The following is a 72,089-nucleotide window of genomic DNA, read 5'->3' as shown; positions in this document are numbered from 1 at the left end:
TTTTAAATTACATCTATCATACTCTGTGATCATAGACCCATAGAATGATCTCAGCATAAAACGTTCACCTGTTCGATACAGAACTGAAAAGGGGTCAGGCCCTTCTTCCTGGGTCAATATGAGCCATGGTTCTTTCTCCAAACTGAGTAAAAGAAGGTATATTCTTGAGAGGAATGTCAGTGGCCATAACCTAAGATACCCCAAATGAAATAGTCTATCATGGAAGTAGTTACATGTGATTTTTATACTCCCAGAACAAAAGAAAGTCATAAATCATGGTGCTTACCAAATACATTGGTGTAAAATGGCAGGCAGGTACATTGCATCAAAGCAGGGAAGTCTCTAGTATAGATCTCAGATGTTTCCTGATGACCTTCTTAGCTGTGGGCTCGGTAGAGGCTGATAGTCTGCTAAGGTAATATATCTCAAAGGTGTACTTGATGGTCAAAAGGAAGTTAGGTCAGGGTCAAAGGCTGCCCAGAAACTGCTGTAAAGGGAGCTAAAGATAACTCAAGACGGACTCTTGATCTTCAGCACCCCATTGTTCTACAGAGAGGAAGTCCTGATAATCACTGTGGGATCTTCCACATGGGTGTGGCTGAATCAGGGAACTTCACTGGACACTCCAAAGTACCAAGTGATGGCAGCACTGACGGTGAACTATCAATACCACTTTGTCACCTCATCAACATGACAGCCATGGGAAGCTGTTCTTCCTATGGTTTATTAATACTCTGAACTGGAATAGTGCTGTCTCAGTTACTTCTCTGTTGCTGTGATAAAATGTCATGACCAAGGTGACTTATTTCCATAAGTGCCTTCTTCAGTTTGGAGTTCCAGAAGGAAGATTCCATCATGGTGAGCAGGAGCCAGAAGCTGAGAGCTCACATCATTGGACGCAAGCAATGTGAGTGTAAACTGGAAGGACGGTCAGGATTTAAACTCTCAAAGCCTTTTCAGGGGACATACTTTCTTCTACAAGGCCGTATCTCCTAACCCTCCCCTAACAGCTCAATCCAACAGGGCCAAGGGTTCACATGCCTGAGACTATGAGGATAGGTCTTTGGTATTTGTGCAGTTGAAGCTGGTGGGGTTGGGAAAAACCAGGGGAATGAGAATGATTGATTTCACTGGTTTCAAATGTACCTCTACATTTATTTCTCACCAGCACTATGGTCTCGGGCAAGGCCAGCCCTTTCTCTTCTATAAAATGAAAACCCAAATGTCTCCTTATATTTGTATTACTCCCAAATGAGAAGACAAACACTAATTCCCCCCGTCTCTCCACACACACACACACTCACACACACACACACACACACACACACACACACACACACACACAGAGCCATAGTAAACTAAGTTTTCTTTCTGGAAAGGACTGTCACCTCTCTTCTATCTTGCTTCAATCAAGACTGAGACACGCCCTCCCATGGGCAGACAGGAGAGCCACACAGAGCTGCTGGGCTGAGAGTTCAACCACGGCCTCACCTGTTCCATGCTGAGCTGACTAACAACCAAACTGAGAAGAATGTGTCAGGGATGGGACAAATTCACTTCCCCAGGGTCCCTCCCTGCTTTCACTGTTGACAGTGAACCAAGGGCATTTCCACATATGTCCTTAGTGAACAAGTAAAGAGGAAGGCTGTGTCTGGTGGCATGGGCTTATGATGTCAGCTCCTGGAAAGACTGAGGGCACAAGTTTGAAACTGCATGAAGCGCAGAGTTCAAGGTCAGCTGGGAGAACTTAGAGATGTCTCAGAATAAAAGGAGGCGAGCATAGCTCTGGGTACAGTATTTGCCTTGCATGCGAAGGACCCTGGCTTCAATCATTTGCAAGGAGGAGGAGGAGAAGGAGGGAAGAAGAATGATGATGATGATGATGGCCAAAAGGAGGAAGAGGAGCAGGTGGACAAAGAAGAGGAGGAAAGAAAAAAAGAAAGGGGGAAGGAAGGAGTGATGGAAAAATGGAGGGAGGGAGGGAGGGAGGGAGGGAGGGAGGGAGGGAGGGAGGGAGGGAAGATTCCAGGGCTGGCTTTGAATGCTAAGGTAGTGAAGAAGCATGAATCCAGTGGTTGTGTGTAAAGCACACGTCTTGTCTAGCTACAAAGCTCTGCTGTTCTCTTGCATGATGAACAATATAATTGATGGTAGATAAGAATTTTAAATAATTAATTGCTCTTTGCTGAACTCTTGGCTACTGACTGGCTACTGACTGGCTTCCGTTGTATGTCCACTGGTGAGTGCACCAGGCTCCAATGAATCATTCCAAACCCATGGATCGTAAAACAAAACAAAAAACATGAATGGGAGAAAGGAATTTGTAGGCAAGGGAAGAAGCTGATGGGAGGTGGAAGAAACTGGTGGGAGTGGGGTTTGATGGAGTTGGGAAAAACAGAGGTAAGAGCTGGGGATAGGCTAATCAGAATGCATTATATACCTGCATAATAAAAAAGAATTTTAAATATTTCAAATGTTTGATCTTGAACGACATGAAAAGGAATTTGGTAATTTGTCGTGATTCTTAGGAACATATGCTGAGCTGATCCGACTTGATAGCTGCATGGTCCCTTTAATTTCTGACCAAGGAAGCAGGCATATTTGGACCATGTCCCTGTGCTCCTGCTTACAAAGGTGACCTGGAAACCTTATTCTTCTGCAGCTCCACACTGGCAATCCCACAGCACTGTTGAGAAACCATGTCTGACACCCAAGTCTTACATTCAGCCAGGATTTCAACTCCCCCAACCAAGACAGAAAAAGAATCATGCGTTTTCCTTTTTAACTTCTCCAGTGCAGAATCTACACAGACTTTTCCACACAGCAGAGCCAGGAACGTCCCCCTCCTCCACCATATGAAATGGACACTCAGTGGTGACCCTTTGTGAGCACGGAGTCAAAATTGTCTTTGAAAATAAGTAAACCAGTCATCAAATCAGCCATTAAGCTGAGAGCTAAAATTCTGGGCAGCTCATCTTATGGCAAGTGCTCTCCCGTTACAGTGCCAACCCAGAGAATCTGAGCTCTGCCTGACTGACCAAACAGCTCATCGACTTCCCCGACACACCCCTAATATCATCAGAGTGCCACTATCGTGTGAATGATGGCTGGTAAAAACCATGTTCATGACGGCTGTGCTTCCGTATAAGGTGGAGATTTAAAAAAAGAGAGAAAGAAAATTCATCTTGGACTCCCTGACACTCCAGTCAAAGCCAGACGAGCCCCCACTGGTAGGTAATACATTATGTATTGTGGAAACGCGGCTGTAGCTTCAGCAGTATGCTGGCCACAGCACACCCTCTCGTGGAAGCCAGTTCCAGCATGGGGCTCGATTATGGCTGCTCAGGAAGAGAGAGAGCACAAGGAGGGAAGTGGACACGGTAGCATCGCTGTGAGGGCCATTTTTCCTCCCTGGTTAGATGAGAGTACACTTTATACCCAGTTTCTGTGGGTCATGCAAGCCTGGGGCAGTGGAGTCTCTACAGAGCACAAGACACGAGATGAGAAGACAGACTAAGCTCTGTAAAAGTCAACAGACTCACGGAGTTCATTGCCTCTCCATTGGGACGCATTTATAGGGGTTGGGAACAGCATCTGGGCTCTTTGTCCCTTAGAGGCAAGATACAGAGCTGACATCTAGATCTGCCCACTGGATAACCTCAGATACTTCTCGGACCTCTAGTGACATTTGCCAGAAAGGGATTAAATGGAAAACATGTTCACACACAAAGGAAAGAAGAATAGAGAAAGCAGGTTTGACTTTAGAAGAGTAGAGCACTTTGGGGTGGGTGGGCCCTGCCCGGTGTCGCTAGCTCCAAATAACTCAACAAGAGCCCTGCCCGGTGTCGCTAGCTCCAAATAACTCAACAAGAGCCCTGCCCGGTGTCGCTAGCTCCAAATAACTCAACAAGAGTGATGTCCAACTGCTATCGACTCCAGTTGACCACTCCTAGAGGAATCTATATTGTGACCTCTATGTCTTTGACAGGGGAACATGGCCTAATTCTTAAAGTCATGAGCTAAGATGCCAGTCACTTCTACACAGAGTTTCATAATCAGTTATGGGAAAAAATATTGATAATGTTCCACAAACTGCAAAGCCAGAGGCATGTAGATTTAAGACTGAGCTACTCTTAATGTGTTCGGAGCAGATTTCTTGGGACACTTTGTAACCATCTGTAGCCTGTTTTCAAATGTTAACATTACTGGGAGCATTTTGCCAAACACAGAAGAAGAACTGTGATCCCTACCTCATGGGTCTGTAATTAATGAAGAAAATGAAAACCTGAAGCAAATTCAGTGGCAGTGAACCTGTAAGTAGCTTTGAAGGTAACCAGTTCCTACCACACTGTCTGTGGTGGCCTGAATGAAATTACCCTTGTGTCTATGAGCATTTGGTCCCCAGCTTGTGGCTTTGTGTGGGACAGTCATGGAACCTTCAGGAGGTAAAACCTTGTTGGAGAAAGATCATCACTTGGGACAGACCTTGAGGGTTGAGAGTACTGCCCTACTTCCTGTTTTCTTGCTCTGCTTCCTGTGTACAGATGAAATGTGACCACCCAGCTTCCTGTTCCTGTTGCCATATCTTCTCCACCATGATGCATGAGCAATTCCATCCCTCTGGAACATAACCCAAAATAAACCCCTTCTTCCTTGTTTTTGTTGTGGTATTTCATCACTGCAACAGAAATGTAACCAATGCTTTATTAATTTTCATGCCCCCCACACCCCATTAATGAGTAATTGAAAATCTTAGAGAGGCAAAGGAAACTCTCATTGCTCAAAATGGACTATAGGAGCATTTCTGGCAGTTAGACAAAAGCCAGCATTCCTTGGGAGCTTGTGAAACTGGTTCCCATCTACCGAGAAGGGGTCATTTCCCTTACCTCTGGCAGAAGGGACATATAGCTACCTGTGCTGTCTATTAGCATATCAAAGCCCATGCTGGCCTCCAGCGTCCCTCAGCATCATAGGTATCTATTACACATGTCATACTCACACCCTAGCTCTTCTTTCCTCCTCCCCTCCCCTAAACTCCCTCCGGATCATAGGTCATGGGCTTCCCTCCCCACCCCAGCTACTCATTCTCCTCACAGTCCTGCTATTCTTGCTATGTCCTCTCTCTACTCTCCTGATTTTCTCTGTCCCTTACTACCATCCCCCCTTTCACAGCTAGCCCTGGCCATGTCACTTTGCTGGCCATGTTCAGTCTATGTCTTTCTGCTTTGGACATTTACCGATTGCCTGCCCCCTCCCATATCTATAATAAAAACCTTATCCTCAACCTTGCCATGCTGAAGTCATGTCATCAGTTTGTAGAAAAGGAGAAGTCTTAGTTGTTCTTGTTGCTGTGAGTGATACCTGACCAACCACTTTGAGGGAGGAAGGGTTTAAGTTTGCAGGGGCAGGCCAATGTGGAAGAAAAGACACTGCAGCAGAAAAATGAGCGGCTGTCACATTGTACCACCACCAGGAAGTGGAGAGAGATGGATGCTGGTGCCCAATTCCCTTTTCTCCTTGTTCAGTACAGAACCCAAGCCCATGGGGGAATGTTGCCCATCCTCAGGGTAGGTCTTTCTCTCTCAATTGAACCCTCCTGAAGACACTCTCATTAGACACACTATGAGGTGTGTTTTCATGTTTAGTCTAAGTCCTATCAAGCTGACCCTCACAGGACATCTTAAAGGAACAAAGGAAGAAACGGAAACAAATTCTTATTACTTAGCTCTACAGACCATAAATACCCCATTGAATGTATGGATATGTGTGTGTGTAAAATTAAAATTATTAAAATGTGATATCAATTTGTTAACTGTCTCACACATTAGAAAATGAGGACACTCAGCATGGATGATGTCCACCCTTCTCACTTTGACACATGCTCATTTTGGACATTTTGGACTCGTATAGTGATATTATTTCCTTATTGCTCACATCCTGGGATGTGGTACCTAGTCTATCTAGTGCTATAGTGGGTTTAATTCTTTCTAGGCAGACACCAGGATCTCCGGAGAGTCCACTTCTATAGAGGATGTAGTTGTATACGAGCAGAGAAGTTCAGAGAGGTCTGTGACTCCTTACATCTTTTTCCAAACTCAATTTCATGGTTTCAAGATGAAATCTGAAAGTGTATAAGTAAGTAAATAAATACCCTTTCTACTCTTAACTCCTTCAGTTTAGTACATCAATGTGACCAGTGGGTGACATTTCATAGAAATAGAACAAAAAAATGGAACATGAACCTGTACCAGCCAGCTTGTCTTCCTCTGCCCTTACCAGGGGGCAGTCCCATGTTCCAGATGGTATGGCCACTAGACAGGAATCTCTAGATCCCTGGGTTCCTGACTGACGACATGGAGCAGAGTCACAGTGTACATGCAATGTGGGCCAAAAGTCAAACTTGGTCTCACTGTGGGTGGTGGTATCTGAAGTCAATGAGATCCTTAGGTTGTTTGTCCTCCTGGCTTACATGGGCAGCCTGAAGATCTTTCCTCCAGCTCTCCTGACCTGATCATCTCATTCCTGCTATTGGGAAAATCATGCTAAGGTGGAAATTTAGTTCCACCATTCTGCATCAGATATCCATGTGGCCTGCCATGACTAGTATCATATCACTTGTTATGGACTTCAATTCTTTCAGTATTTTGCTCCAATATTGGATTCAACCTCATTATTTCTCCTACTATATATAATCCATCTGCTTCATGAAGCTATCCCATTCACAGAGTAAATATTAATTTTCCAGTATTCCTCTTGAGCCCTAGAGATGCAGACTAGCTAGACTAAATCAAAACAAACAAACAAAACAAGTCTTTGATGAGAGATAGTAGATAATGGAACTTTCTAGAAAGGCGAGAATACTTTGTCTCCAATGTCAAATATAATCACTAAGTGCAGAATTCTTGAGTAAATGAATTTAGATAGAATTTTTTTTGTTTTATTTAAGTCTAGCTATTGTAAATCTAAGTATAAATGATTGGATTTTTTAAAAATATTATTTATCTGAGTGTATGGGTGCTTTGCCTGCATGTATGTCTGTGCACCACCTGTGTATGCAATGCCCAAGGAAACCAAAAAAGGATGATAGGTCTCTTGGGACTAGAATCACAGATGTTTGCGAGTCATCATGTGGATGCTGGAAACTGAACCTGGTTCCCTGGAAGAGCAGCCAGCACTCTGAACTGCTGAGCCATCTCTCTAGCCACAGCTGCTTTTTTATTCTATTGTCAGTAGTAGTTCTGTAGGCAGAAAGCAGATGTTCACAACGAAAAGTAAACATGGTAGAAACATGAGAGTGTGAGAAGGGCCCCTGGTAGAGTTAATTCAGAATGGAGGATAATAGAACAGAGGTTGAAATGCAAAAGCCATGGACGGGATGGCTGGTTTGATGTATTGGGTAGTGAAGGATCTTCTGATGAGCTAGATATGAATGACAATAAAAGCTGCCATGAAGCCGGGTGGTGGTGGCGCATGCCTTTAATCCCAGGAGGCAGAGGCAGGTGGATCTCTGGGAGTTCGAAGCCAGCCTTGTCTACAAGAGCTAGTTCCAGGACAGGCACCAAAGCTACAGAGAAACCCTGTCTCGAAAAACTAAAAAAAAAAAAAAAAAGCTGCCATGAAGATAGCAGAGAGGAGTGTGGGGAGTGGAAAGAAAGAAAGAAGTTTGGTGAACCAGGAAGGGCCGGGTTGCTGAGCAAAGAATGCAGGTGGAAAAGGATCTATGCAGTGTTGTGGGGCATTGAAAGTGTGGTGATGTGGTAAGCCCATCTCAGCCATCTACTTGACAATGGTTGACACTAGTGCTTGGAAATCGATGCCACCTCTTCCCAGCCTTTTCACTCTTCCTTTTCACACTAATTTTTCTTCTCAGCCCTCTTCCCCTTCTTGTGTGAAAACCCCTCATCTAAAATATGGGGGGAGGCTTTTTCTCAAGTGCATAAGCCTTCTTTTCATGAGATACTTTAGAGCAAAGGTAAATCTGCTTATTCGTTTCATATCTGCCATCCTTATATTTAATTTAGGCTATTTTGATTCTTCTCTACTAGGGTTTTGCCAACAAAATATCAGCATCTTGGGACTAAAGCGTATTCTCGGGTTCTCCAATGTGGTCATGCTCCATACCAGATAGTTTATTGATTAGCTGTTATCTATTAAATTAGAATGCATTTGATATCATCCATCATTTAGTTTTAAGTGTGACTGCCCACATTTATCAGAAGTTTGGAAACCCCAAATTTTTGAGCTCTTCTTTTAAACTGTGAAGAAGTTAGTAATTACAACTCATGGCTGAATCTTCAGTCCTTGACACAAAATATTTGATACAGAGTGATGCAATTATGTCTTTAAAATATACTCTAGGAACAGAGGAAATGGCTCAGTGGTTAACAGCACTCCCGGCTCTTCCAGAATATCTGAGTTTAGATCCCTGCACCCACATCAGGTAGCTCATAATTACAGCCATCTGATATTTGACAAAGAGGAAAAAAACATACCCTGGAGAAAAGACAGCATCTTCAACAAATGTGCTGGGAAAGCTGTATGTCCACATGCAGGAATGAAATTAGACTCACATCTATCACCTTGAATAAAAATTAGATCCAAGTGAATTAAAGACCTCTCTTTGAAACTTCCAGAAGAAAATATGGGCGTTACTCTATTGGGCAGGGACGGACTTTCTGAACAGAACTCCATTGGTCAAGGAATTACGGTCAACAGTTGATAACTGGATTCTCATAAGACCAAAACACTTCTGAACAGGCAAGGAAACAATGAAGCTGGTGAAGAAGAAACTCAGAGTAAGGGAGAATCTTTGCAAGTTCTCTATCTGGCAAAGGATTAATGTTCAGAATATACAAGGAACTAAGAAAACCAAGGATAAAGGAAACTAATGTGATTAGAAGATGGGATAAGGATCTAAATAGCAAGTTCTCAACAGAAGGAATAAAAACTGGGTAATAAATTGCTAAAAAGTGTTCATCATCCTCAGCCATTGGGGAAATGCAAATTAAAACAACACTGAGACTTCATCTCATTCCTGTAAGAGTGGCTAAGGTTAACCAGACAACTGAAAGCAAATGATGGCAAGGTTATAGAGGCACAGGGACCCTCGCTTGCTGCTGATGGGAATGCAGACTTGTACAGCTGTTCTGGAGACTAAGATGGAGAATTAAACTAGCTAAGTAAAATAAAATAAACCTATTGCATGATCCAGCTATACTTAATGACTTGTCATCATACACCACGGATACTTGCCTAGCAATAGTCATAGCTTCCCTAGTTACGATAGCCAGGAAATGGGAACTGCCTAAATATGCTTTTACTGATGAATGGGTAAGGAAAATGTGGTCCATATACACCATGGAATACTATCCAGCTGAAAAGAAAAATGAAAGCATGCATTTGCAGATAAACGGATGGAACTAGAAAATGTTAAGAAAGGTAACCTAGCCCCAGAAAGATAAATGTTACATGTTCTCTCTCATTTCCAGTTCCTAGCTCCAAATCTTCAGATGCAACTGCAGAAACCAGCAAAGTATAAAGGGATCTATAGGTGCCACTGTTGGTGGGTATACGAAGGAGACTAGCAGGATCCAGGAGGTATGAATAGGAAGGAAGTAACAAGAGGGGTGTAGGTAGAGACTACTCATTCATTTCCTGATCACTCAGACCTGAATAACACAGAAACTATTAATTACAACACTGTTTGGCCAATGACTCTAGCATATTCTTAGCTAGATCTTATATCTTAAATTAACCCATTTCTATCAATCTGTGTATCGCCACAAGGCCATGGCCTACAGGTAAGGTTCTTAAGGTTCTGGCATGTCCTTCTCCTTTGGAAGCTACACAGCATTTCCTTGACTCTGCCTACTTTCTCTCTATATCTCTGTTCAGATTCCCCACCTGATTTATTCTGCCCTGTCATAGACCCAAAACAGATTCTTTATTAACCAGTGGTGATAAAACATATTCATAGCATACAGAGGGGAATCCCACATCAGAAGGGCTCCTACTGGAGAGGAAGGATGAGGGGTCAATACAAAAGGAGAAGTAGGGATGAGGGACAAATAGCACCAAGGTTGTTTGATAAAGCTTCAAGGGCCATATTATTCTATATTTACTTTAAATTATATATAATATATATTTGTAAATACACAAATATATGTATATATAATATATTTTAAATATTAAAGGAAATTAAGCTACTTTGACTGACAATGCTGTCAGCAAGAACCTAAGAAAGGTAAAATCCCCAGCACCAGGCATGAGAAACCTTCTCCCAAAAGGTAGGTCAGGGTAATCTAGTGATTCCTCAAACAATATTACATGTACCAAGTGGTCACTTCCTGGGAGCTGAGGGTGGGTCTCTATTGTTGAAGACACTGTACACAAGACTTGGGTGACTATAGCTAGATCTGACCTGAGAGATTCTTTGCTGAAGCCCAGCTCCTATGGTTCTAGAAAAAAAGACATGCAATTGACAAAAGAAGGGATTGAATAGCCCTAGCTATTGAGCTACAACAGGCAGGAACCGTGACAATTACCAACATGGCAAGATAGGCATAAAGATGCAAGGAGGGGCACTCACATGCCAATGGCAGCCACAGCTAGTTGTCTACTGTGACTTATGGTCCACTCAGCAGAAGGGAAATTATGCTTGAAACTGAAAACCTAGCCAGCCTCATGGGACCAGTGGGGTCATGGACCTTATAAAAGAATCTACTATGACCAACATAATTCTTTACTACATTGTAAATCTTACTCTTGTACCTGCAGACACTTATAGCTCCTCTCTTTACAGAAAATGAAGACATTCACAGAAAATCCCAACTGGACACAATGCAGAGATCCACAGACCAAGGGGAGCCTAACCCCAAGGAATACATCTACATAACAGCTCCTCCATCCATGGCTCAGAGGACACTGTAGAAAAGGAGGTATAAAGATTATAAGAGCCAGAATACCAGAAAGTCTGCAGTGAAGTCTCTTCTGGAAACAGGAACAATGTCAACATCTATGGTCATATTCATGTGGAAGGGGAAAACTGTGAGGTCCCACCCCTAGACCATGATCGCTGGGAGGAAGAGACAACCTCGCCCAGTGAGGAGCCCCCTTACTGGTTGTCCATTGCAGAGGGGTCAGCCTTGACACCACATGCACATCAACAACCAACTGGGCTCAGCAGGTTGTATTTATGTAGTGAGGAGGTGAGCAGGCCTGCTTTTTGTCCCGCTCGGCTCCCACATGGCTAGCTTAACACCCAAAATAACAACAAACTAATTGTATTCATTTAAACACTGCCTGGCCCATTAGTTCCAGCTTCTTATTGGCTAATTCTTACATCTTGATGAACCCATTTCTAATAATCTGTGTAGCACCATGAGGTGGTGGCTTACCAGGAAAGATTCAGCATGTCGGACCTGGTGGCTGGTTCCATGGTATCTGACCCAGAGAGGAGAGGCATGGTGATTGCCTCACTTCCCTCTTCCTCCCAGCATTCTGTTCTGTCTACTCCACCCACCTAAGGGCTGGCCTATCAAATGGCCAAGGCAGTTTCTTTATTAACCAATGAAATCAACACAAAACCAAAGACCCTCCCACAGATTTATATATATTTGCACATTCACACACATATGTAAATACATGTATATATGTCACAATAACAGAAAAAGAGGCTATCAACTTAAAAGGACATGGGAGGAGACCAAAGGAGGGTAGCTTGGGGAGACTGGATGGAGGAAAGGGGGAAATGAGGTAACTATTTCAATTAACACATTAAAAATAAAATTTATAGATCACTGTATGGCCACACCTCCCCAGAATTACCAAAAAGTATAAAAACACTTCAAGCAACTTAAAATGATTGTAAAAAAATGCTCTCTGAAGGAAGGATGCAAGTTTTAGCCCTCAGCCCATCAAGTTAAAATAGATGTGCTTACTACCACATGGAACGAAGTTCTAACCCTCCCTGCGGTGCCTCTCTTCTCATCCAGACGCTATGCTTTTTCCAGTAAGAAAGCTCTGAAGATTTGGAGTTCTAGGGCTATTTTACCAGCTTGACAGGATTCCATTCTAGACCAGAACATTTCATAAAAAGTCTAGTGTGTAAACTTAAACATATCTTTCTAAATAAGAGTGTTGCTCAGCTCTGCGTCTTTTTTAGGTCTTTGCCACTACTTGAAGTTTCTAACGTGTCATTTTGGGGCTAGGAAAAGGAAATATACAGCGGAATGAGATGGCAAAAAGAATATTAAATTTCAAATAAGACAAAATAAACAGCCCTCAAGAAGCTGAGATAGGATTGTGGTTCTGAGGTCAGTCTGGGTTACACAGAGAGATGGTGTAAGGGAGGAGAGGTGGGAGGGAGTGAGGGAGGGAGAGAGAAAGGAACAGAGGAGGGAGGAACTAAGAAGGGAAGGAAAGAGAGAAATTAATTAAGAAAGGGAGGAATTCGGTAAATAACCATGTCCCCATGGCATTGCTTATGAGAGTTTACTGTGGCCCCACAGCCATAGTTCCACGAATCCCTTTCTATTTAAATTTCATCAAAAGGGATAATGAAGAATTTGAAGAACATGGTGTAGCAACTTGGTGATGTAACTCCTGAACCCTCACAGGTCCCAACTGCCTCCAAATTATTCTATATCTGCCTAAAGCCCCTCATCAGCCATATCTGATTCCAATTCTCGATCTTTATCTTGGGTTTCTCTGGTCTGTGGCACTGACCCACCCAAGTTGATTCATTGGCCAAGCGCTCCATCTCTTTTATCTCTTCAACACTGAAGCTGTTCCCTCTCCCCAGTTCTCAGTTTCTCCCATCAGGAGATGGAAGAAAATATCCTGCCGAGTCTCAAACAGTTTCCTACTGCTGCGAATGATCACAATCGCGACCGTGTGGAGCACTGGACTGAGCTTCCGAGGTCCAGCTGAAGAGTGGAAGGAATGAGAATATGAGCAAAGAGGTCAAGACCATGATGGGTTCTTTCACTGAAACAGTTTACCTGAGCTAATGGGAGCTGACCAACTACAACGGGAATGGGAAGGAACAAGCATAGGACCAAACTAGTCCCTCTGATTATGGTTGACAGTTGCATGGCTGGGGCAGACTGAAGGGCCACTGGCAGGGTCACCAGGATTTATCCCTACTGCATGTACTGGCTGTTGGGGATCCTAGTCTCTTTGGATGGATACCTTGCTCAGCCTAGATATAGTAGGGAGGGCCTTGGACCTTGCACAAAGCAGTGTGCCTTGCCCTCTCTTAGGATTAGATGAGGGTGAGGTGGGAGGGTGTATGGAGGGGATGGAAGGAGGGAAGGGAATGGAAATTTGGATTGGCATTTTTTTAAAAAAGAAATCTAGTAAAGTATAAAAAAGAATTAGCGAAGTATCTAGAGATAATTCTAGGTAGGAAGCCAGAAATAAGTCTCTAGGTAGAAAATTAAAAGAATATGAGGTCAGATAATAAGGTTTAGATGGTGACAGGAGATGACAGTCATCGAAGAGACAGAATCACCATCCAGGGGAGAATTTTAAATTCTTAGCTGTCTCTACAAAAACTGATAGGTTCTATTGAAGGGAAAACTGTGTCTATCCATGGTGTTCTAAGTGCAACATGTTTTAAATCTCTGGCCTCGTGAACCAAAAAAAGATAGGCCCCATCTTCCAACCACAGTCCTCTCCAACAGAAACATTCTGAGCAAAATGTTCTGGAACGGAAGGTTTCAGAAGCATCTTGGACTCTCAGCGTGCCAACTCCAGGAATCTTATGGCATCTGCTTCTTAAAGGATCTGTGCTCAGCAGCAAATAACCAACTACCAAGGGGCTGTGCCTGGGCCTTCATTTGCTGAAACTTGAGTTTCGGCAAGCCTCCCGGCATCACCGTATTTGAATGGCGCTTCTCATGGTGTCTAGGATGGGGTCCTGTGCAGAGGCAAGGCCACTCCGGGGGATGGCCACTTTCCTTTTCTATCGAGGAACATCAGTAGCTGAGTTCCTGAGCTGGAGAACTGAACAGCTGAGGGTTGGAGAAACAAATCCTTTGCAAAGGACCAGCTATTTAATTTTATTCATCCTGTATCAAGTTTCTGCATCTCACAGTTTGGGCACAACAGGAGGTGACACTGTTAACTGTTGCTCTTTTCACTTCCTTTTTTTCCCCCTCACTGAACATAAACATATCATTACACAGTTACACTCCACTATATTTAGAGTTGATTTTTAACTATCTATTAAACCAAACGGGGACGCCTGCCTGCTCTACCTGGAGCCAGCGGAACTGCCGGGAGATGGACTCTCTAGTGCGAGAGGAGGAAGAGACTGAGCCATGTTTTGCCAACCACTGCAGGCTATCTGGCGCTCCTAGGCAGATCACTTCATCTGGGGAGGGCCAGTATCCCTAAATAAGAACCATCCCAATCAGCTCTCAGTGACCTGTAAAATGAGTCTCACCTTCAGTCCGCTGTATAGACAGGAAGGACTTAAGAGGTGTCTACCTACAGGGTCTATCATAAGCACTCCCTTCATTAAAACCATGACTGGGAGTTAGGTCAGATGCCAGAGGCCTGAGTGTTCGGCAAAATCACAAGTTTGTTTATTAAGTAACATTGGTCAGGGCTACCTGCCAGGTCATCGGGTGTCAGCACCAAAGGGAATGAGATGTGTGATGTAGGAACTCGCCCGGCATGGATCATCCCCACAGTCTTGTCCCATTTCAACCACAGGATCTTTTATTGTTGATAAGACTGTCATCTCCTGTCACCATCTAAACCTTATTATCTGACCTCATATTCTTTTAATTTTCTACCTAGAGACTTATTTCTGGCTTCCTACCTAGAATTATCTCTAGATACTTCGCTAATTCTTTTTTCTACTTTACTAGATTTCTTTTTTAAAAAATGCCAATCCAAATTTCCATTCCCTTCCCTCCTCCCATCCCCTCCATACACCCTCCCACCTCACCCTCATCTAATCCTAAGAGAGGGCAAGGCACACTGCTTTGTGCAAGGTCCAAGGCCCTCCCTACTATATCTAGGCTGAGCAAGGTATCCATCCAAAGAGACTAGGATCCCCAACAGCCAGTACATGCAGTAGGGATAAATCCTGGTGCCCACTGCCAGTGGCCCCTCAGTCTGCCCCAGCCATGCAACTGTCAACCATAATCAGAGGGACTAGTTTGGTCCTATGCTTGTTCCTTCCCATTCCCGTTGTAGTTGGTCAGCTCCCATAAGCTCAGGTAAACTGTTTCAGTGAACGAACCCATCATGGTCTTGACCTCTTTGCTCATATTCTCATTCCCCCCACTCTTCAGCTGGACCTCGGGAGCTTAGTCCAGTGCTCCATGAACCCATAGAAAAACATATATAGACCCACTTTGCTAAGTCTTAATAAAACATATATAGACCCACTTTGCTAAGTCTTAATATGCTGTCTTCCTTCTCACTGCCTGTTGGAGAGTTCAGGACCCCACGCCTGGATCTAGTCCTAGTTTTATCATTTTTTCTTGTTTGTGGATCTCCAGAACTACCACAGCCTTCACCATCCTTTATATGTCATATCTACAAATTCAGTCAACAGAGCATAGGTCTTCCCATGTGCTCTACATCCTACAAAACAAAACCCTGGCATATTTAAACAGCCTCCCATCTCCATAAGTACCGATCTAAGTTTTGACTATCTTTTTATAAACGGGTCTTCTTTTCTTCATTCTCTAACTTTGTAGATAGCAGCTCATCTTTCTAGTCTTCCGGACAACACTTTGCATAAAATCAACCTTAAGACCTCCCTTGAACACATTCATTCCCTTCAGACAATGTCCAGAGCTCTGTGACCTTAATTAATTCTCTTTTCTGACACTGTTCTTGTCAAAGCCTCTCTCAACATCCTGGGCTAGCAATGAAGCCTATAACCTCTGTTTGAAAACAGTCAGCACCTCCAGATGAATCTATGGATTTCAGTGTCTTTGTGTGTGCTTCAGAGAGATGCCCTGTTCTGTTTGACATCTACAATGAGATTTATTAAGCTTTGCAAATTACAAATAATAGAAATGTATCTCTTAAGGTTCTGGAGACAGGAATATACAGGATGAAGAACAGACAGAGCTAATGCTAAGATAGTTCTGTTCCTTCTAAATGGTACCTTTGAGCTGTGTCCCTGCCTGGCACGGAAGCAGAAGGAACCAGGTCACCTGAAGTCCATTTATGAGAACATGAATTTCTCTTGGCTTCCCAAAGACTTCACCTCTTTCATTACATTGCACTGGGAGACATGTCTGAACAAATGAATTGGGAAATGACAGAACCATTCAGACCTCACAAGGACATACAATTTGTCATCCCTTGCAACAAAACTGGACCAGGTGTGCAATGCTCTTAGAATGACTTCGACATAAACTCTGAATCTATAATTAATCACTCGCTTTGGTGAAAATCCCATCATTGCATTCAGTTAGACAAGGCTGGACTTTTAGAGCAAAACCCTGTGGTTCTAAACAAGGCCATTCTAAACCAATTCACTGTTATCTAATCAGAAAACATAGGAGAAAACCTGCTAAAGACATCAGAAGTGCCCACTTTACCTATACAACTAATAGGGTGGGCCCTGACAAGCTAGAAATGTATAGCTGACTTGAAAAGCAGTGACCAGTATCTGATGTTATATGCCATTGAGTTTCAGGGTAGTTATGTATCAATACACACACACACACACACACACACACACACACACACACACACACACACACACACTAGCTGCTCTTCCTACCTCTGCCCTTGCTTCCCCAACTTCCCCAATAACTAGGAGAACTTTACTAAAAACACAAATCACATGATCCCTCTTCTCTTGAGATGCTTACTGTGCAATCCCGTTTCTTTGTAGGAAAAGCCAAACTTCTAAGAATGGCTCATATAAGACTAGTCCCAAACACACCCTGCCACAGGTACCACTTCTCTGCCTATTATCTGTGCACTGGTCTTCACACCTTCCTCAGATACCTCAAGCACCCTTTCCTCATGCTGGGTTGACACCCATTCCCCACTCTCAGTACCTTTCTGTAAATTCTGAGGAGGGAGGAACTTTTGTCTGTTGCTCTCACACAATCATCTGGCCCAGAGCAGAGGGGCCACAAGCGTTTGTGGAATGAATGCATGAACTACGCATGAGTCCAGAGCTGTCTCATTCATACTCAGTAGCATCCTCCTCCTCCCCATCTTCCTTCTCCATCTCTCAGAGGCCACTTATTGGGCGCCTTCTCTCTTTAACTGTCATTTTCTTAATTGCAGTGACACTCTTGGTTCTTCAGTAATTGAAGTTCTATCCATAAGTGTGTTCTGATACCTAATGCATTGCATTGTAATTATATACAACTTCAGGCTCAACTTCTATCTACTTCTCAAAAAGGAAAAGAAAGGCCCTCATTTCTCTAAATCTTGAACATCTCTAAAGCAAGATCTTATCCAGTTTTCTTCTACTGGTTCCTTCTGTTGTGCTAGACGTGTTTCATTCATTAGAAATAAAGGATTTATTGTGTTTCTTTTATGTCTCAGGGGCCCAGACAAGCAGAATGGTCTAATCTCACTAGGTCCTACTACAAAGAGTAGAAAGGCTGGTAGGAGTAGTCAGTGGTAACCAGGACGTCACAAAGAATCGTCCTTCTGATTGCAACAAGAACCTGGGGAAAGTTGGCCTTGGTGACACACGCCTTAAATCCCAGAGGCAATAAGATGGAAGTTGGTCAAAGCTTGCCTGTGCAATTTAGTAATACCCAGCCACATAAGAAATGGCAAAGATAGGGTATAGGGATAGGAACAGATTTTAGTGGTACAGAAAAATTGCCTAGATTGTATGAGGGTCTGGGTTCATTCCTTATCCACCAAGAGACAGACAGATGGAATATTGTTGACATAAAGTCACTGCATGTGATAAATAAAGTTGAAAGAACAAATATATCGAAGAGGGCCCAATAGACTGAATTACTAGGCAAACTGCATATGAAATATAAGTAGGATAAATATGAAATCCCACTCAGTGCAATCAGTAGCACGGAGATAAGATCAAGGGAAAATAAGCTACTAACTCCATGTAGGAAAAGAAAAGGTCTCTGGTTTGGGGCTTTGGGGATCAGAAGTATCTCCAGAAGGAAATAAGTCATACAGAAAAGGCAGTGCACAAGCTTAGAAACAAGGTCCAGAACAAAAGACGAAAGCATTCTGTGCCAGTGAAGCCACATCTGGAGCATTTTGTGTAATTATGGGTGTCACATGGTAAGTTGTTGACAATTGGAGCACAGGAGGGAGGGACAGAGAGCTGTGTTGTAACATGCAGATGTGTCTGCTAGTATACTGGTAAGATGTGCTACAGGGGTTTGGAAGAGAAAGGAAGATAAAAGCAACTGTTCACACCCCCTGAAAAATGAGAAGATAGAGTCTGCATCTCTATCAGAGAACTACTGATGTGGGATTCCCCTTTCTATGCTGTGAATACCATTGGTTAATAAAGGAACTGCTTTGGGCCTACAGCAGATCTATAGGGGAACAGAATGCTGAGAGAAAGAAGGGTGGAGTCAGGGAGAAGCCATGGAGCCCACCAGAGCCAGACGCTGGGAAATTTAGCCGGTAAGCCAAAGCCACGTGGTGATACACAGATTAATAGAAATGGGTTAAGTTAATACGTAAGAGTTAGCCAATAAGAAGCTAGAGCTAATGGGCCAAGCAGTGATTTAATTAATACAGTTTCTGTGTGATTATTTTGGGTCTAAACAGCCAGGAACTAACTAGCAGCCTCCTTACAACAAACTACCTAGAACCCTACAGAAGTGGAAGTAGCTGTGACGCCATCTTTTCTTACCCAGAGATACCACCAACATGCTTCCCTTGTGGCCTGCTCATCTCTGTAGACATGAGCCCTTCCACAGTCCAGGTGGATTGAGAGAACAGAGCGACTGGCACCTTTGTGTTGATCTGCAGTGGGGATTTCTGGAAAGTGGTAGGTACTGAGGGAGGTGGAATTTTGGGTCCTTTTCAACACTGAGATCCCAAGATGGGACAATTTAGTATAAGCCAAGTTGCGGGCTGATTTTGGGTCAGAGTTATAGGCAGAGGGTAGAACTAGGAACATTCAAATTGCTGATGGCATGGGTTGTGTATGAGTCCCAACATTGTGATGCTCATCAAAACTGATCGAGGTGAAAGTCAAGATTCTCACATGTAAAACAGGAGAGAATATCTTTGTAGTGCTCTGAATGGGAATGCCCCCCATAGGCTCCTATATTTTAATGCTTGAAGGATTAGGAGGTGTGGCTTTGTTGGGAGAAGTGTGCCTTTGAGCTTTCAAAAGGCCACACCAGGCCCAAACTTGTCCCCTCTCTGCCTTCCACTGATGGATCAGATGTGAGCTCTCAACTACTACTCTAGTGCCATGCTTGCCTTCCTGCCACCATAGTCCCTGCCATGATGTCCATGGGCTAACTTTCTGAAACTATAAGCAAGCCTCCAGTGAAATATTCCCTTTTGTAAGTTGTCTTGGCCATGGTGTTTCATCACAGCATTAGAACAGTAGGAACAAAGACAATCTTCCTGACATTTTTGGGGTTACTCTATGTTCTGGATAAGAATGTGTGTACAAGGGCCTTAAGAGAGTAGACAGAATACAGAGATTATGTCATTCATTTGTCTGTCTGTCTGTCTGTCTGTCTGTCTATCTATCTATCTATCTCTCTATCTTTCTATCATCAATTTATATCATCTTTCTATATATCGTCTGTCAATCTACCATCTATCATTTATCAATCATCTTTCTATCACATATCTATCCTCTCTCTCTCTCTCNCTCTCTCTCTCTCTCTCTCTCTCTCTCTCTCTCTCTCTCTCTCTCTCTCGGTAAAGTCACTGTACTCCTAATTTTGTTAAGAGTTTTAGACAGGTCTTCTGAGGACAAAGATGGATATGATTTTTCACAATGGAGTTTGAATGTCTCCAAAGCTTTTTAATATCTACACCATCTTCTGGGTGATAGAAGACTTAAAAGAATTTATCACTGGATGAAGGATTCTGCCCCCAAAGATGCAGATCAATAGATCAGTGTCAACCCTGGTAAGGCTTTTAATGACAGAGATTTGTCCTCTATCCCAGCTCTGGGTCATGAAAAGATCAGAACAGATGGTAAATTGACAATAGAAAGAAATACAGTCCTATACTTGACTCTAAGAAATTATTAAAAAACTCAAGAGTCTATCCTGAGTTCAGTCAATATCAAAATGCAGTACCCAGGAAATATGATATCTTTATCAGCCATACTAAAGCACCCAAGGTCCCTTGGGCCCTAAGTAGAGATAGCTGTAACTAGGGAAGAAACCATCGCTCTACCTCTCTACCCCAAGTTGTATAGCAATTTCCTCAAAACTGAGGCCTTCCATCCTGGTGGGAAGAGAGAAGCTTAGGAGATTTGTGGAGTAAAGAACTCCAAGTCTCAGAAGGTTTGTGAAACTGGAGATCCAAGAGGTACCTTCAAAGTTACTAAAGCAGTAAACTGCCTGGGGAAGAGACCCTGACCTATGGAGCTGCCCACAAGTCATGTAGAGAGCTACAGGGTTACAGCTTACCCAGTGGTCCCCTTGTGGGTTGAGCTTCTCAGTGGTACATATGCCTTTGAGCCATCCCTGTTATCCTAACCTCTTACCCACTTCTGTAAGTGATCCCAGAAAACTCACTGGTTTGCCAAGTTGGACTCTGGTGAAATTGGAACTTTGGTTTGTCGCTGGGTGAGCAGATGTTTGCTCACATTTCCCCAGGAAGATCTCACATGCAGCTCTCTAACCCACAGTCCTCACCCTCCCATTCCTCCACTGCCAGTGCCTGGAAGGGGTTTGGGGGTCATATGTAGTCATATGACTAACTTCACACTTTAAGGTTCCCATGTTAAACAGGTCCCAATTCCCTATCCAAAGAAAGAACAAGCCATGTCACATACATCTACCTTGGTCACATGAATGAAATTTATGCCCTGGCAATACTGAAGCATGCGTGGGCAGCCTGTTTATGGTGGTCCTGTTGAATTTGTCTATATGTGTTTCATGGTCTAAGTTGATGAGAATGACTGACCAGGTCTCTTCCTCAAGAGGGCACCAGATCTCATTACTGATGGTTGTGAGCCACCATGGGGACGCTGGGAATTAAACTCAGGACCTTTGGAAGAGCAGGCAGTGCTCTTAACTGCTGAGCCATAAATTGACTGAGTCTACATCCTTTAAATCTAATACCGCCTCCTTCTTCCAAGAAACCTTAAAAATACACCGCTGCCTTCTCACTTCTGGCCCCAAATTGTCGACTTCAAAGCCTGCTGTAAGGCCTGTGTTGTCAAAGACCTTTCACCTAAGAGTCTCCACCCTCTCTCCAAGCCTCTGACATTTTCTCCTTCAGACTTAACAGAATAAAAATAGTATCTCGACAGTAGTCCAGAGGTCACAGGGCTAGAGCTTGGGCTGGGTATGCAGTTCCTGCACTTTCCTTTACAGGGCTTTGAAATTGAGCAGTAGGAAGAGACACTGAGCACAGCACAGTGCAATCTACAAACACTCGCTGACACATAGGGCTAGGGAAGCCAGTTATGCCAAAGCACACCCTAGGGTTGTAAATGTTGCAAGAGCACTTTAGCTCCACATCCATGTTAGCATTCATCCCTGCCCAGCCCCAGAATGTTCTCTGCATTGTTCGTGTCTTTTAGGAGAGCTTTAGGGGTCTTGGTTTCCTATAAGCCAGGCACACAGATATACATGCACAGGCACATACAAACACACACATTCACATACACAGTTTACAAATACCCATGCACACATACACTTGCACACATATACACACATATTACAAATATACATTCATATACATATATATACATGCACACAGGCACACACTAATACATACAAACACACATAGATACCTGTATACACATATATATTTACATACTTACATGAACACACACACATATATATATGTAAACTTAAGCACAGACAAGTGTACACACTAGCACACATGCACACACACATGCTCTCTCTCTCCCTCTCTCTCTCTCTCTCTCTCTCACACACACACACACACACACACACACACACACACACTCTCACCAATATACCATTCTTTAAACTCTACAGTAGTTTTTTACTCAAAGCTCCACCTTACTCTGAACTCAGAAACAAGTGTTTCTTTAAGTAGAAAATGATCCTCAGAAATGGAGCCCTACCCCTTGAAGGGGCCATCCAAAGTGTTTTCCACAGCAGTTTAAACCCATTCTGGAAGAGCCTTTGGTCTGCATTTGCATAACTAAAGGTCCTTTGGGTGGTTTTCCGAGAGCAGAGAAAATCTGCATTCAAGACAAATGGAGGCCCTTCATCTGCTTGGACGCTTAAAATGGTTTGTAAAATTTAAAGCCAGTTTCTATGGGTCACTTCATCTAGGGTTTGTGGAATGGTGAAACCGCCTGTCCACAGTGTGGAGGGGCAGTGGGTCCCCACAGACATGTCTCTCAGTGGTTCAGCACTACATCAGTATGCCCCCTGCATGCTCTTAGACGGACAGCTTGCTCTGAAGAGAAAGAGTGGACAGATGGGATGAGAGGTGGACAGACTTGAAGATCATCCCCCTCCAAAGTGTGCCAGAGGCCAGTAAGGAGAAGAAGATGCAAGCAGTGAGAACTGTCAGCTGCTAGGGGAGTGGGTGCAGAGACTTTCCTCTGTCATTGTTGGAGCCTGTGTCCACGACCGACTGTGGGCACAGTACGTTCAAATGTTTGTTCTCATCCTACCCTCCACGAGCTGTGATCTTTCACCGAGCATGCTCGGACCTGCACACACCCTCATGTGTGTGTTAGAGTCCAAGAATCGAGTCCTCATACTTTATTGTTCCAGAAAAGACCTGCTCTGCAAAAAGCTACCTTAGTTACTTGCCACCTGTCTCCACTTTTCCTTCTTAGCCGTCCTTGTGTTTGGCTGTTTACAGAAATGCAAACGATGCCACAGATCTAGTGGTGATGGAAAGAGGAGGTAGAAGGTGGGAAGAAAGGGAAGAGTACCTTTTCAATGCCTGCTTCCCAGGTATGATTCTAGATACATGAGTTTTTGCTAAGGTGGCATCCTTTAGCACAAGTAACAAGATTGCCATCCAGTCATATCCTTTCTGATAGAGATAGTGGGTGCCAAAGCCAAGTCCATCAGAGGTTAAGATGCTAACAGAAAGATAGCTGTCTAGAAAATGCCAGACCTGGGGATTAACCACTGTTGCTTGAGCCTAACTCCCTGAAATTTCTTCATTCTGCAGCCTGGAGCATTGAGGATGGCAGCAGGCACCCCAAAGGAGATGTCTCTCAGCAACAACAGATCTATGCAAAACCCTGTCCTAGGGCTCTCCCTTGATACATTATCATCTGGGTTTTTTCTTTTTTTTCATGAAGCACTAGACTAATTTGCCCCCATTGTGCTTATTTAGTGTGTATGCCTGCATGCATGCACAATGCAATGGGAGTCCATTCTATAGCACCATGTGGATTCTGGGACTTAAGTTGGAGCTGTCCAGCTTGGTGGCAAACACCTTTATCTGTTGATCTATCTTCCAGCCCTTGTCCCCATTTTTGGAGGCAAAGGGAACCAGCATTCAAAAAGGCTTAAAATATACAGTTCTCCAGGGTAGCTTCTAGGGGCAGAGATTTCCCATCAGCCTTGCCTCCTGATTTGCACCACATGGCAGAGTTCAAAGTCCTAAAAAGTGGTGCTCTGGAGGAAAGCTATGAGAATTGGAGGAGTCACTGTTCCTCCTGAGGTAGCAATGAGCCCGAGGAGCATCCAGCTGTGTAGTGTGTATGGGGGGAGGGGCTGCACACACAGAGAGTAAGCAAGATTCTCCCCATTTCTTCTGTTGAGTGACTGTAAGAACCAGGCTCATACAGAGATTTCACCCAGGACCTCAGCTATCCCTAAAGAATGTATACCTAGTGCTGAGTCACAGTCCTCACTGCCCTTGGGCCACGGTGGACAGCGGTGTCTCCTCTTTGCTGACTGTTCAAGGTATACTCGAGTCCCATGTTTGGCCCCAGACATCCCAGAGCAAGTAGTATTGGAGCTGAAAAGGAGTCTTGAGCTGGCACCCCCGACCCGACACTCCCTTCCATACATCCATCACGATCATATGTGATTTGTTCCCCAGTGGCTTCTGGGTTGCCACCACGCCATCCCTAGGATTGACCAAATCGTGACTTTACAGTAGTAATGATGGGTACCTATGATGCTGCGGGCTGGGGTGGAGAAAGGCACATTTCACTACCCCCATCTAGAGATGGAGCAAACAAAGAGATAATTAGAAACGGTTTCTCTTATTGTCACGCTCTCGCCCGACATGTGCATCCAGCTCCCGCTCCCGAGCTTGCTCTCTCTCTCTCCCCTCTCTCTCACCCCTCCCTCTTTCCCTCTTTTCTTTTTCTTTCTTTTTTTTCCTCCACAGAAAAGTAATTCTGTTGTGGAGAAGGGACCAGGTGCACGGGGTGACCTCACACACACCAAATCGGGAGCTGACATCCATCACACTTGGAAATTTTGGATTTCATCATTTCCTGATCTTTCTAAAGGGATCACAGCACCTGGCCCTCACAGCTGTAGTTCATTTAGAAAGCAATTTAAAAACCGAGAAAAAAGCAAATGACATCTTGCTGCCTCAGCCTTGTCATTAAGTATAGCAGAATGGCCTTCATTTATGAAGCACATGGCTAAGAATTAATATCTTTCAGGGCTTTCTCCAGTAGGGATTACAAAAGGTTTAAAAGACCACTAAATAATTAGTGGTATGACTGAGGATATATATATATATATATATATATATATATATATACACATATATACATACACACACACACACACACACACACACAAAGCTTTAGGGTTCAAAATTAGAAAGCATCCCAAGTTTAGTGTGCCCTAGAGCTGGGGCTCAGTGCTGCCCCCTAAGGACCCACACACTATCTTCTTCTCTTGTTTTGTCTACAGAAGTGTTTTCAACCCCCCTCATGCATATACTTTTGTTATCCCAAGTACTATCCATGAGTCAGAAATAGAGAACCATGTGTGCCACCCCAACATGTTTTATTGTGATGGCTGTGTGCACCCCGAATGGAGGCTGCCTTAGACATCTTAAAATGACCCTGGGGATTTTCAAACTCCTTTATAAGCTGCTACCTTAGTAAGGCCAGGGCCGTGGGGGAATAAACTACCCTGGAGGAACCACTTTGGTAGGGTTATCGGGCAGGATGAATTGTTCTAGAGTTTTCCTAGAAGTTTCTTCCCTCATTAGCCATGTGAAAATTCAGAAAGAAGAAGGAAAAAAAGACTTCCCCTGTTTGTACCTCAATCATTCTGTAATAGGAGTGAACTTAAGGATAGGCCTTCTAGCTTCTTCTGTAGCAGGGTTTCTGAGAACCTTTTGGGAAGCAACTCAAAAGGTCTCTGCAGGCAAAGGCTTTCAGTCCCAGGGTTCATAGAAAGAGGGAGGACCCAGCTGCTTTCTTAGTGCCCTCCACATAATTATTCCCTCTTTACAGTTGGAGGCTGTGAGGCTCAGCAGATGGCAGCAGCGTGCCCAACCAGGGGGAACCCAGTGCCCACCCAGGCAACTCAGATGCCACTGAGCAACTGATGCCCTAGAAGCCCTGGGAAGCCCTTTTGACTTAAGTTAATCAGAAATGCTCCATTTGTTTAACCCACCCACCTCAATCTGCAGGTCCTAATGGAGCTCTTACTCTTACTCAAACTGCACCTCCTACTCATTCATCCCTTTTAGGTACTTCGCAGATCCAGGTCAAATTGTCCTGTCAATGGGGTATTTCTTAAAATTCACAACTTACAGGTGCCTAATTGCTTTGTTCAAAAAACCTGCTGGGAGACATGGGGAATACATATTCGAGCACCATTCCTAAAGCCAATCTCATACATGTCCTTTAGTTCTCCCAACAGACATACAAACTAGTTTTAAAAATTATTTTATCATGCATGCACATGTGTGTTTTCTATAATGGAACCAACCCTGGATTCTATAATAAAGCCGGCTAAGCAAGCCAAGATGAGCAGGCCAATAAGCAGCACCTCTGCATAGCTTCTGCATCAGCTCCTGCCTCTAGGTCCCTATCCTACTTGACTTTCTGTCTTGACTTCCTTCAATGATGAACAGTGATGTGGAAATACACACCAAGTAAATCCTTTCTTCCTTAACTTGCTTTCTTGTCGTCATGTTTCATTGCAGTAATAGAAGCCCTAAGTAAGAGTTTATCCTGTGTAATGCTGTCCACCTGTTCTATTGTCTGTCACATGCTCTTGCTCCTGTCACATGCTCTTTGGGCCTGAGTACCCTAGTGAGAAGATGCAAGGATCTGAGCCACTGATAATTCACTGGCACCTATAGGCCATAAAGTATGGCTTGGTTTCTGTCGTTGGTTCAATAAAACCCAGAGAGAGCTGTCCAACAAGGTAGAGCCATTTTGGGGTCACAAATCCTTATTCCACACAGAAGTCATCAGGAGGCCATTTACTGCCGAGGCAGGCTTCCCTTAACTGCAGTGACATGAGAAGTAACCTTAAACTCGTGAGGGACAGGGACATGTGATGACTCCCTGGTCAATGACCTGGGCGGTGAGATTGCTCTAATTCACTTCACTCAGAGACAGTATCAGTCTGGACTCAAAGGGCTAAACACCCAGAGTGCTCTTGTGGTTTCTATCGATTCCTTTATGTCTTTATTATGCTCAATATTTCAGCTGAGAGGCCGGAGCAACAGTTCATGGTTAAGAGTATATATTGTTCTCTCAGAGGACTTGAGTTCAGTTCCAAGCACTCCTATTGGGTGGCTGACAAAGGCCTGTAACTTCAGCTCATAGGATCTGACTCCCTCTTCTGGCCTCCAAGGAAACTGCAATCATTTGCACATACCCCAGACAAACAACACGTATGTTTTAACAACTAAAAATAAATGTAAAAGAAATAAACTGTAGGGTGATGTGGGAGGGTCTTCTGTTTTGTGTTGATTTCATTGGTTAATAAAGAAACTGCCTTGGCCCTTTGATAGGACAGAAAATTAGGTAGACAGAGTAAATAGAACAGAATGCTGGGAGGAAGTGAAACAATCGCCATGCCTCTCCTCTCTGGTCAGACGCAATGGAGCCAGCCGCCAGGTCAGACATGCTGAATCTTTCCCGGTAAGACACCACCTCGTGGTGCTACACAGATTATTAGAAAAGGGTTAAGCAAGATATGAGAGTTAGCCAAGAAGAGGCTAGATATAATGGGCCAGGCAGTGTTTATATGAATACAGTTTGTGTGTTGCTATTTCAGGTGTAAAGCTAGTTGTGCAGGAGCCTGGTGGGACGAAAAGCAGGCCTGCTCACCCCTCACTACAGTAGGGAGACACCAGCTATGCGTTTCTGCTACCGTATACACATCAACTCAGTCAAAAATCTCCCAGTAATATGAAGTATAGTCTTAATTTCTACAGATTCCATGTTAGCTCACCTGGAGGGATGAGTGCCCTGGAATTTGAAGCATTTAGAGCATGATTAACATGTACAGTCTCAGGTAAGGTATGCTAGCTGCTCCATTTTCTCATTTGTGGGTTTAATTCTCCTTATCTATGTTTTAGAGTCTTTGGCTGGGACTAGGGACTGGAAACACCTTTCCCACAAAGGATTTTCTCTCACTATGTTCCAAAGTTTCAATGATTCTGGATCCAGAACTCAAAGTTCAGCATATGCAGCCTAAATCACTCGTGTTGCCATCTTGGTATCTTTTCCCTTCCACTCGTGATATCCCTGTAATATAGACACTCTGGATAATCCACACCTGGTGATGTCCTGTAATATACACACTCTGGATAATCCACACTTGGTGATGTCCTGTAATATACACACTCTGGATAATCCACACCTACAAAGCTTTAGAAAGCAGTGCACTTACTCACATCCCCACCTTCACCATCACAAAAGCTTTGCTGGATCTTCCAGCAGGTCAGGATGGGACCGTCCTGAGAAGGGCTCCCGAACCACACAACCAATAGGGCAGAGGCTGGATCTAAGGCAGTTTAGCTTCACTCTTACTTTATGTGTTTCTAAAGCTTGAAATTTGATGTTACTCTTTTTGATTTTTTGAGACAAGGTCATGCTGTATAGACCTGAAGGCCTGTAAATCATTACATAGCTTAGACTAGCTCCAAACTCACAGTGATGCTCCTGCCTCAGTCTCCCCAGTTCTGGAATTACATGCTTGGTTGACACAGCTTTCAAATTTTCCTTGACACCATTTCATGGTCAAAACAAATAATAGCACAATACCTTTGACTTGGCAAAGGGAAGGTGTCTATGGAATCCTGGGTGATTTTTTATGGTGACATAATTTCCTTAAAAGTCAGGGGTAATATCTACAGAACTTTGGATATTCAATTGTCTAGAGCTAAGTGGATCGATCAGCAATTTAGCACTTGCAGTTTAGTGAGAGGTTGGGAGTTAAGGTTTTCAGAGCCTACACAAATTTGGGAAAGACAAGGGGTCCAGCTCTAACTCCAAACTCACAAGGTAGCTGATCTAGGGCATCTCCAGAGCAAGCTGTCTAGGTAGACCAGCTATATGGGTGAATGCTGGGTCTGACTGAGAGATTCTTGGAACGAGGTGGAAGAGTGATGGAGGACGTGCTGGAGGATGATTCAGGATATCCACCTTAGGTCTGCACATGCATGGGAACCCATGTGTATGCACACTTACAGACTTATGTGAGCCTAAACACTCTGAAATCTACATGTATACACATGCACACTATGCACATACATACACGTGAAAATAGTGGTTAAAAAAAGAGATGTTTGAAATCTTATGTCCAAAGACACCGGATTTGGACTCTCTGCTGGATTCCACCCTTTGTACCTTCCCCTTTGTTGAATTCAGTATACACCCTTGACTGTTGTTACAAGAGTAGCAGACTTCTGAGTTCTGTGGGGTTTTTTTTTTTTTCTCTAGCAAATCCTTGCACCCGAGAGTGAACTTGGGGCCCTCTAGCAGAGTATCTGTCTGTGTACCCTCAGGATGCACACATATTGAGGAACAGGATTTACATATGGTATGAACAACTCCACATCTAGCCACAGTACCCAGTAAGGGTTTATGATTATAATGTATGGGGGAGGGTATAAATGTAAAAGAAGAGCTAAGAGAAAATACAAACTAAGCCAGGATGGTTAAGTGGCAAGAGGGGCTGCCTCTGCTGCAGAGCTATAAGGAAATTAAGGGAAAGAAATGTAGGAGCCAATTCATTTTCACCATTACTGAATTTGAAATAATACAATCTTGCCAAGGGCATGGCCTCAAAAGTAGATTAATGCTTCCATGCTTGGAAAATAAATTGGGCTACTGACATATTCTTGATACACACACACACATACATATACATCCTTAATAACCATGAAAAGTTGCCAACACCATAGAACTAAGGACATGCCGCCTAGGAACAATCCTAACACCATCGCACCATTAAGCCTCCGCAGTCGGGCAGCGACATTCTGCTATTCTGCACTTGGCTTTGAGAAGGAAACCATGCCAGGAAAGCACACATTTCATCACAAAGCAATGCGCTTGGTAGGACAGTGATGCCCCGATTTGAGTTGTCAAAGTTTGCTTTTCAGAATCTGGTATTTCTGAGTGAGTTTCTATAATCTGTGCTGAACACATGTGCTCATGTGTGTGCCACTGACTGTAGAGGTCAGGGGACAGCTTCAGTTGCCATTACCCATGTGACATCTACCTGTATTTGAGGCAGGATCTCGCACTGGCCTGGAGCTCATCAGGTAGGCTGGGTTGACTAAAAAAATGTCCCAGGGATCATCTTGTCAAGCTACTATGCCCATTGGTTTAAAATCTGCATCTTGAGTTAGATTCCAAACCCTTTGTGATGTATTTTACTCTAATCTCCCAAATTAACGTGGAGCATCATATGAGAAATGGAGCTGCAGTCGGCCACACTAGCCATCTTTAAGATGCCGTTTGAAATTATTCTCCATTATATTTTCTTCCCAGAAGTACATAAGTTTGCTCATCTAAGAAGTAGTATAGAATGCCAATATTGACCTTTTACCATTACCCCAAAGCTGTGTTTGTCCAGCAGTCAACACTGTCCATGTTGACAAACATTTTGGGTGGGAAAAAAAAGCACAAAGAAATGAGAGTCTGCAAAAAAAAAAAAAAGGGGGGGGGGAAGAATTTAAGCTTTTCATTATTTGTGGGCCTGTATGGTTTTTTTTGGGGAGCTCTTTCCTGAAAGAGGAAAGATACTTTAGAAATTCAATAGCATGAAATTTCCAGTAATGCACAGATCCTGAGCCAAGGGTCATGCTGGGAAGGAAGAGCCTTATGAGTAGATTTGGGAGCATGGAAAGGGATGACTCCATCGTGAATGCGGTGGGAGCTGTAGCTGCATCTCCACCTTGGAGGCACCTGCCCAAGGCAGGGGAGGGCTAGTCTAGACACACAGGTGAGAGGTGCAGGGGGCCATGGTAGGTGCCATGCTATGGCCACTGAAGGCAGCCTCGTCAAGCTCCAGAAAGAAGATGGCAAACTGTCACGTGCATCAAAACAACTCAGTGAAAACAGCCCAATTAAGTTACTTCATAGCATTTGAAAAGTAGAAGGGAAAAAAAAGGATGGACTTGCATTTGCTTTGTTTTACATGGGGCAAGTGCTGTTTCCCCTTACTCTTCGAGGTGTTCTATTTCCATGATGTACGTGTACCCTAAGCGTATTGGGAAGAGACCCACATCACCATGGCAATCTCTAGAGTCCCTTTCTCCTCTTGGAGAAAGGAAATCACAAACTTCTAAACCTTTAGAGCAATCTTGATACAAAGGTGTCCCCGGTTGAAACTGGGTGTTCATCATCTGAGAATGATGTCGAATTTGCCCTGGCATGGGTTGAACTATAGCATGGGGGCAGAGAGACAATGTCAGGTGTGTGAGTGGCTGTTTGTCATCGTCTATGCATCCTTGCTTACAGTTCTGTGTGAACATTAGCCACTGATGATGTAGTCAAAGGGGAGAACGGAAGTCTCTTCAGATACTGGTGGGGACTAAGAACGCTCACAATTCGCCACAGAATTCTGTCAGTCTGGCAAATTTTTGCCTCCCTTTGCCCCTTCTCTTAGCCCCTATAATGGCCTTCATGCCTTTCTGTTTGGCATCAAAACCATAAATGAGCTCATCTTCTCCTTCCTATGCCCTCTGATAGTTTCTGGTGGAAGGAACTGTTATGAAAACTGCATTCCTGTCTGCAATATTCATTTGCAGACTAAAAATAGGGAGTGGCATCCAGTGATGCTACCAGTCCATGGAAAGGTTCATCCATTCTCTTGAATACCTTAGCAAGTTATTGATTTTTATATTTGCCAGGGCACGTTAAAAAGAAGTCGATATTCATATTAAAATGATGAATAATTCCGGTTACATTTTTTTTAAAAAATGGAAATTTTCTAAGTGCCAAAAAATAGCATTTACATTATTTGTTGTGTTCCACAATTTCATCATGATAATAAAATATTGTTTGGATATAAAAAAGATCTGACTAAACTAGCCTGGGTGGTGTCCAAACCATCTGTTTAGGTCCAAAAAACACTCGTAGGGAATAAATATGTCTATAATGAGCTTGTGACTTTTAGATTTGAAACCTGAAGTGCAGAACGCAATAACAGTCCTCAGATGACAGCTTTCAGAGATCTCTACCAGGGAAGAAAACAAGCCGCGACCACAGCTAGGCGCATGCACTTGCCAAGGCAACTACAACATCGAATGTGGGTCACAGATGGAATCCCATCATTTCAAGGCTCCAATGCCCCACGCGAGAACTGCCAGCCATACCTGATTGTGGTCCCGAAGAACTGAGCCATCAGGTGCCTCTTTCTGGGAGGCAGCCAGTCCCTGAGCAGGGCCCCTTTCCTTTCATAGATGGGCAGGAAAGACTTTCTTGGTACTAATTTTTCCTGCCAGAAGCCAGCCACTGGGCAAGTCAAGGTTGCCATAGGCAGCCATACCAGATTTCTGCTTCCATGGATGGATTTTGGTTGAAGATGGGCACCGTCTTTGTAATCAAACACTGATGTCAGCTACCGTTATATGGACGGTGAAAGGGATCCTTATAAAATGTAAGGAAGGTTGGGTAGATGCTCAGAGAATTCCCACACCGGCATCTGTTCAAAGGCAAGGGCAGATGTGATCTCTGTGCTGTTAAAATGTGCAGAAGCGAGCTGGTGAGATGGACCAATGGATAAGGCGTTTGCTGAGTAAATTTGAGGACTGGAGTTCAGATGTCTAGAGTGCACACAAAAGTCACGTGGGCATGGTAGCCAACCTGTAACCTCCGAGCTCAAGAGGTAGAGAGAGGGGACCCCAGAGCAAGCTGTCTTTTTTCTGCTAGACAAATCTGCAAGCTCGGGGTCCAGGGAGAGACCCAGCCTAGGTAAGCAACCTGGAGAGTGTTGGAGTAAGATATTGGATACCAACCTCTGGCATTCAGAAGAACACATGCAAACATACACCTATACACATGTGAACACATATACCACACACTATACCACATACATGCACATGCACAATAAATTAATTAACCAATGTAGGAAAACCTTTGAATGTTTCCAGCGGCTTTTTTTGGTGCCTGTGTATGTATAAAAATTCCAATTTCAGAACTTGCTAGCTCTATCCAGATGAACTGTGTTCTAAATATTTCCAAGGATCAATGCTCAGAAAAAAAAAGAAAGGGAAAAAGAAAGCAAGTTACAGGATCCAAATTAAACTTTTTCTTTGCTTACAGATTTCATTGATCTTATTGTGGTGAGCCACAGAGGGCCATCTTCATCGTTCTGACCAGTAAGATGTAGGGCCGCTCCTGATAGTGTTCTGTCAGTGGTGCTCTTTGGGGAAGTTAAGGAGGTGTGGCCTTGCTGGAGAAAGCAATTCAGTCCCTGGGGGCTGGCTTTAAGATATCACAGCTTCCTGCCATTCCCAGTATGCAGTCTTTGCTTTGTGACTGGGGTTCAAGTTAATAGCTCTCAGTTTTCAGCTTCCAGTTTCAGTGGCCGCGCCTGTCACCATGCTCTCCCTCCCTGCCGTACGGATGCTAGCTAGCCCTCTGGACTCATAAGCCACAAGAGTCTTTCGTTCCTAAGTTGCCTTGTTCATGGTCTTTTACCGCAGCAGCCGCCAAGTGAGAAACTTATTCAGTGTTGATGTTTGCACGCAGATGGTCACAGATGGTCAGAGATGTCACATTGGTAGCAGACAAGTTTGTGAGCCAATTGACATGCACTTGGAAGTACAGCTTGGGCAGTGATTTAATACTCATTTACCCATAGCCACCACAGGACAGTGGTTAGCCTGAGAACACTGGAGCACACGAGTCACCTATGGATCCTACCTTCTGGGAGCATGAAGTTAAGAGGCAGAAGATAGGCAACCACTTGTCTCTCTTCCAGAGGGATGAGAGGTGACAGAGGAGCTAGGAATGGAGAATGGAGCAAATTAAAATGAACCCACAAGGGAGCCACGCCCCTGTGACAATGTTATGTTATCTTGTCAGGTCTTAAATTGTTGGAGATGAGGGAACCACATGGCTGTTCTGGCAGTAATGGCTGGCAACTTCTATAGCAAAAAAAGGAAAAGGAAGATGCACATCTCAAGTCAGGCATGTGTGCAGATGGAAAACACAATGACATTAAGAACAGAAAAACCAAAATATTTTCTATGTATATTCAGACAGGTATCCGTGGCTCAAGGGAATGCTTTCCAGGAAGAATCTTGTGGTTGGGTCTCGTTTGAGTCCTTCTAGTCCACTATCTACCATAGAAACAGCAAAATAGCAAAATAAACTTGAAATAAGGAAGACAAGCTTAGAGTTCTCATACAAATTCAGATGGAAAAGCACAGCGTGGCAGTGGTAAATGGTGTGTAGTTGATATGTTGCAAACAAAAGCCCCCCAGGCAGGAGAAATTTTGCTAGAAAACCAACACCTAGAGGTATCGTTAGAGAATCAAGTGATTTTTCTTAAATGGCTTGTTACTTGACTTGCTTTTTACTTAAAGGATTTTGCAGCTGGGCTCACCTCTATGTGTTTGCTCCACCTGTCTGCATAGTTTATGATATGCCAAATACTACGCTGACCAAAGCCACCAGAATACCAATCTCTGCCTTTAAATCCAGCCACTACCATTATTTGTTTCTATCCTTTGCGTATCATTTAAAAATACCTCCAATCCCATGCAGCTAACTGTTGCTGAAAACGTCGGGCCCTGAGTATACCCAGAGTTACTAGTTCCATGGCTGGGATGGGAAATCTGGAGATCAAAGAGTTAAATGCCACTGTGGTTCTCACAGTTGGTGAGAAAGATCTTTTGGCCCTCAATTCTGGGTAATTTCCATCAACACCGTGTTTTGATTATTTCAATCTTATCCTACAGAGCAGCGCGCAGGGTCACAAGACATCAAGAAAAAACCGCGAGTTTTCCGGGGCGCTATCCTACCTCTCAGATTCTCAGCCTTTGAAACTGTTTGGATGTAATCAGGCTCAGACTGATGGTCGTTGAGACAGAGAATTTCCCATCTTCTACGTCCTGGGGGCTTTCTTACTCCATCACAGTGAGAACTTTAGGTGATCCTGTAAGTCTTACCATTTCAGCAATCAGTAGATGCAATCAGTAACCAGTTTTTGTTTTTAGGCAGTGGGACCTTTTCTTCAGAACAACTGTAAACGTGAGAACAGGGTGAAGGAGTGGAGACTGCCAGCATCCAGCAGTAACCCAGGGCTCAGCATGCCTGCTCTTCTGTCTGTCTGTCCAACCTGGTGGGGCCATCCGACTTTTCCCATGTTCATTCCCCAAGTGAGCATGGTTTCTTTTCAAAACTAAAGCTGCCCTCTGTTTTCTTGTGTGTGCCAAGATGGAGAAAGAGCAGGACAGGGAGAGGAATGAAGTACGAATGGAATTGTTATTATTTGTTTCCCTGTTTTTGTTGTGAGGATTTTTCTCCCCATCTTAAATATCCTACTGAAAACTGATTAAAAACAACTACAGAGTAAGAATTTTCGGTGGAAAGTTATATATTTGGCATTTACACAATCCTTAATGAGGCCAGCAGCATTTGCTGTACCTTCCCTCAAGCCTTGAGATTCGGAGTGGCACAGCCAAGGGTCTGCACCAGTGAGCTCTGACATCCTGTCCTGTGGTTGCTACAAGTCCGCTGGCCCTGTCACCCTCTGACCTTTCCTGATGCCAGGCTGCATGAAGATGCGCAACAGACTCAGGTGCTTTAGCTGGCACTGAGGCAGTTAGTCCTACGAGAGATGCAGAGTTAGGAGATTCACGGGGCCTCTTACAAACGGCGTTTGTCTGAGAGAGCATGGGTTTATTAGTGCTGACTGAATCAATATTCATGTCCCAAGCAGTCTCATGCTAAGAATCTGCCTGGTCAGGTACTTTAAGAGAGCTTTCTGTGTAGAGGGCCCATGGGGGTCTCCCAGGGCTCATGGGGTCTCCCAGGGCTCACAGGGTCTCCCAGGGCTCACAGGGTCTCCCAGGGCTCACGGGTGGCTCCAGGGACTCACAGGCATCTCCCAGGGCTCACGGGCGTCTCCCAGGGCTCACGGGTGTCTCCCAGGGCTCACGGGTGTCTCCCAGGGCTCACGGGTGTCTCCCAGGGCTCACAGGGTCTCCCAGGGCTCACAGGGTCTCCCAAGCACATCAGGTTAGAGCTCACTAACCAGGACTCTGTCCACTGAAAACAGAGTGGTGTCACATGTCACACGGCGGCCAGCCCTTGCCAGACAGAGTCTCATAATCCCTGCCATGACTCCAAAGCACATGGTGGAAACATTAGGGCTACGAAGGTAGACAACACATATGGAGAAATGTATCCAAATTTCTAATTATTAAAAAATGACTATAAATATTAGGTGTATATTGCCTGGGGGGGGGAGGAAGAGATTAAATTAACTGTGCTGATTAATTTTGATTGACAATTTGAGAAGCAACCCTCGGGGCCCACATATGAGAGATTGCCTTTATCTGGTTATTTGAGGTGGCAAGGCCCACCCTACACGTGGGTGTCACCTTCTAGGACAGCTCAGGCAAAAGGAGGTGTGAGGGCAGAGCTTCTCCTCTCTGCCTGCTCACCTTCATGCCTCTCAGGTGAGGTCACCTCCAAAACTGCTGCCACCAGCATTTTCTCTCTCTCTGGTATTGGCACACAACTCGTTGCAGCTTCTCATGTGGACTGCAAAGAAGTGGCTCCCCAGAATTCCTCCAGCCTTCAGCTCCTAGTTGAGACTCCAGCATAAAGACAGCCACTGTTGGACTCTCCTGACCAGGTTGCGGAAGCTAGTCTACAGCCTCCCTTTAACACACATCCATTCTCTCAATTCTGTGTCTCTACAGAACCCTGGCTAGTACACCAGCTCACACCCGTTCACTCCACGGCTAGATACAGTTCCAAGAAACCCTTCCCCAGTTCTTCCGCAGCCTCTCAAATGTTTGGTGAATCCAAAATGAGACCCAAGATTTCTCTCTCTCTCTCTCTCTTGCTGGAGAAATGGTCCCCATTTCCTGGCTCTCTCACACTGTATGCTGGTTGCCCCATGTTTGCTTCACAGATGGACTGGGCTCAGAGAAGCAATCAACTCTGAGCTCTCGCAACCTGGGGACAGGCTCAGACGCACTCCAGTCCAGTCACCTCCAGGGCACTGCGCAAGCCCTGGGAAGGCGGTGGATGCGCACAGGCACGGGGATGCTCCCGGAGGATGTTGGCAGCAGTTCAGTTGCCAACCAGCTGCAAAAAGCTTTAAAGGACAGTGTTGCATAAAAAACGAAAAATGTTGATTGAGGACATATTGCCCTTGATTGAATGCTGAAGGGAACCTGCTGGCAGAAAAATAGAAATGAGAAAGAGGGGAAAGAGAAGGGGGCAGGGGGAGCTACATCTGCCCATTTTGCCAGCTGTGGAGAACGCATTCCCCGTCCATCCGCGGCGACCGGCACTGGGAGGGTGAATTTGGGTTGTCTATTGGAAATGCAGTCCTATGAGCATCCCTAGGGGAGATCTCGCCACCTTTGCTTTATGGCTTCCCAGAACTCAGCTCCATTCACACGTCTACGCCAACATGCCTTTGTAACTGGCTCCTGCTACAGTCGGTCCTGGGCAATGCGGCCGCAGACTCCAGAGGGCGAGCTGGTAGAGGATAGAGGTGCACCAACAACCTCTGAACCCAAGCTTTGGGGCTTTGCAATCCACTGACTTCTATAGATGTAAGCGGGTTATGTTCTGAGTTGTTTTCTCCTTTATCCCTGTGGGAGATCTGGTGGGGGCCCAGAGAACCATGGTGCTTCCTCTTCATCCCATAATCAGAGAACTAGTAGTCTTTAAAGAGGCTGTTCTTAGCATCACCCTCTGCAGAGAGGAGAAGACTCAGCCTGAGACAAGTGATCGCCTTCCACAGACAGCATTACCATCTCCCCAGAGAACCTCCATACACCAGTCAAGACTTCATTCCCATCAAGTCACAGAACATGGCTGCAAACATTGGACATCTGGCCATGCTCCACACCACATGACTTTTCACCTCTGATTACAAAATATGCCACAGTGCAAAAGCAACCCGAGACCTTAAACATCTCTTAGAGCACAGTGAAGTGTGAAAATTGCTCAGCTTGGGGGAGGGTAGGGGGTGGGGGAGAGTGAACGAACCTCCTGCTTTGAAGACATAAAGACCAGGTTTTTAAAGGTCAGTCTTCAGCCCTCTCCCCAACTCCACACTGTCGACAAAGGCTAAGAGGGTCAGAGACCTGCTCTTCCTGCTGTAAGCTGGGTGCTGACCGTTTCCATCACATAACGTGGGCGTGCTGGGAGGAGCTGGTAGGAAAGAGATACACGTAGACCGTGTCTTTCCAACAGGAGTACAGAGGACAAGGAGAACAGGAGATCGCAGCTTGTGTTGATGAAGCAGACTCATTCCATGAAGGTGAGCCTGTGACAGGTCCCCCTCATTGCCTGTTGTAGAAGCACCACGTCCCACCGTCCCACCGAGCCACTGATAAGCAGCGCTTAGACTGATGATGTCATAATAAGATAACTCTCTGAGGGGTGTGGGCGGGGCATTGACATCAAAGGCCTAGAGAGTTATCAGTTCCACTCTTAGGAGGATACCATAAAGGAAGCACGTAGTTGCCAGTAAATTTAGCTAAAGTTGCATTTATCAGACCTCTTTTTATCTAAGAGTATCGGAGGTCTAATTTTAAGAATCTGATTGGCTTCCTAATGAAATACTATGAGGGCATAGAAAATGCCATTGGAGAAGTTCAACTGTCTGCAAAGGGAGAGAGTTTTAGAACATCTAGTGGTAAAGAGTAAATAGCGATTTAAACTGTATGTTTATAATCCTGGGTCCCCAGCAGCTAAACAAGTGTATACACAGACGTCAGGGATGATGGAATGAGTTCGATCATTTGACTGTGGTTTTGAACAAAGCAAGAGAATTTCTCTTTGCCTGTCTTCCCATGTCAACTTCACCCCTCTCCCACACTCTTACTGACCATTTAATTGGCAGCAAAGAAAGGAACTCAAGAATGAGAAAAGCCTGCATAAGTTAGGTGTAACGTTAGAAGAAGAAATAACAGAACCACCACCCAACAAGGCAAGAATCGAGCCAGCAGAGTGGGAGGCCAGAGGACACGCTCGTTCCCACACATTTGAGGACTTGGGGTTCGGGGGGTTGCATGAGATTGGGTTAGACTGCAAGTAGACTGAATACGCAGCATCAGATTCCCCAAGAACCTGTTTCCTCTCAGCAGAGCCCTTGTTCCTGTCTTCCTGAGATGAACAGTTCAGAACCATTTCTGAGGATTTGTCAGCGGCCACGATGTGCTGACCGAGGCAGTGGGAGGTGTGTCAGACTGTATGTCATCAGCTGAAGTCCTGCCACGGTGCCACCTTAGGGCGTTTGAATCCTTCTGCAAAGGGTGCTCCTCCTCCAAACAGCTGAGGAAAAACTTCTGTTGGCTCACATCTAGGTCCCAAGTCAAATAGAAATGGTGGGCGATCCCTCCCTGACCAGTGCCCCCAAAGACTCGCAATTCTTCTACACAGCATTCTCCGTGTGTGCAGAGGTTGTGATTCGTCACTGCCTTAGATAGCCACCGTGGCAGTAGGCATATTTTAGGTGCTTACATACATTTCAGTGAATTACAGAATGACTTGGCTCATCAAAAGTGAAGAAGTGGAATATGGATTTTTTCATTACATGCATTTATGTATATCTGTGTATGTATGTACACCACATGCATGCAATGCCGGTGGAGGTCAGATGTGGGCACTGGATGCCCTAGATCTGGAGTGGAAGATGGTTATGAGCTGTCATATGGATCCTGTGCCCTTACGCAAGGGTGGCTGGGGCTCTTAACCTCTGAGTTATCTCCCTAGGCCCCAAGGTATACCTCTTTTTTGTTGGAGTCATCTTAACATTGAAGTTGCTTTTAGGTTTTGTACAGAGTGGTAAGGAGGAAACAGAGAGAGGAGAAATCCAGGAGGCATCCAACCCTATCCCCGACGGCTACGAATTCCCTTTGGCTTCAGTTGTGGCACATAAAGGGCCGCCTGGCGCATTATGTCCACTAGCCTGCATGGGTACAGGGCAAGGGTGCATCTGGCTGAAGGCTGGCTTTTCTCTTGACTTCTCACTGAGGACCTGCGTTCTCTGCATTCCATATGCAGAGACTGAAAGGACCCATCCCTGCTACTATCAAAGTGAAGGCCACTCCTTTTGTCCCATCAACATCACAGATGTTGGACATCAGGCCTGCGTGGTAAATGATCACAGGTAGGAGAGTCGGGTGGTCGATACAAGCCCTTAACCTGACAACCAAGGTAAAATGCTGATTTTTGCCTTCATCCAGGGGAGGGAAGAGGCTCTTGTGGGATGATAGATTCAGTAACACAAAAATAACAGCTTCAGTGAGAAAGTCTCCCATGATGTCAGACATTTGAACATTTTATCTTCAGGGGTGGGGGTGATGTTTGTGGATGCTTAAAGGGGACAGGCTTGCCACAGAAAGTATGTCACTGGGGGTAGACTTGGAGAGGAAGCCTTGTTCCATTTCCAGTTCACGTTTTCCCTGTCTCATGGTTATGGTTTAAGATGTTAGCTCTCAACTTCCTATTCTTGTCTCTGCCTGCTGCCTGCTGCCACCCTTCCCCACTGTGATGGACTCCTATCCCGGGTCCGTAAGCCCAAATACACTCTTCCTTCTTATGAACCACTTCCAGCCATGCTGTTTATCACAGCACAGGAAAGTGATGAATACAGCACCCATCACCAGCTTGAGGAAGTCGTTCAGAACCTTGGGTTCTATCTTGCCCATCTCGCCATTTCACCCTTCCAAACCATCTTTTCCTTTTCAAGAAGCCTGCAAGTGACTGTCCCCAAGAAGCCACCTTCCTACTTATTGGCTTATTGGGCAACTTTCTTTTGGCATGGCTGCCACTATCGTTGTATTGTACAATGACTTATGTGTACAGCATTTTAACCAGAATTGTTTGCTCTATACATAGTCAGAGTCCTCTGAAAGCAGCTCCATTTCTCTGCTACATAGTGAAACTTAGTAAGACTTAGTGATATTGGCTTATGTCTTGCATGACTGAATGACTGAATGAGGGTTCTAGAAATGGAGTTTACCCTTTTCAATCTTTCCACACAGCGACCCGACTCCCCATGTGGCCAGGGTACATTCTGATGATTAGTCATTCAGTTGACTCTTCTCGCTCACCAGCATAGACTGTGACTACTAAGTGGTGTTGTCTTGGGCTCCCAGGGTACGGATTGGAGCCCAGGGACCTGTAGCGGTGCAACAAAGGGCAAGCCAAGCCCACGGCTTCACTACAAAGAGAGACAGCCGGGGATGCAGCTGTGGGTGGTCAGGAGACATTCTGAATGAAGACCTGGAGACGGTTCTCTAACGGAGTAGGGATGGGTGAAAAGGACAAGTGCAGCTGGCGGCACAGGAGAGAAGCAGGAACACAAAGGAATGCCTGGCTCTCTGTGGTGACTAGTTCCAGGCCCAAGATAAGCAGGTTCATGTCAAGCAACAAATCCCTAAAATGTGAAAGACCTACTAGCCTGAAAACATAGAATCCAATCCCCACATACTCAATGGTGTAGCCTACAGCGTAGCATTATATACTTCATCTCATTTTCCGCCTGTACCATCAGGGTTATGTAGGTGATCCCATGACTCGGGGCACATGGATAGATGTCATTGGCTGTAAGTACCTAGGCATGTTCTTGGTGCACAGAAAGGGGATCAAGTAACTGATGTTACCAAGTCGTGTGTCTGCGACCCTCGGAGATGACTTCAAGGCATTTCATAAGCCCGCATCCTGGGTTTAAAAGCATATGCTCTCAACTCTGTCTTCTGCAGCCACCTTCTGCTTGGATTGGCCACAGGGAGTTGTTTATAGCATGGAAGTTGACATGTGCCACCAATCAGCTCCTCTCGCTCACTCTCCGGAGAGCTTGATATGAAGTCTTCACCACTAGATAAAATACTTTCATTTTATTACATTTCATGCTAATCTATGTCTTTCTTCTAACACCGGTGACATTTCAAAAGTTTGTTACCAGCCCTTTATATATTAGAATGCATTAGCAAGATAGTTGCCATTCACAAGAGGACCCCTTAAAAAAAAACTAACATTCAAAACCTGAAGATTGTGTCCATCTTTCTGGATGAATTTAAATTCCAAGGTCTCTGTGTTCTTCGGTTCCATATGGTGCCATGAGGTCTCAGCATATCGCATCGGATGGCTCTGATTTAGTAACAGACACACACACAGAAAGACACATCTTCCAGTCACCCACCATCTGCTGGACCTTGGGAAAGAGTCTGTGGTCTTGATCAATGGGAAGGTGTCTACGAAGTCCGATCTCTCACCTGCTCGAGAGAATTAGGCTCAGAAGTTTCTCCGTGGTCAGGAGCACATTTATAGTTTGAAAATGGCATCTGTCTATAAGATGATGCTATAAAGGGGTTGTCCATGCTGACCCCTTAAAGAAGGAAACTAGATGTGCCCTGAGACGTATAGGAAGTGACACAGGAGCCAAGCATATGCCATTTCCCCATCTCTATCATGAACCTACATCTGATTTTAGACCCGGAATCTGAACACCAGCATCACCCTTCCCAAAGTGCTAATGTGGGTATGAGCAGCATCTGGCCGAGCTGCAGGGAGAGCTGCGACTCCAGGACCAGGAGGACTTGCACCGGGGCGACAGTAGAGAAAAAGCAAACCACAATAGGAAAACGCCCCAGGATGTGGGGTGATTTCTGACCTGCTCACTTTCTGTCAGGGCATCCTGAGTCTGTGCCTCTTCAATTCTGAATTGCACGACATTCAAAAAATGATCATTCTGTTTCTCCCCCCCCTCAGCCCCCACCCCCGCTCCCCAATCTAAACAACAAAAGAAGGAATTTAACCTCATATCCTCGCTCTGAAATTAGTTCTATTGTCAAAAGATGACAGCTGTATCCTGATTCCCAGAATTTCATGTTGGAATCAAACAGCATTTCTGAATCCATTGTGTGAGTTCAAACAGATCCGTAACGGCCCCTCAGCAAACCGTTTTCAAAAAGACTTGTGTAAGTAAGATAAAAAAGACGCTGTTTCTACAGAGTCGCTTTTATGGGCTAGGTCAGAGTACTCTTTCCATGTTGTTCATTCCCAGTCGAATTTCCTAATAGTCTGTCTCCTCCGCTAACAGATGCCCGGCCTCATGTCGGAACCAGATCGCGCCACTGCTGAGATGCTATCCAGCGCCTTTCTTATTGAGCCGTTTCCCTAGCAGATGGTGCGATGCTGCAGGCACACTCCTTCCTGTTAATTACCAGCCTTCTCTGCAGATGGAAATGTCAGTCAGCCTCACAGGTCCTGGTTCCTGCCATTGCCTCAGTCCATAGCCCTCTACCTAGGAAACACGCTGCCAACACACACCATGTGTTTTCTGACTGCTGACTAGGCAGGCAACAAAAAACAACTTACTTCATGAATATTCATGGAGGAATGTTGAAAGTTCTGTTCATCTGTGACGCTTATAGATCTGCTTAAAGGGGATTGCACCTTCCTAAGAACACTTGCCCCTTGTTTTCCTGCACCAGGGATACGCGAGTTACCAAAGTGAGTTGCCATGGCAACGCAGAGAGGACCACGAAAGTCGTCCATTTTGGAGCCTTCCGTGGGCACATCCATTTCTGACTGACGCCCTTCTCGTACCTTTAAGTGTCATTTAATTATCCTTGCTCTTCCACAGCACACCAGTAGTTATCAAGCTAAACTGATTAACTAATAACGTGGTTTTCATTAAAGCCTGATTATCTCATTAGCGCACGCATAACCGGCATGAATGCCTTCCTCTTCCTATGGTGTGTAAACCTACTAACTCAAGACAAACGAATTTCATTGGGGCCATTCTTTGTTACATCAAATCATCTTGCTCTCTGTGGAAAACTCTTTAGCCATCAAAAATGGGCATCTTGGGGTTTGGATCTCAGAGCAGAGAAGGTGATAGGAGGTCCTTCCAGCAAGCATTTGCCCAAGGGTAATTCAGAGAACATTTTCTTCATCCTCCAGGCTGCTGTGTTTGAAAGTAAGGCCACATGTGGCAACAGGGCAAGTTGTCACAGCTCAAGACTCTGCTTAGCTGAGCTCTGATGCTCTGTGACTTCATCCAAAGACAGTGACCATGGAGCATGTTGCCCCTAACACAGGCATGAAGGGTTTCCAACATATGATGCTCGTCTGGAAGACACATTGACCAGCATCCTGGGACAGCAGGGGTGGTGCCTCACAGGGAGGGTTGAGCAATAGCTTTCTGGCACACTGAAGGATTTATTTGTTTATGAAATACCAATTAGTTTTTTTTTTCTGTAAGTATCTTCTGTTTGGGGACAAAGCTCCATGTTCCAGGCTTGTCAATAGGAGGAAAGTTGGGAGTTTGTCACAGAGACGTGAGAAAGCCCAGGCTGGATACCATAGTAGGTGAAGTTGAAAATCGCTGTGTGGGGCTCCCAGGGGCAGCTATGGAGCGTATGTCTCCACTCCTAGCTCTCGGGATTAAGAAGCAGCTGTACTTTCATGTCCTCGGGGCGGGGGAGGAGGAAAGCATGCCTCGGCGTCTTTACAGACAGAACAGAAATTAGGTCACTGCGAGGAACCCTTCATTCTAAAAAAATGAGACCACTAACAAATGTATATCTCCCTATAGGTCTGAAGAAAAGAAGGTGGGGAGATCCGGCCAGCAGTGCAGCCTGAGCCGTCCATACCCGTACTTGACATTCATGATTGCAACTTGTGAGCACTATGCATAACTGTGTGCAGGTAGATGTTTCAGAGCAAGCTCAGCAAAGAGGATTCAGGCTGATCTCTCTCTCTCTCTCTCTCTCTCTCTCTCTCTCTCACACACACACACACACACACACACACACACACACACACTCATGCACACCAGTTCATCGTGAAGTCCACTCACATAAGGAATGGTGTCTGATTTACAAAGAATAAAATAGGCCACATGCTTCATGATTGATTCCATCCATACAATCGGTCCTTATGGAATGCTCTCATTGGTTTGATACTAACTTTTCTATCTGTAGTCACTTTTTGGAAATGAAACTGCACTCCTTTCTGTTAACTCTTTCTCATTAAACTTATCCCATGAGGTCTGTTATTTATCATCGAGTCACCCCCCTGCTTTTACATAAAATTATACCCAATAAATCAAAACCTCTCAGTCTCGCTACACATCCATCGGAATCGCATCCCTGTGCATGGCATGTCATTCACTGATGTAAGTGGCTTCTTGACCTACTTGAATAAAAGTATTAAACATGAGAACACTATTTTTTAATATGCCTTCCTGTTCAGAATGTGAGGGTATGCATGTAACATATGCTTAGGCTTACCTCCACATTATTGGCTCCATCCTCTCTTAAGTCCAGTAAATCAACAGTGAAATAAGATGAGCTGTGTTTGATGGTGGCTGCCAACTTTTACAGGATAAATATTCGAATGGTGGGATCGACTGTCAGTGAATACAAAGTTGGAAGAAGATGAACAAAACCGCATTTGACTTTTTAATAATGGCCATGTTTAACACCCTACTTCCAAGTTCCTGAAGATGGAACGGTAAGCTTTTGCAGGCTGGTAGAAGGTGAGTCAAGCCTACTGTTGACCCCCAGTTGCTTCTTGTTTGCCACGTCTCCTCTCTTTGACAACATGGCCGTCACATCCCAGCTGTGTGCCTATAAGTACACACAACAGCATGAACTTATTGGGGCTGACTTACAAGGCGCTTGATGTAACGCTGAACAATTGAGTTGGATGGATCCACACTGAATGATGCTAATAGAAAAGTGAAATGCTGGCCCAAGGACAGCTTAATGACATTTGGGCTGGTTTCCTGCTTTATGCCAAGGAATATTTACTAGGATAACATGGCCTATAAGAAAAGCGAGAGCTTCTGTTGCTAGGGTGATCGGAGCAAAGCAAGAGGCTGGGCCTGGGCTTAGACCTAGGTGAAGATTTAGAGAGACGAAGATGAGAAAAGGGGCATTTCATTATTGGCTTGAAAAACATTTAGGTACTGATGGCTAATCACCACCCAGTAAATTTTGGACCATGAAATCTTTTGAAAGACGCAAAGTTCTGCCAAAGGAAGTCTTCAACTACTGAGCAACTGGAGAAGGCCAAATAAATTTAAAAGGTGTTACTTAAAATGATTTCATTCTAAAATAGATCTGAAAAAATAACTACTCTTGGACAGGTGCACCCACCCACCCCAAAGGCCCCCCCACAATATTGTAGGCTCCTGCTGTCAGCCCTTGTCATTGCCCACTAGACTAGAGGATAAGACCCTCTGTTGATGACATCTGCAGGCTTCAGTTGCACAATGCAGAGGAAGCAAGTGGGAACTGAGCTGGGTGCTTTGTCTCTGCTGGCTAGCTCTCAGGGTGCCGGAAGGTGCAACGAAGGCTCCTGGAGGAGAGGAGACCCCAATTGTGCTACACAGCTATGAATTCTGCAAGTCAGGAGACAAACCTGCTGGACAAATGTGCCCACCTGTGTCCCAGTGACAAGACTGCTGGGGGTGGGGGGTAACCCAGCCACCTTCCAGATGGATCTGAGGCTTGTTCCATAAGAGGGAACTCAGGCCTGGTACTAAAAGCCTAGTTGGCATCCCAGGCCTGGGGAGGTGGAGGCCCAAGTAAGGGGCTCACCATCCTACTCATCTAAATGGACACAGCATCAAACCACGTTATAGGCCTCCATGCTTTCACCCCAGGCTCATGTGACTCTCACCTTACTCACAGAAGCCTTTCTTTGTAGCAAAAGGTGGTGAATTCAGAGGCCCATAGCTGCCAAAGGAGCTGTTAATTGGCATTAGTTAAGGTCTAGCTCTAAACAAGATGCATAAACTGCCACTCTTAAGGCTTGGGAAACCCTGTGGAAGAGGGAAGAGGAAGTGTGAAGAGTGGTAAGAGGATGAAGGGCTGCCAAGTTCCATCTTCTAGACTCAACCCAGCCATCGCAATCCCACACTGGACCATCCCATTCTAGCAATGTCAACCATCAGTCCCAGAAGCAGAAGGGCACATGGGGCCTTACTACTTACTAGTGAACATTGGCCAGGATAAAAACTGGGCGAGGTGAAACTGCTATCTTGTCTACCAACTGCTGAGCCCTCCAAGCTCCAGAGTATAACTCCAAACATTCAGTAGCACAGATGACCCTGGCTAAAGTCAGTAGGCCACAAGATAAACCTAATAAAATTAAACATGCCCAAGAGGTTTGTTAGGAAGAGTGGGCATGTGAAATCATGGTGCAGAGATGAGAGAGGCTGGGTGTGAGGGTGGTGAGCCTGCCTGACGGATGGGTGTGAGGGGGCAAAAGAACAAATAGGAAAAAAATTGTGAGAAAACACACTCTAAAAGAAAACAACACACTTTCCTTATGTACTGTATCTTTGTAGATTTGATGAAATAAGGCCAATAAGAGTTTTTGAATAATCAAAAGTTTGTTTATAAGATTGTGGAGACAGGAGCTGGAGAGGTGACTCAGTGGTTTTAGTGCACTTCTTGCTCTTGCAAAGGACCCAAGTGCAGTTCCCAGGACTCACATGGTGGCTCACAACTGCTTATAACCATAGCTCCAGGGATCCCCATGCCTTTGTCTGGCCTCCTTGGGCACCTGAACACACATGATCCACATATACTCACGGCTAATGCCTGTGTCTTTTTCACACACACACAAACACACAAATAATAAGCAAATAAGTAAACCTTCAGAAAAGAATGTGGGTAGAGATGAAAATCTGCCATTTTCTTCTGAATTTCAGTTTTATATAGAGAGGGAAGAGTAGGGATGTACCAGAGAAGGTCAAGACAGTGCTTGCTTGATGGTTCAGTTCTTTCTGTTAACTTGGCATTCCATTGACTTCCTGTTTGACCAAAGCCTCTTGATGAGCATGTGTGGTAAGAGGGTGGGAAGAGACACACTCTTCACAGCAATGAGGAGAGGAAAATTCACCTTCTTGTGGCTTGGGGTAAGATGGGATAACTCCAAGATCTGTATAAAGTATATTATACATCTGCAAGAAAATCAGGTCTATAATTCAGAAGATAGCAATGTCAGATCTCTAGCAGTGGAAATAAATTGCATAACTGGCTAGAAAGGTAAGTATAGTCAAAGCCTGTCCCCAGATGACCATAATGGAAGACGCTCAGTCCTGTGAGGAGTATAGTTAAGGAGGCAAGAGGTCATGTTTTCCCAGAATGTGCAAACACAGCCATGCATCTCCTCTCATGGTCTCTGTGGGTGGACGAGGAGGGGCTTCTTCACACCGGACGGCAATTCACTAGCATACAAATCAGTTTAACTTGCACTGTGGGCCCTGGCACAGAAATATTCTGAGTGCTGATAGTCCTGGATGGGAGACCCCAAGCTCTACCCTGCGGCTGTTTTTGTGTAAGAAAAAACTCTTTCTCCTCTGTTCTAAATTTGAGTCATCCGTGTCTTGGTCTACTTGTGGATCTATTTGCCCATCTATTGAAAATGTCTCCAACCTTCACCACTGGAAGGAGACACAACAAAACACTCATAGAGGTTAATACTGATGAAGGGGTCAAAGATAATTCTGCATTTGTTTACATCTTTGCATTTTCTAAACTAAGCAAGTTTTACTTTTATAAACAGAAAAAAAGAAATCAGACTTTTGACGGACATAAACTGCTTTGGAGGAGAACAATCAAGTTTTATATCTAGAAAGATCTAGAACATCACTGTGTTGAGTCTCCATTACCTGCTGGGCCATGGCTATGCCTCTTGCAGCAAGCATTTTTCATATCTCCTAAATTGGACACCGATATTTATAGGAGTTTGGTGAGGACTGGATAAGCCCATGAGAAAGCAACTGATTTTTTTCACCAACTCTCCATCTAAATGATACCCAGGAATGAGATAGAAGACCCAAGTACCTTCTTGTTTAGCTTCATTGCCTCCCTGAGAAGGCCTGTGTGTGTCCTCCACCTTGTACAGGTCAAGTCAGTAGCAGGTTTCCCAGCCTTTCCAACACAGAAACCCTCCCATGCACTCTCTCACGACTCTCCAATGCATCTGTTAGAAAGGATGGAGTGCGTAAGTTTGCCAAAAACCCCCATCATCCACAGTATCTGCCTGAGTTACTCAGTAAAAACCTGATGCAGAAAGATAGTGTTTTGTAATCACCCCCTCCCCCCCCACACACACAGCCTTAAACCCCCTTGGGTGTTAGGTTGGGGAACTAGAACTGAGCTGGAAGACCAAGACCAGACCACTGAGAATCGTGACGGCACCCCTGACTGTAGACCATGGCAGCAGCTCCCCGGAATGCGAAGGCAGTAGCCGAACAGCACACATTTGAAAGAGGAAAAAAGTGTGAAATCTGCTCTGGGCCATCAGAGGAAGCTGATGTAATCCGGGTTGACTCCAGGGACAGCGACGGTGCCAGCTATGGAGGCCACATGGCTTCTAATGAGGCCAGGCCCAGTTGCAGCCCAGAAGAGTGGGTGAGCAAGCCAAATCTCACCCAAGGACAGAAGCAGCCCTGACAGCTGGTGAGCGAATTAACTTCAGGCAAACCAAGTGGACCCAGGTGGTGGGACATTTCGAATCTTTCCCTTCTGGTGGAAACAGAACAAAACATTGCATGGAACAGAGCCACCGTAGCCTTTTTTATTTTCTTTTGCTTTCTTCTGACAGGCTTCTTGGGGGAAGAGGCAAATAGGAGGAAGTAGCTTTAAGATCGACCAGGACAGACATCAGCTGCACGCTAGTGTGGAAGGGTGCTTAGAAAGAGCTATCCTGGAGACTGAGCATCACAACCAAGTGGAATCAAGACGGCATCTCACTTGGTTGAAGGGAAACTCACTGGGTGACTTGCGCTTTTGAGAAGAGAGGCCATCAGGGATGGGAATCAGTTCTCCCAGAGTGTTGACCCGGGGGTTCGCCACAGAGGATGTATTTTTTTTTACTCCACTTTCATGATAACTGGTGTATGGAGTAGGATGCCTATGCTCCCTGAGCCTTTTACCCTGGAAGTGCCCTGCAGGGGCTGCCATTCTTGCATAGGGTAGGTCCCTGGCCTAGCACAAAATTCAGCCAATAGGCTGAGTCTGATAGTTTGAGCACCATCCTGCCGCCTGGTGGTTATATCCCTAAATTGCAAGGGCAGGTCTTCCCTGCAGGGATAGCCTCTAAAGAAGTGAATTTATAAACTAAAAGACATTGAAAACCATTTTGACGAATGTCAGAGTGATGTGAGCATTTCAGAAGGATGGGTAAAATAAAAGAAAAAATAAGCATATGTTGTGAAAGAAAATAGCCTCGCTGATGAGAAAGCAACCAGATCAAACGTGAGTGGGCAGACAGGAAACAGAGAAAGCGAACGCAGCACTGGGTGTGGGCAGGAGACACCCGGCCCCGCTGGTTCTGGTTATTCCAGGAAGATCTGTCGCCTTGCTGAGGCTGAGGTTAGCACTGTTCCTACGCAGCCTCAGGAGGCAAGAGGTCGGCAGTAGCATTCTGTGCCTCTCTTGTTTCCACACCGAAAGCTATGGGTGAGGGTGCAGAGGCCTCTTTATTAGAACACCAACACACCTCGATTCCTCTCATTTCTTTTCGGTATCTCTGGCTTTGATCTTTTCTTGTCTTTTCTCTTTGGAACAAGCATTGGCCATCTTCTTGTCAGCACCTGTGTCCTGTGTTTAGATCCACTGGTTACATATGCCCGCCGAAGTCACCAAGAGAGGGGAAAAAAAGACCAATACACAAGCAAAGTCAATAGAGTTCTCAGAGCAGAGACAGGGACTAGCCTGGGCTTCTATGAGAACAGGGACGGCACCGCTCAGTCCCAGGGGAGGTCTGATTAGAAGCAGCTTCTACTCGTCAAAGGTTGTGATAAGGAGGGATAGCAAGATGGAACAAAGGGAATGATGGGGGAGTGGCAGGAGACATCTTTCAAACAGATAATATATAATAAAGGGGGCTTAACAATAAAACGAAGAGCAAAGTGTGGTAGCACGCACCTTTAATTCCTGCATTTGTTGGGCAGGGCAGGAGAATCTGAGTTTGAGGCAAGCTCACCACGCATTTCCGGCCAGCCAGTGCTACATAGTGAGATCCTGTTTATAATGATGATCATGATGATGATGATAGTTAACAGGAAGAAAAGTGGGGACATTAGCTTAGGCCATAAAATGCTCCTTCCAATCATGAGGACCTGAATTCAACAGCTGGGAGTGGTGAGTACTTACTGTCCCAGACATGGGGAGGAAGACAGGCTGGCTGACCACTTGAGGTCTCTGGCCAGCCATCCTAGCCTACCTGGCAGGCTGTGAGAGACCCTGTCAAAAAACTAAGTCAGGAGTCAGAATGACACTTGGGTTGTCTCTTGGTCTTGACACAAACCGGAGACTTGTAAGCGGGTGTGTGTGTGTGTGGGGGGGGGGTATCGGCTACCTGGAAGACACAGACAACAACTCTATAAGCGATCACTTGTGGGAAAGTGAGACTCCCAGAGACTCTGGCTGCACAGCCTACAGGGGTCTCTGGAAAAGCTAGGACACTGTGGCTCTTCTGGAGGAAGGCATCTCAAGAGCTATTCAAGGCAAGTTGTCTACCACTGGTCTCTGGGCACTTAGCTAAGGGGATCACGTGAGGAGTTTCTATGGAATGCACAAATGGTGTCCAAGGGCTGAAGTGGACCCCACGTTCTTAGTGATCATTTCAGTGCTCTCATTATGAAAGGACATAGTGCAATCCTCCTGGGGGACAGGCACTAGGGAGTCTTTAGAGCCCCTAGGTGTGAGGTCTCTGGTTGCTCATCACAGAAGTCTTCAATTCTCATTTTTCTTCTCTTTCCTCTTTGTTCTCCCTCCTACTTTTTTTCTCAGCCTCGGGCTGTCTGTCTCACTTCTATGCTGTTTAGAATCAGACCCAGGGTGTTTGAGCTAGAATCTTAAGGACTCTTCTGGGGGATAGGGTAAGAAGGGAAACCCTGAACCCCATGTATGCTTACCTGGGGCAAAGATGGCCTTATTTCTGACCTGGATCTCCAGAATGGTCTGAGGATTTTCTAGGTCATTTGGACAGTTTCTGGAAAACTATTTACCTGTTCTTATTTATGTGCCAGCCCATGAAGTTGACAAACCATGGGAAACCATTGTTCACATGTTAGCCAGCATTTTTGGTGTGTACCTGGTGAGGAATGAACAGTTTCTTCTTTAATTTGTGGACCTTGATTCTTTTACAATTTTGTTTTGCTTAGGAAAACAGAAAATGATAGGATGCCTCTCATTGATGAGAGAAGAAAGAGAGCTTCCAAATAGTAGTGAGAGTAAAAGTATGAAGAGGGGCAAAGACAGGGCCTTCGGGCATGGTCCATTGTTCTCATAGTCAGGATTTGTCCCACCATCGCTGAACGCTCTACAGACATTTGCAGAGTATTGACAGCACTGGTCACATGGAACTTGTAACACCCTGCACAGACCACTGTCAGCGTTCCAGCTTTGTCATCCTCACTATGTTATCCACTCTCCAGAGTCTCAGTGCTTCTAAAAGAATGAGATAGATGATAGATAGATAGATAGATAGATAGATAGATAGATAGATAGATAGATAGATGATAGGTAGATAGAGAGAGATAGATGGATGGATAGATAGATAGATAGATATAGATAAATAGATAGATAAATAGTTAGATAGATAAATAGATAGATGGATAGATAGATGGAAGATAGATAAATAGATAGATAAATGGATAGATAAATGGAAGATAGATAGATAGATAATAGGTAGATAGATGATAGATAGATAGATAGATAGATAGATAGATAGATAGATAGATAATAGATAGGTAGATGATAGGCAGATAGATAGGCAGACAGATAGATGATAGGTAGATACAAGATAGATAAACATACAGACAGACAGACAGACAGATAGACAGGTGATAAATAGAGAGATGATAGAAAAAACACACATAGGATACTAAGGTATACCAGATGGAACTTTTTCTACCTGGGAGTCCTCCAAAGAGACCTTCTCCCACATAGGAACCATGGAATGAAGGAACTTTTGCAGTTATAGGAAGCTCTCCATTTGAAGAGTATCACAGAAAGAGCAGGAGCCATGTGGAAAGGAAAGCTTAGAATCCCAGGAGGTGAGTTTAAAGTCTGACCCCATCCTCGCCCAAATCCACCTTCACAATGGTGTGCAGGTGAACCAGTTAGAAGTGTCACTGACCCTTTATTTCAACAATTGCGATGAGAAAGGATGGCAAGCGTCCCAGAGGATCTATGCATGAGTGACTGGCTGTGAGCCAATCATTACCTGAGTCAGATTCTCAAAGTGGCAAGTTCCCTCACCAAACTGGCTCATCTCTCAAACCCAATCTCACTCTGTCCATTGTTTGTTGGGTTTTAAATTCTTGAGCCTAATGGCCCTGGACGCATAGTCTCCCTCATTACCTGTTTGAGTTCTTCACTCCCTCTCTTGCTCTCTTTCCCTCTCTTACCTTTTCTTTTTCATTGCCCCCTTCCCCCTTTCTTTCCTCCCTTTGTATTTGTTTTTTTTTTTTTCTGCTGCTACACCTAATAAGTCATGATGAAGAAAGAAGATCATCTCAACATAGTCACCCAGAGATGATTCTAGTCTCTGGAAAGCAACAACACACTTTAAAACAAAACCCAGACATCCCCACACTGACAGTTCCACACAGATGACAGAAGCAGAGACAGGAGCGGTGACATCTACTTTCCAACCACGGTCCAGGTACCAAACATCAGGTTGACTGCAGATGTCCCTGGTCAAGGCCATGTCTTTTTCTGGAGAAAGTCAGCCCATACACAGTTCCCCTTTGGGTGTGGCTGGCCCCTTTATGACTAAGGAACCCTCCTGTCACCTCCAATGGGTCCTGGAGATGCTGAGCCTCTCTCAACTTCCTTGTGGTTTCATGTGTGCCTTTGGGTGTAATAGCAAAGTGCTGCCAGCCCTGCTGGCTTCAGTGCATCTCCTGCCTAAGCTTAGAGACAGAAGTGAGACCATTCCCATTCTTGTGCCCAGGTCAGGTCTCCATAATGCCTGTTCTTTCATGAACTCCTGATACCTGACTATTTCTTCAGCAGAGGAGGAATTCCCATGGCTATTTCAGAGAATTCCCAGTAGGTCCTAGAACTGAATTCAGATTTCCCTTCTCAGACTTCACTTTTCTTTCTTGGGTGAGTGTCAAAGTCATCAGACAACTTCCTTCTCACATGTGCCATCACAGGCAAACAGGTGTAACATGAGGGTCGGCTTGTTGGGGTTTCTGTCCCACCTGGTACCCCACAACTGGCAAGTCCCAAAGAAAATCACACAGAGATCTCCATGAGTTATAAATCTGATTGACCCATTAGGTCAGGCTACTTATTAGCTCTTGTAGCTTATATTAACCCATTATTCTGATCTCTGTTAGCCATGTGGCTCAGTACCTTTTTCAGTGGGGCAGATCACATCCTGCTGCTTTGGTCATCTGGGCAGGAGTTGGGGGAATGGGCTTCCTTCTTCCCAGAATACTCCTCACCCCACCTCTACTTCCTGTCTGGTTGACCCACCTATACTTTCTGCCTGGCCAATCAGCGTTTATTTAAAGTATAATTGACAGAATACAGACAATTTTTGTGTACCAAACAGGGGGTTGGAATGCTTCAGTATCTGCAGAGCATGACATCCCCACTGGGCTGTGTCAGGCACCTCACAATCTCATAACCCAAAGAATGCAGTCCAGCTTTAGGCATCTCGAATGACTAAGGAATCCTCCCTCACCCCAGTATTGTATGAGTTGGTTGCTTTTGTGGTGTGGACGTATCATAGTTTTTCCAGCTTCCACCCAAGCTTGTTGTCTTTGTCTCATGTAGGAAGATGTTCATCTTTTTCATAACATGCTCTGAGAGGAGGGAACCTCAATTAAGAAAATGTCTCCAAAAGATCAGGTTGTGGGCAAGCCTATAGAATAGTTTCTTAATTGGTGATTGATGAGGGAGGACACACCCCACTGTGGGTGGTACCATCCCTAGGCTAGTGGTCCTGGTTTCTATAAAGCAGGCTGAGCAAGCCATGGGGAACAAGTCAGTAAGCAGCATTCTCCATGACCTCTGCATCAGCTCCCACCTTCAAGCTCCTGCCCTGTTTGAGATCCTGTTCTGTCTTCCTTTGTTGATGAACAGTGATGTGGAAATGTAATCCTAATAAAGCCTTTCTTTCCCAATTTGCTTTTTGGTCATAGTACTTCATCACATCAATAGTAATCCCAACTGGGACACACATGTGTTCCCCAAACACTTCTTAAACACAGTCCCTTCCCAGAAGTCTCTGACTTTCCAAAATGGGGAGTACTGTCCATCATTCATTCTGTTAGATTTTGGTCACTGTAGCAAAAATACCTGAGATATCCAACTTCAAACAGTAAATAAACATTTTGGCTCATGGTTTCAGAGATTTTAGACCTTGGTCATCCCATCCCATTGCCCTGGGCTATGGCAGACACACACACACACACACACACACACACACAGAGAGAGAGAGAGAGAGAGAGAGAGAGAGAGAGCGCATCGTGGTGGAAAGGGTTTGGTGTGACAGGGGTACCCACTTCAGGGCAGCCAGGAAACACAGAGAAGATGGGGAATCTCAACATACACTTCAAGGGCAAGTACCACTGACCTCCTTCCTTCTGCCAGGCCTTGTACTCTTCAAGGCCAAAGTCTCTTAGTTCTCTGCACCACCTAGTCACACTGTTAAATTATAAATACACCAATGGACCAATTCATTGATGATCCAATCACCTCTCCATGATTGGGTTTTCCAACTGTAGACCAAGTCTGCAGTACTCTAGCTTTTTAGAGGAGACTTCACCTGCAAACCATAGCTTCTACTCCCATGGTTGGGCAGCTCCACCTTCTATTCCATAATCTACTCAAGGAGTATGATTCTTCCTGGCTTGTCATTATCGCTCCTGCTCCCCATGATTCATGCAGGCTTTCCTTCTTTGGGCTACAACTGGGAACCCCCAAGCTTTCATCTTCTAATCACCTTGTTTCCGTCTAGCATCTCATCTGCCTTGGTGGGTGATAGGTGTGTGCTCACACACTGATCTCCCTCGGCTGCAGCATCTTAAAGGAAATGAATCCCATCTTGCCTATCTCCATAGTGGTTTTGGTTTGGTTTTGTTTAGTTATTGTAGAGTTTAATAGGTAGCAGGGGTGATGTTCAAATAAACTTGGGTGACTCATAACTCCACAACTTCCTTTGTTTAATCTCCCTGTACTTTAGGCTGACCCATGTCTTACATCATCTCAGTGGGCCCTGGGGGAGGCAAGAAGAGGGATTTCTCTTATCTAAAGCTTCAGCCTCTCGACTTTAGCTCTTTCAAACTGAAGAAATGTCACAAGAGGAAATACTTGATTTGTAAACTGGCCCCAGAGATCTAGGAATCCTGTCAACTTTTCCTCTATCTCTATATGACCCAGTCCCCATCTTAGCACCTCTTGCCCCTCAAGCCTCAATGGTATCAGATTTTCTAGCTTGTAGATATGTTATATGATCCAGTGCCAATGATGAAAAAGAAGTAAAAAGCAAAGGGACTCTATCCAGTATTAATTCTCCCAACTGTGTTTCTATATTAAATTTCAAAATTGTAAGTCAAAACAATTTTAAAAGACGTATGTTATATATTTTGAACTTGGAATACGAGCCCATTTTATCCTTAAGTCATCATCCTCATCCATTAATTTACTTGCTTGCTCACTCATTTATTCCCAAAAGATTTAATGACTTCTGGAAGCCAGGCATAGTTCTAGATGCTAGGAATTAAGCAACAAGCAACAGTGAGACCTGCCTTCTGGATTCTTATTTTTCAGACCAGGGGGACACACAGCAAATACAATAAAATATACTTAAAACGATTAGTATTAAGGCCCGAAAGAAGAGCAGAGGACATACATTGTAACCCATTAAGCTAAATAAAAACACCAACAAAATTATGAGGCTATTCCAAACGGTGCCTCAGTGTCTGGGAAGCCCTTTTCTGGTCTTCCTCCATACCCTGTTGCCTTTTCTAATATCAAATGACATAAAGTTCAACTAAAACAAGGTGACAAAGAAAAACTCAACATTTTATTAGAAGTAAAAGGGATCCAATAAGGGCCCGCAAGGTGACAAGTCTACTGAGTAAATGCCTTAAGTTCTGTTAGACACAAGTTTGGTAGAGCGAGGGTTGGCAGACATGAACTGTTCTAACTGGAAGGAGAGCAGAACTAAGGCAGTAAAGGAGGAGGTCAACCACATAGGGCCCTGGACAATTGAGAGTATTTGGGGCTTTACCATAAAGAAAGTAGGGCTCTGTCACAGACATCTAAGCACAAACTGCCTCTTTGGATAAGAAAGGGTTACTCTAGCTTAGCATGCAGAAAGGGCATGGATGCCATATATGTTTCTAAGCAATGTATGTTACATGTGCATGCACATGTCTACAATGTACTGTGTGTGAATGCATGTGTGTATGTGTGTTTGTCAGAGAGAGAGAGAGAGAGATGAGAGAGAGAAATGTTTTGTACTGTGTGGGGTGCCGATATCAGATGTTATCATATACATACACACACATATATAATGTATGTGTTTTGAAAGCACATGTGTATGTAGCATGTTGTCTTCTGTATGTGAATGCCTATGTGTGTAGTATGTTATGTGGAGTATGGATGTCATATATGTGTGTGTGCTACCTGTAAATGTACCTTTGTGTGGGGGACTGGTGTGATATGCTGTATGTGTGTGTGTGTGTGTGCTCTGTGTGTACACTGTGTGTGAGTTTGTGTGTGTTTTGTGTATTGTGTGTTGAATAAGTATGAATGCTTATTTGGCAGCACTGGAGAGTGGGTAGTGGCATGCAGAAAAGGAATTGACAGAAGGGAAATGCTCGCTTCACTGAAGTACTGAGCACAGAAGGTGGCTGTGCCCAAGGATATCACATCTTTGTAGCTGGCTGGCCAGGGTGTTGGCGGGTTCGGAGCTGCCCATGGGTCATATTGAGCATTTGTGGGGTCTGGATTTGTAGATTCCCACTTCAGGGTCCCATATAAGCTACTGAGAAAGGGGAGCAGAAGAGTGTGTGGAGAGCTGGCCAGGTACTCTGTGATCCCTGTCCCCGTCTGTCCTCTGTGTCTGACCATGGAGCGTGCTCCATTGACCTTTATCCAGAGGTAGACTCCAAGCCCTTCAGTGTCCAAAGCGTCTCTCTTGACCAAGTCAGTCTGTGCCTGGGACACCCGTCTCTGCCTTACAGACTGCGTGATCATGTGACATAGCTCGGGAAAGTGTCAGTCTTTCTCCCGGTTGTGAAGGAGTTGACTCTGGAAACTCAGAGGAGTGAAGTCAGCAGCTGGAGCATTGGTTAGTCACATGTGCGAGATGCTGTGTGCAGAGGTTTCGCTCTCCCTTTCCCCTAACTGTGCAGAGAGCGCTGTGTGACTGACAACACCAGAGAGGAGGCAGAGGCAGAAGCTCTCGAGATAAAGTATTTGGTAATCATGTTTACTGCAAGGAAAGTCATCCACGTTAAAGAAGTCAAAACACGCTGCGCGGTACTGGATGATTTCTTGAGCGCTGCAAGGACAGAGCGAGACGTAGAGATGATAGAATGTCCAAGTCGGAGCGCTCGCCGAGATAAACCATCTGCTTCTGCGAACTCAGACCCACTTGAAAATGCTAATCATACGGCAGCGGATGATTAAACTACATTGAAAAACTTTTTCCATAAGAGAGGCAGTACACTGTTCAGCAAGATGGGCCACCCACAGAGAGCAGCCACTGCGCCACGGACACTAGGCCATCAGCACCCTAGGCTGTCATATGCCCTCAGAGGACTTCTCAACACCTGGGCTCTGCTCAGCAACCCCCAGCTCTGCAAAGGTCTAGACAAAGCCTTCTCCTACCCGAGGAGAGCTCCAGTTGTGAAATATTGGGCTTCTGCTCCAGGTTCAGTACCCTTTGCTGCTGCCAGGAGAGAACGGAGTCCTGCACCAATGAGAAAACACCATCTGATCACGCAATTCTAGACATGCTGCCAGAGCGGAAAGAGACCTACACAAGTATGGGACCAGGGTCCCTGGCTCCTCAGTCAAGTAGAAAACTATAAGAGTCCACCACAATGCTATGAAAAGGAAAGATGACATGTGGCACACAGACATGTACACGTACGTATACCTACACTTGGTCATACAGGTGACATACTTGAACATATGCACAAATATACTCATATGTACATACTAATAAACATGCATGCATTCGTACATATATACACATCCGAACACAAGTACACACATATACATCTGCACACACTTATACACACGTAAACATATGCACTTATATATATGCAAGCATACTCATATACACATGCAAACACACATTTATACACACACATCTATGTGCTTAAACATGTGTACACTCATACAAAGGCACACACATACATATGCGCACATATTCCTTCCTACAGATTATACATGTATACCACACACATATATGTATGTATATATATAGTTATACATCTGCACATATACTCCTTATGTATGTACACAAACATACACATATATACACTTGAACGTTATGTATGTGCACACATTAGCACATACTTATACCAATGGACATACACACTCTTACATATAAAATACATATACACACTTGTAGACATGAAAATATACTTATAGAAATGTATGAATGTGTGTACACTTTACATATGTGTACAAATTGATATAATCACACATACATATGTACACATATATAACATTTCCCTGCATACATATGTATACACACATATACTTTATTCATACACATGAATTTATGCTGCTTTCTCACATACATGTGAACACACATATAGACATGTGGACACTTATGCAAACACCTTGCTCTTAGATGGAGTCCCATCCAGTGCTCTGGTGAGCTACGGCACCAAAGCCATAATGTCACTAACAACGTGGCAATGATTTTCAAGTGTGTCCTAGGTGCCCTTTCTAATACTGTTCTGTCTAAACGTAATTAACTCGTGAGGATATGTGTCTGCTTTCCTGGGCTGCTGTAAGGAAGCCCCACAGATGAGGCAGCCTGAATAGCAGGAATGACCTCCTTCATGTTTCTGGGGCTGGAGTGCCAAGATCAAGGCATTGGCCAGCTGCCCTGTGTAGCACACATTCTAGTTAGTCTTAATAATAAAAACCTAGAGTCAGATATAGGGGTTAATGCTGAAGATTGGAGAAGCAAAGCAGTCAGCCACTGCAGTTCTTTTACCCCTACCAATGCTCAGATCAAAGGGACGATCCTGTCCTCAGACTGTATCTCCAGACTCCATCTGTCTCCACAAAACCTCAGACTGCACTGAGCTCCTGTCTCCTTCAGCCTTATACTCCTCTCTCCACCCAGCCACATCACTCCTGTCTCCACCTCCCCTGATGCTGGGATTAAAGGCAAGGGATCCCAAGTGCTGGGATCACCTTTTTGTGAGCTCTGTTTTTCTTTTAGACAGATTCAATCTCGTGTAGCCCAAGGTGCTCTTGAACTAACAGAGATCCCTCTGCCTTTGTCTCCTGGGATTAAAGGTGTGTACCACCGCTCCCTGGCCTCTAGTGGCTTAGCTTTGCACCCTGATATTCAGGCAAGCTTTATTTGTTAATACATAAACAAAATATCACTACAACCCTGTGCTAGGCACAGACGGCCTCTCTCTGGCCAGGAGATGGCTGTCCTCTGATGATGTCCTCTGTGTCTATACTCCCCTCTCTCAGATAACATGATTTTAGGCCCACCCACCCTTCCCATGGCCTCCCACAAGCTGGGGAGCAGACCACCAATATCATGATTCTGCAAGACTGCTCCTACTCTAACCCTGGAGATGATATAACCAAGGCCTCTCTGATGGTGATTCCTGTCTTTCTCATCACAGAGCTATGGCTGTGGTGCTAAGGAAGAAGCCTTTGCTTGATCTACGAATACCACATTTCTTTCCCTGGATGCCTGAGCCAGGCTGGGGGGAAGACTTTTGCTTCAGGACAGCCTCTCAGAGTAGGCCATGGCCATCCAATGTAAATCTCTGGGTACTGGATATAGCTGATGAGAAGGTTTACGGTGTCCCAGAAATTCTCACCTTAGACTTGGCAATTGCATAAATAGTTATTGGCTGATCTCAAGGGTTTTCTTTTCCAGAAAGCCACCATTCCTTATTTTTAAACTTAGATGCATTGCATGAACAGTCCAAGACAGTTGGAGAGGGGCAAAGGTAGAGACAGAAGTCAGATATGTTGCCTGCAAGACAGTGTTTTGTTTACCCTGAAGTCGGAGTTATAAAAATCTACAGTTCCGTAGAAGAAAATATTTGTTACAACACAACCATAAAATACTGAAATGAAAAAAATCACACAAAAACATGGCTATGATTTGCAGTAAACATATAAATACAAAAATAAAAGTGACCAAGGGAGATACTCAAATTGTCCACATGTGTTGTCTATGAGCCTCTCTGGAGACAGTGACATCCTTTTTCCTTAGGAAATAATTGATTTATTAAGTAGTACTTGATGCTCCCTGGGCAAGCATGTAATAACTTGAAAAACACCTTGAGGTTTATTAAGGATGCTGTCTTATTATTGGGCTTCTCTCCAGAAAGAAGAGTCTTGTTTGTCTCCCCATGAGCACACAAGCCACAAACCTTGTTTACGAGGCTGCTGTCTTTGCTATTCCTACAGACTTAGGAATTTCTTACAATATCATTTTTACCAAAATGCAGATCGAGGGAGGTTCTCAGAGCCACCTCATTTGGTAGGTAAGTGTGATCAATGTCATAATGGGGCATAAAAGGACCGGAAGGAAGAGCAACACGTAAGGCTTGCTGGCCATGAATTCTGTCAACTCGTAGTCTTCTCTGTGCATTGCAATTTAAGTCTTCCTTCAAAATGCAGGTTAGGATTGGAGATAAACCCCAGTGGGCAGACTACTTGCATAGCATGGACAAGGTCTTAGGTTCAATCCCATGTATCAGCCCCCCCCCCAAAAAAAAATCACAGATAAGTCAAAGAGTCAATTTAAGACAGTTGCTGCAGATGGAAATTTTTCAGAATTAGTTTCAGGTAGGGCAGATGCTGTGAGAGATGGGCCTGTTTCTGCAAATGGTATCTCAGAATGTCCTTTTTGACACACATACTGAACAGTTGAAACATTGAGTCCTCTACCAAACCCCAACACACTGGGAGTGACCAGTGAATTTGTTGGTATGATGCTCACCTGTTGTGGAATAGATGGGACCACTGCTAAAGTGCTCTTTCACGAACACACAAAATTCATACCACGTGCATCCTGCCCATGAAGGCTCTAGGTCTGATGACCTTCCCAAGAGCCGGGGCTCTACAAGTGGGTGTGTTACCTGAAGTTCAGTTTTGTATTGGTTATTGTCAGTGCCTCACATGGCCACGCCTCTGTCGGTGTTGGGCTAGCTCAGCTGCCCCATGGCTGTGCAGTCTCTGTCAGGATTGTTCCTGTTTGCAAAACAGGGAGAGAAAATGCATTGTGTGTGTGTGTGTGTGTGTGTGTGTGTGTGTGTGTGTGTGTGTGTGTGTGTGTGATTCTGCCTCACAGCAGGTAATCTTGTGGCTTCAAGTGATGAATTTGTGTTTACTTTGCTTCAATTTGCTTTTTACTTGGCTGTGCTCTCTGTCTACCTTTTAAATTTATGGTTTAGTTATGACAATAATTAGATCTGTTGGGTTAGCTGCAAGAAAAGTAAGATATTTCTGACAAGTTGCATAATTTTTTAAATAAATTTTTTCTCATTTGCATTTTAAGCTTTTGCAAATGATTCCTAAATTAAGTCTTGAGAATACGAACCACATTTAAAAGAAAAAAAATTAAGCCTGGGCTGGGATTAGCTCAGGCAGTAAAGAGCTTGCTGCACAAGTGTCAGGAACTGAGTTCAGATCTCCAGTACCCATGGAACAAGTTGAGGAGGATCCTGTTCCCCACCCCATCCCCTAGCCCCCAGTACAGCTGAACTGATAACTTTCAGGGTTAGCCAAAGGCCTTGTCTCAAAAAAAAAAAATACAGTCACAAGAAACTGGGAAAGAGATGGAGGAAGACATTCAACACTGGCCTCTGGCTTCTACATGTCTGTACACCTGCACCCACCCCAGCATGTATAAACAACCCTGCAGATACAATTGCAAACACAAGGGCATGCGTGTGCATGCGTGCACACATATACACACACAAAACCACTCCCAATCACATATGAATCAAGACATCTTAATCTCCCGCAGTCCTAACAGAACAAGAATGACTTAGAAACAGTAAGAATGGAGAACCATCCGTAATCCTAGCTGGAATGATGCACACATAACCTCAATTTTAGAATTACTTGGTGTTATGGAAAGAATAAGTTCGAGCTAGTGAAACAAACACATTTGCATTGATAAAATTCCAAAGCTCATCAGTTGCTTTATATTTTACCAGCCTTCCCAAGCTCCTTTGAAACGAGAATTCTTTTCTTTAAAAGTCTGAGGAATATTCATGTAGACTTAACACTGGACCAAGAGTGGCCATCAGAGTCTCTGAGAATATTTAATGGTAAAGGCAGAAACTCTTTGCTATTCACAAGATCACATTCACAGTTTCATGCTCTGATTTTAGACTGGACTAAGATTTCGGATTCCCCCTGGAAACAGCCGTTTCCCCTTGACTTTTGTTGCCAACGGTCACACTAACAATCACCGACTGGCTGAGCCCTCCCCAACCAAATGAAATTGAAATGAAACCCTCATTCCCTACAAAACACTCCACAGATTTCCCTCCTCCCATTTCTGAGCTTCCACTTTCAAGAGGCAGAAAACCAAACCTAGCGACCTGTTGCCGGCCCCCGTCTTGAACTCTGCCCTTATTTTTCTCTGCCTCTGACATTTTCAGTTTAGCATTGATCCCAGCTTACTTGGTCTTGAAGCCTATGTATGTGGTCCATGCCTCAGGCTTACCCAGAAGCCCTCGCAATTTACTCCACGTAACATCTATCTCCATCTCGGTTGGCAAGGAGCTGTATCGGCGACTTGCTGTTGCTGTGATAAGAACACGGTGATGGAGGCAGCTTACAGAAGAGCTTAGGTGGGCTTAGGGTTCCAGAGGGAGAGTACATAATGGCAGGGAAGCATGGTGGCATGTGGCTGGAGCAGGAAGCTGAGAGATCACATCTTCAGTCACACGTGGAAAATGGAGAAAACAACTGGAAGTGGGGTGAGGTCATATACTCTCAAAGCCCGACACCAGTGACACATTTCCTCCAGCAAGTCTCCATATCCCAGCGTTTCCTCACACCCCCAAACCACACCACCAGCAGGGGACCAAGTGCTTAAACACACGAGCCTGTGGAGGACATTTCCCATGCAACTACCATTATCCTCCAGATCCCACTTTAGTTGGATGCTGGAGAGGATCTGATTGATAAAATAGAGAAGGGGTCTTTATTTTATAATTCAGTGATTATAACCATGCTTGATTTTCTCATTCCCATTGCTGCTCGGCGCAGAGCAGGGCTGCTGTGAGACTGTGTATAAACTAAGGCCACCTGGCCACCTCACCCTGTCTGCTCATCCAGGGTGACACGCAGGGTTAGCGTTCCTTAAGCACGCCCATAACAACAGTACTGCCAGGCCTCCTTCCCATCAGAATAAACAGAGGCCATCCTCCACGGGTCTATCCACACTCATGGTAAACCCCGTTGTCCCAGTAAAAATTCTTCATTAAGAGATGGGAATGCAGACCAAAGATGTGAAAAGGACTTCCCCAAAGAAGCCTACAATTCAATAGCTGGGACCGGCTAAGAGCCGGTGGCTACTGACATGCTTCGATCCTCAACTGTTGTTCATTCATCTGCGTGTTCCATATTTGTTGCTCATTGGTTGGTGTTCGACTGATTGATTGATTCATTCATTCATTTATTCAATGTTTAACCAACAAAAGACTCCACAGATGACAAAACTAGAGGCCACACTTTATCCAAACACAAACAATAATAGATTCAAAACATGTTAGTGTTATTTGATCTTAAGAAGGGGTGTCTCAAATTCGGGGGCCACTCTTTAATGTTTTCTATGTTTTCAAAGCTGGTATGGCCCTACTACTTACTGTCCCCATGCCATCAGCAAGCCTTGAGTAATTCTGGTCACCCTAGTATTTAGAAGGACTTGCATGCCACAGGCTGCTATGATTGTGGTGTCCGTCAAGGCTACAAGAAGGCAACCGTCACTTTCACTGTTTCAAAGAGAGGGGACCAATGCAAGAAACTGACCAAATAGGCCACAGGAGTGATGGGATCCCAGAGAGACCAGGTCACCAAGCAGTCAGGACAGGAAGCTGCTACCTTGCCTAAGCCAGGAGCAATAAAAAGGGGGATGCAGAGAACCCCAGGAGTCAATGTCACCCAATGAAAATTCAATTAATAAAGACCATCTGTGGCAGGCGATGACATGAGTGTGGGGACTGCTATCCAAAGAGGAAGGAGGGAGAAGCCTCATAAGAGTTTAAATGGGAAATGTTCTCCACGGGCTTCCGTGTTTGAAGACTTGGTCCTCAGATGGTGTGCTGTTTGGTGGAGGCTGTGGAAAGGTCAGGAGGAAGTGAATCACTGGAGGTGTAGCCTGAGCTCAGATAATGCCCACTTCCTGTCTGGACTGTGCTTTCTAGTTACAAACTAGGTGTAACCACCTGCCCATGCTTTTGCAATTCCTACCTTGCCCCTCACCCCCCACCCAGCCATGAGGAGCTGTACCTCCTAGAACTACAAGTCAAAACAAACTCTAGTTTCTCCCTTCCTCCCACTTCTAATTTCCCTCTAGGTCTTCCCATTGTTGGGAAGGTCAGCTGGAAGACCTGGGCTGGAGGCCAGCTGACCAGGGAGCCTCGGAATCCCAGTCTACAGTGGCAGAGCAGAGTGAGGAAAGAGGGACTTGTGAGGAAGCACTCCAAGACCTTCTCTCATGTCTGTGGCTCTCCATCCTGTGCTAACGTTTCCTGCATCTCTCATCACATCCGGTCAGACCTGTAGTCCACAGCATCATTTCTGAAAGCCAACTGTCTTTATCTTGCAAGAGATGCCAAGACTATGGGATTCTGAGTCCTTAATTCTTAAGCTTACTAAGCAGATTAAAGTATGCTATTCTAGATGGTGCTATAATATAGTATCCTTGGCATGTGCCTCCATAATAGAGGAAAATAAATATTTGTCTAAAGAGACAGATTTGGGTTTGTAATCTTTAAAAAATTCCCATTAAGTAAAAATATATGTTAGCATATGTTATTAGGAAACAATCTATCTTTATTTAGTTCAGTGTCCTCAAACAACTATAAACCCTTCTAGTGAATACTGTTCTCTCTCTCTCTCTCTCTCTCTCTCTCTCTCTCTCTCTCTCTCACACACACACACACACACACACACACACACACACACACTCAGAAATTTGTCAATATCTAACAGAGACTGCACTGGAAGAATTATGTAGCAGGCTCTTTATAAACACGTGTCATGCCTTTCTCATGGAAATACTATAGAAACTGATCCAGATAACAGAATATGGTGGATGTTGGTATTTCAAACCCAGCTTCATGCAACTACCAATTCCAGTCTTATCATCATTTTATAGTCACATATTGGGATTAAATGGATTTGCTCAAATTTTTAGAACTTAACTATATGACACAAGCTAAAATTACAGTCAGTAGATAATGCTAAATATCCTTTTTAATATGAATTACTATGGTGCAAGTTTGTCAAGAGATGAAGAAACTACAAAGGCCCTGGGTCTGGGATCAGGGGAGCATCTTGAGCTTCTTGAGTTCTTCCCTGAAGCTCTTATGAAGTCAGCAAACCAAACACCACACGCTGCTCTCACTCACAAGCCCTGATTCGCATCTCTCAGAGAAGGAACTAGTAGTTCTTTAGTTCATTATTCAAATAGGGGACTCTGGCATTTAGTAAGTTTCCCTAAGACCCCTTGGCCAGGCACTGGTGGGGCTAGAACCCTGGCCAGTTGGTTGACCCCATATACAAGTCTTTCCACCCCTGCACGCCCTGAATTCTGCCTCCAAGCCCCATGCCGTTTTCTGAGACAGCCCTCGGAGTCACTGTAACCACTTCAAGCTGTTCCCAGAGGCCAGCCCAGGTGTTGGACTCCAGGCCTTGCCTGCCCTGGAATATGCTTGCTAGGGACTTTCGTGAAGGGTAGCTCACATAATAACCTATTATGATGATTGCCATCATTATTATCAGAATCCTTTCTCTGAAATAATTTCTGTAAAATATATTTACCAAAGCAGAGAAGTGCTTGAAAAAAAAATAAATGCTAATCCATCTGATACCACACAAACCCCAGATGGCCTTGTTTTAAGGGGAGGAAGACACCACCATAATAACCAACATTACCATCAATTCCTGCAGCGGCAGATGTGAAGGCGATAAAGACGCCGGGTCGCTCCCCCAGAAGTTCTGAATATCTTCCCGTCCGCACGCCACAAAAGCAGGAATCCGGTTAAAGAATGGGTTCTGTGCAGTCACATTTCAACTCTCCCAGCATCTCTATGCCCCAGATGGCCCCGTGTTTAATGGGAGGAGAATAATAGTCACTTTGTGAGCCATTCAGGGGAAATTACACAAGTATGGAAACTGCCCTCTGTATCTTTATTCAATTTTCTCTCCTTCCCCCAGCAGGGGGGAAGAAAAGGAATGTGGCAGGGTTGCCTGCAGCTGAGGGAGCCATCTTGACTTCTAAAAAGAGAGGATGTTAGAGTGACTTCTGCCTTGGGCTCTGCCCAACATGGGCAGGTAAGAGGAGAGCAAGATGGGTGCACATTCTCTGTCTGACCTTCCCTCCGCTGGCTCTCCACATACCCATCTAAGCACAGGCAAGCAGAGCTAGTACTTGTGAAGCAGTAGGATTAGAGTTTGGGGCAATTGCCAGATTTCAGGGGGCAAGTCTAGGTTCAACTATACAGTCAAGCCGGCTAAAGAGAAAATGGTACCCATGAGCATCTTCAGCGCTCAGATACCTAATTACAAACACATGGGAAAGTGGAAGAACATTGCAGTGTTTTTCCTTCTGTGGATTTGTTTATCTGATGAACTGATACAGAGCATCAATACTGTGTAGCCAGGGATGACAATGAACTCCTGATCCTCTTACCCCTACATCCCAAGTGCTGAGGTTACAAGTGTGGGCCACTACACCCAGTTTAGATGGGGTTAGGGTTGAACTCAAAGTTTTGTATGTGCTAGCAAACTTTTGGTGAATTGAGCTACAACCGAAACCTCTTCTATGATTTTTTTTTTTGAGACCTAGTTTAGAAGCTCTGAACACAGCACGAATTCCAGCAGCTGGAAGCTGAGCTGGGAGGATGGCAAGTTCAAGACCATTCTGGGCTACATGGCAAGACTCTGTCACCATGACAAACATATCAAAAGATAAACGAACAAAACTGAAAACCTTAATTGACATAAATTCTGTCTAGGGAGATCCTATTAGAATTTTACCAATCACTGTTTTTGTCCCAAATCTTACAGTGCAAGGCTCTTCAGCATTTTGAACGGTCACTGAATGCTGAGCCTCCTTGTCTAGGTCAGGGGACGGGAGAGCCATGCACTAAATAGTCCCACCCCTGCACATCACACCACTCAACTGTTGACTTTCCCACCTCTCTGAGGACCATCATATATGACTTTGCATTGAGGACATGATGTCAGTGAAGGGCTCTCCCGTCGGTCACAGTGACCTCTGATTCAAAGGTAATACCTTCCCTCTCTAGAATACTCCTGCGATGGAAGCCAGACTGAGGATAGCCCTGAGTCTTGAATTCACCGCCCCTGGGTCAGGGGCACTAATGGTTTGGCCCCAACAGAAAAGTGTTTCTGATAGCACAGACATTTAACAAAAGACACCAGAGATCCTTGTTTCTCAAGCAGGTAAGCTAGAATGGAAATACAAATTTGAGGACAGCTACCCCAAACTGCATATTCTCGGGGCTTGGAGACACGGGTTAAAGTTACGTGTCTCCCACTTACCCCCATCCCCAGCAACCCAAGCAAGCATTCTTCCCACCCACCATAAAATTGAGTCCAGAGAACATGAATTCTGTTCCACCCTCAGAAACTCCAATGATCTGAAACCTGAGGGTTGGACAGGGGACAGCAGGCTTCCTGCCCTGTACTCTGCAGGGCCATTACATGTACATGGCTAGAAATACAGACAGGTGTCACTGCTTAGGTTAACTATGCTGCTTCTTTAAAGAAAGTCCTTTCTGTGAACTCAATACCTTGCTTGAGGGAATGGTGTCAAGGACCTTACCATAGAATCGCTACTTCCCAGGTTAACAATAAAATCCACCACCAGTCAGTTGTTTCTTTGAACAAGGATCATAAAGATCCTTTTGAAAATGTAAACATTTTACTCCAGTCCCTGTTCCCACCCATGCCTGAAACTCAGTATCCTTCCCCAAAGTCCTTGTCAAAAATCTCTGTAACAAGTGTTAAATTGTCGCCTCCATGCTGCCCTCACTAAATAATCCCTTTTGTTTTCTCCTCTAAATTTGCAATAGGCCATGTGGAACCCACCAGCTCGTGTGGCCATATACTTGAGTATGAGGTAATTAAAAGTGATACAATGAAAACCAGAATGTCCCTTTTCACATTTCCCGTGCTCGAGGGCCTCAGGTGGTCAGTCAAGGGCACAAGAGCTAGATCAGGCAAAGGAGGTGTCCATCATCACAGACACATCAGAAGAGAACAGCAGCAATGCCCTTAGAGGCTTAGGATACGTCAATCATAGTGGGTGGAGTCATGGAGCTTTCATGGATAAAGCATCTGGGAAAGCATGAACCCAGTGCTTCCATTTAAATAGGAGAATGTTTTAAAGAGAACGGCATGGTCCATAACTGTGGCCACCATGAGATCCTACAGGAAAACCTCATTTGCTGTACACCTTTATATCCATAGGATGAGGGTGAGGTCAATGTGTCTGCCTGGCCAGCCAAGACCAAACGAATGCATGAGACACTATTGCCGCAGTTTAAAGAAGCCGACGAAGGCATTGCCGTTTAGGCTAGGAGGTGTGAGCGGAAACTCAAGATTTCACAAAGCTCAGGACCAGGCCAGCTACATGGATCAGGGAGTAGAGACATTTGAGCCTTGAGCCAAGTCTGATGACCTGAGTTCCTGAGTTTAATCCTGGAACCCATTATGGGGGTAGGGACCCAACATTGCAAGCTATTTATGCACACTCAAGCTGCATGTATGTACTCAAAGAGAGAGGGAGGGGGAGAGAGAGAAAGAGGGAGGGACACACACACACATACACACACGGAGGGATGGGCAGAGGGAGGGAGGTAGGGGGCACAATAATTGTTTTCAACTACAGCATCGGATCTGCAAAGGGTTCGCATACAAGTTGCAATCAGCAGACACAGCTGCTCTGTTTTTTTTCTCAGGAAGTTGAGGAGTTTTATAAGTGAAACTTCAGCAGGACTTACCTAAAGGAAGGTGAGATGGCAGTCAGGAAGAAATAAAAGCAGGATTCCCCAGACAGAAACTAAGACCTGGCAAAAGAGACAGAGGTCGGAAGGAAAACACAATCACTTGCAAGCCATTCCAGGCCTTCGCGGGTCTTGCACCATCTCCAGCCACTGCAGGTCTTGCAGGCTGACTTTGACTCGGTATGCATGAATGTGTAGGTGCTTGATCCTGCTCAGGCCAGATGGAGGGAAGGTTGGGGGAGAAATGGAGGCAGGTAACTTGGGAGGCTAGGTGGACTTTGGGTGCTTTGTGCTGGAGGATGGGGGGACCTGGATTTGGGGCTGCCCTAGTTGTCCAATAGGAAGTGACCTTGTATGCTTCTGGTACAAGTTATTTTTAAAGGCACTGAGGCAGGCACTGGGGGGGGGATGGAATTTCCTGTCTGTGCTATTAACATCTTTGTTTGGAGGGTAGCCATGCTCATATTGCCAGGCCTCGGCCATCTGAGGAGTAGCCTGGTTTCGTGTAGACAGAAACATCCCAGAATGGGAAGGAGGGTAGATGCACACCGCTTCAACACCATTGCCCTCAGGACTTCCAGAAAGCGTCCCTGTCACAGGGCTATGTCCTCCATCTCTGTGGAGGGCGACTCCCAGTGCAGGTGCACCCAGACAAAGGTAGCCTGCTCAGAAACCACATCCCCCTCCAGTCCCTTCCCGTCTCTTGTTTGAAGCAAGCAGCAGTCAAATGTTTCAATTGAGCCTTAAAGCCATTTCCTGAAAGAGTTAATAGAATATAACCCATCATAAAAGGGGGGAAGGCTCATTTATCCTCAAATTACACAGGAGTCTCTCGTCTCCATCGAGGCTTGAGGCTTGAGAGCATTTGCTCTTAAAAGCTATTTTTTCCCCCTCAGAAACAATAGAGCAGGTGCATGGCCCTTCAGCGCATGGTGCATTCATCCCAGGAGGCAGGAAGGTCCTCTCACACCTGTTTCTTCTCTTTATTTGCTCCCAGCCTGGCTAATTTGCCCAATGTCAAGATTGGTATGGCCAAGTCTGCCAGTGAGAATTACAACTGCCTGGCAGCTCGGCCTCCTAATTCTGGGCATTGGGACAGTGTCTGTGGCATGTCCTTCCTGAGCCATTACTCAGTTCCATGTCATATATGAGAAGGCAGTAATTGTTAGGATCAGTTAGGCTAAAACTCTGCTCACTAAGATACCAGAGTGAGAGGAGGGTTTCATTTTATCTTATTTTATAAGTCAGGGTTGACTTGCATGTGACATGGCTAAGGGATCCGGACAATTGAAATGAGGCATTTTTGTTCTGGGTAGTTAAGGGGAAGCGCATCTAACCTCCATGCCTTCTATCTCAGAAATAGATGGATAAATATTCAAGATGTCTAGAGAGAAATGGGAAGAAGAGAAAAGACACACGGTTAATGTCTGTGTTCCTATTTCCTCAGAGGGCTTTGTCTGCCCTCAGAACTTAGGCATGGAACACTACGGTTCACATAAGGAGACAGACAGCCTGTTATGAAGTCCTGTCTGCAAACCTTTGCTCCCGAACAAGCCTTCATCTTATTCTACCTCTGTAATCCTCCATAGATTCGTCTCAGTTTGCTGTGGAATCATGGGCACTGTCTGTTTGACAAAGTCAGAAATACTGAACTGTTACACTTGTATAATTTTTTTTTTTTTTTTGATTTTCGAGACAGGGTTTCTCCGTAGCTTTTGGTTCCTGTCCTAGAACTAGCTCTTGTACACGTGGCTGGCCTCAAACTCACAGAGATCCGCCTGCCTCTGCCTCCCAAGTGCTGGGATTAAAGGCATGCCCCACCACCGCCCAGCTACACTTGTATAAATTTTA

Source organism: Alexandromys fortis, unplaced genomic scaffold (genome assembly GCF_014885135.2).
Source record: "Alexandromys fortis isolate MF-2015 unplaced genomic scaffold, M_Fortis_MF-2015_v1.1 scaffold_30, whole genome shotgun sequence".
Lineage (NCBI taxonomy): Eukaryota > Metazoa > Chordata > Mammalia > Rodentia > Cricetidae > Alexandromys > Alexandromys fortis.
This window is presented reverse-complemented; position numbering follows the sequence as displayed.